This window comes from Triticum aestivum, chromosome 6B (genome assembly GCF_018294505.1).
Source record: "Triticum aestivum cultivar Chinese Spring chromosome 6B, IWGSC CS RefSeq v2.1, whole genome shotgun sequence".
In the NCBI taxonomy this organism is placed as follows: Eukaryota; Viridiplantae; Streptophyta; class Magnoliopsida; order Poales; family Poaceae; genus Triticum; species Triticum aestivum.
The window spans coordinates 52923288-52994157 of record NC_057810.1 but is presented as its reverse complement, the minus strand read 5'-3'; the positions used below and the strand labels follow the sequence as shown (position 1 = coordinate 52994157).

Here is a 70870-nt window from a genome sequence, read left to right as displayed (position 1 = left end):
ACACCACTAGAGGAAAGACAACATACATCACATCAAAATATCGAACGAATACCAAATTCACATGACTACTAATAGCAAGACTTCACCCATGTCCTTAGGAACAAACGTAACTACTCACAAAGCATATTCACGTTCATAATCAGAGGATTAATACTGTGCATAAAGGATCTGAACATATGATCTTCCACTAAGTAAACCAATTAGCATCAACTACAAGGAGTAATCAACACTACTAGCAACCCACAGGTACCAATTTGTGGTTCTGATACAAGATTGGATACAAGAGATGAACTAGGGTTTTGACAGGAGATGGTGCTGGTGAAGATGTTGATGGAGATTGACCCCCTCCCGATGAGAGGATCGTTGGTGATGACGTTGGTGATGATTTCCCCCTCCCGGAGGGAAGTGTCCCTGGCAGAACAGCTCCGCCAGAGCCCTAGATTGATTCCGCCAAGGTCCCGCCTCGTGGCGGCGGAGTTTCGTCCCATAAGCTTGCCCCCGATTTTTTCCAGGGTAAACGTGATGATATAGCAGAAGATGGACGCCGGAGGCCCACCAGGGGGCCCAGGAGATAGGGGTCGCGCCCTACAGGGGTGGGCGCCCCCCTGTCTCCTGGACAGGGTGTGGGCCCCCTGGCCTATTTCTTTCGCTCATAAATTCTTAATGAATCCAAAAAGTTGTTTCGTGGAGTTTCATGACTTTTGGAGTTGTGCAGAACAGGTTTCCAATGTTTGCTCCTTTTCAAGCCAGAATTCCAGCTGCCGGCATTCCCCCTCTTCATGCTAAACCTTGTAAAATAAGAAAGAATAGCCATAAGTATTGAGATATAATGTGTAATGACAGCCCATAATTCAATAAATATTGATATAAAAGCATGATGCAAAATGGACGTATCATATTGCGAGGCGGTTTTCTTGACACGTCTTGTCAAAGCAGAGATCGTGTCCCCTTATCACGGGATTCTCATCAATACGGGTATGGGTAATCCCCCCGTGCCATCAATCGTGGCGCTTGGGAAGTAAGCGATTCTCAAAAGGCTAGTGGGGAGGGACACCGCTTCCGTCACCTCTATAAAGGGATAAGAGTTCCCCTTTTTACCCACGCCTTCTTACTCCTTTGCCCACTCTTGCCTCCTCGAGCTCCAACGCCCTAGTCCAAGTCTTCTCCGCATAGTTAAACATGTCCGGAGTAGGAGGTAAGTGGGTGGCTTCCACCGTGAAGGAGAAGAATATCGCAAGTCTTCGGGCGGCCGGATACTTGGCCGCAGACATAGCGCACTGGCTACCAGACGACGGGCAGGTCATTCCAACTCCAGGACCCCACGAGAGGGTCGTGTTTCTTGCCCACTTCGTCCGTGGACTGGGGTTTCCACTCCACCCCTTCGTCCGTGGGCTCTTCTACTACGGGCTAGATTTCCATGATCTATCCCCGAACTTTGTCCTCAACATCTTGGCGTTCATCATCGTATGCGAGGCTTTCCTCCGCATTAAGCCTCATTTCGGCTTGTGGCTGCAAATCTTCTGCGTGAAGCCGAAGATCGTGAGCGGCCAGCAAGCGGAGTGCAGAGGAGCCATGGTGGGCAAGATGCCTAACGTCACCTGGCTTGATGGCTCCTTTGCGAAAACCGTGAAGGGGTGGCAGTCGGGGTGGTTCTACATCACCGAGCCCCGCGACGCCAACTGGGCGGCGGCCCCCAAGTTCCTATCTGGAACCCCTATGCGGCTCACCTCCTGGGAACAGAAGGGCCTGTAATGGGGCGAATCTTTAGAGCTGACCGGACTCCAAAACTGCATCAAGGGCATGAAGGACAAGAACATCATGCTTGTCAACGTCATCCAGGTCATGCTCATTCATCGGATTCTGCCGTGCCAAAGATGGGCATTCAATCTGTGGGAGTTCGTCCCGGCCGAACACCAGACGCTCCAGAGGCTCTATGGCATGAAGCACAAAAACGCGTGGAAGGCGTTGTTCAAGGCCTCCGAAGTACCTCCTCCCATATCCAAGGACCGTGGGCTCCATGCCGCGCGGCATCCTATTCAGGTGAGTTCTCAGGATGCCTACGGGTTCGGTTCTTCCCAATATATTCATGGGGGAGCCTTAAGTAATTGTGTATATTTATTCAGGATTATGTGGAGACAGCGGGTCAGATTGACTGTCCGGCTCCACTGCCAGAAAGCCTAGCTAATGATCTGCTGACGAAGATGCTGGTCCCGGCGCCCTACAAGGGGGCGGAGAAGAAGGCCGATAAGAAGGCCTCGAGGATCCGAAAGGGTCTCCGGCACAAGGTTGTGCTAGAAGCCTCGCCCGAAGACGACGAGGCACACTCCTCCCCCGAAGGGGAAAAAGAAGAAGAGGAGGCCGCCTCATCTGGAAAGGACGAGGGGCCTGAGAGGGCAGACCAGGGGGCCAGGAGAGGCCCCCGGTGCAAGGCCGTCATACCCTTGTTGTCTGACGATGACGAGGCAGATTCCTCCCGTGGAGGCGGGGGGAAACAAGAAGAAATTCCACCTCCCCGTATTGGGGGGGAAAGGAAGACCGCCCCGGAGGGGGAGGCTGGGACGTCCAAGAAGGGAAAGGACTACTCTGCCACCGCCGACGACAGCGAGGAAGGGTGGCTGCCCAGGAAGAAGCCCCTGGTGCGATTGTAAGTATCCGCACTCCATCGTAATTTTGCTTCATAGTTTTGTTATAACGCCGAACTTGTATGCAGTCCGGCCAGGGTCCATCCCGAGGTGTCGTCTTTGGACGGATCCTTGAATGATTCAGCAATGAACTCACTTCCGACGGCCACTACTCCTCAGCCTGTGGATGACACGGAGGTGTTGTCCCAAAGGCTCCCAGAGCAGGGGGGAGGTGGATCTGGAGGCGCCCCAAGGCGGCGTTCCAAACGTCGGACACGTGGGGTTCAAGATCCCCATGGATTGCGTTGGAGAGAGCCACAGTATGCCAGACTCTCAGCCGAACACTGTTCCGGAACCTCCCGTGGTTACGGACTTAGGCGGGCAGCCCCTCGTTAAGGAGGGCGAGCCGTCTGTGCCGAGGACTTCCGCTACGCCCGAGGCGTCGGATTTTCTCCTCGAAGTGCTTCGAGGCGCTTCCATGGATGAAGAGAACCGTACTCTTATGAGTGCGGTGGTTCAGAAGGTTTTGTCCGCCAAGAGCGGACTAACCGAAGCTTGCACGAGCCTACTAATAGGCTTTGAGGTAAGTAGTAATAATGTGTGAAATTACCACCCGATAGGTAGTAGCCCCTGATACTCTGTTTGGTGTTCGAAAGAAAAAACCAAACGGAGGGTCAATTATAATCCGCAAGAGTCTAACAATAAGTGTGAATGTGAATAAGCAGGCTGTGCTGCTTGCCACTGCGGTCCGTACGGCTGAGATCGCCGGACTAAAATAGAACCTGGAGCAGGCGCAGGGAGAGCTCGACCTCACGAGGAGGCAGCTCGAAAATAGCAAAGGTGAGTGATTCCCCGCTCTCATATAATGAATAATAGATATAATTGGTTAATCTAACGACGAAGCGTCGTGATTTGGTAACATAGGCCACCACCGAAGTGGAGTCTCTCAAGAAAGCGTTGTTCGAGGCCGAACACAAGGCGGCCTTGGAATGCAAGGAGCGCGAAAAGCAAGAATCCCGAGTGGGCGAGGTACAAGAAGAGCTCCAGGAGCTCGGCAAAAAGTTCGAGTCCGTGGAGCATGAGCTCAAGGAAAAAGAGGCCGAGCTTGCGAAGGCCCTTGTAAGTATAAAAGACGCCAAGGCCGAAGCCGAGAAGGCACGGCAGGAAATCCAGGAGCCCAAAAATATAACGGCGGGTAAGAAATTCTTTATGAAAAGCAAACATGTGGAGGAGGCATTTCTTTTACTTACCCGATTCCGGAGCTCTCCAGTGGCATTCGCAGATCTGTCACGCAGCGTATCAGATGCCGCGGAGTTCTACCATGCCCGGGAGGGGAGCTCAATGGAGAAGCTGTTCTGGTCCCAGTATGCTGGGGCCGAACATCCAACGCCTCTGAGTGACCAACTGAAGCAGTTGGTCGAACTCCACAGGGCGGCCGAAGTGGCTATGAAGGATTTCATAGTCTGGATGTGGCCTGGTGAGCCCCTGTCCACCAGCTACTTCGTCCTGATCAAGCGGATGGTGAATGCCTGTACGCGACTGGAAGTCATCAAGCGATCCGTTTGCATTGAGGGTGCCCGCCGGGCCTTTGCCCGTGTGAAGGTGCATTGGGGCAACCTGGATGCGGAGAAGCTGGTGAAGGACGGGCCGCCGGAGGGCAAGGCGCATCGCTATCCGGAGAAGTATTATGATGGCGTTATGAAGGGCGCTCGCCTTGTGGCCAATGAATGTACCAAGGACATAATTTTTGAATGAATTCACTTCTATCATGTTTGTAATTTAAAGACGAAATTACTTGCGCTATGTAGCGCTTTTGTTATTTAAAATATTACCTTCTGTGCGGCTGTTTATAACATTCTGAAAGTAGGCTAGTTGTCGGCTTCCGCCCCCATGTAACTAGTACTAGGGTGTTCGTGGAAAACCCGGACACTCTTTATCCAAATGTTTGGTCCCTTAACGAGGTGTCCGGCGCAGCGAACAAGGCAATCGAACTATGCGGCTTTATAACCTTCACTTAGCCATAGAAGTCTGCAATTTTAAATTTCGGCGAAGCCCCTAGAATCTGGAAGACCGAATTGGGGCGCTATATACGCCTAAATCGGACTAAGCCGAATTACCGCCTAAAGCGGAAAAATCTTTAAGGATTTTAAGACCTCTCGAACAGCGACCAGCTCTCGCCACATCATGCTGGTCAGTTTTCGGCTTTCTCTACTGAGGTGCTCGTCCGGAAGAACCGGGACACAATCGCAGTAGTTCTCCCTGCGCTACCTTAGCCGATATAACGGAACGTAAGGCACCAAAACAAGGGAGCCGGGCTATCCCAACTGTAGACTCAAGACATGATTCGGAGCTGATGCATATAGTGCTATTAGTTTGGGGTGCCGCACTGTTGAAAGTGTTTGGACTTGTCTTGCCGTATTATGGGGCGCCATAAGAAGCCCCTGGCAAACAAAACGTACCAAGGTGTACGCATGCAATATCAAATAGACATTTGTAAGGAAAAAAATGCTCAAATAAGAATAATAAGCTGACGCTATATATGAACTCCCATTGATGAATAATATGTTTAAGCGTATGTTTACAATGAATGCATTAAGCGGAGATAAATAGGATTATTTGACATATCCTATCCAGGGGCAGGCTACGTACAGATAGATAAAGCAGGTATAACGATCGTAAATAGATTCCATCTGGGTGTTTCCTTCTGTGCGCAATGCCTGTTGCCTCCTTGGTTTTCTCTCCTATGTAAGTCCCACAATCCGACTCTTCTGGAGAAGCTGCACTAAAGCAATGTCCTGAAAGGTAAAAGGAAAGGTTACAAAGCAATACCGCACTGTTGACTGGGCCACTGCTACGCCTCCGCCTGTGCCCATGGTATTTTGAGTGTGTAATTGTGTACGCGTGGCACGAATGCTGCTTTGATGGGATTTGAGTGGAGGCCGAACTACTAGTCATGCTCTTGGTGTGCCTGATGATCCTGTTGTGGGGTACTCCGACCTCGCTTGACGGTGCTTGAGGTTGTCGTCGCCGGATTGGTGGTTTGCTGGAGGAGGCCGCATTGTACTTATGCCGCAAGGGCTGCAGTATGCTCTTCTGTACGGAGAGAGCGATCCATATTTCCGTTGACTGTTATGACCCTGCACGGGCCTAGCATCTTGAGCTTGCACTACTAGGGAAAAGCCTAGCAGCAGCGCGGCTTTTGGCCCTCTCAGTAGCGCGGGTACCGGCCCTACTAATAAGGCGCTACAGCTAACGTATAGCAGTAGCGCCTGTTGACCCACGCTACTGCTACTGATGAATAGCTGTAGCACTCTTCGGAAAACGGCGCTACTGATATTATCTGCAGCGCTTTTCAGCAAGAAGCGCTACTGGTAAGTCAGCGCTACTACTAAATTTCCCCCCCTCGCTACTACTAGTTTTATTAGTTTTTTTCCTGCATATTTGTTTTTTATTTGTTTTGTATTTGAATAGGCTTTATACAATAATCTTTAGCATATCATCCACATACAAATGTAATCATAGCATATACATACAATTAGTCTCATCAAATCATGTCATCATCATAATCATCATCCAACACAAAGTGGCCTCTCGTCATCAATCTCGAAAATAGCGATACAAGTCTCGATTACTTGCAAATACATCGTCATCCATCTAAACAATGATATACGCGAGAATAGCTATCACTTTGAGTACATGAGTTCGTATCCCTCTCTCGCATTAGCGTGAACCTAAACTAAGTACCGCGTGTCGCTCGGAAACCGAAAACCGGTACACCTGGGCCTGACACTCCGGCCACTTGTCGTATATATACTCCTGGCGTACCACTTCTTCGCCATCTATGATCTATGCACCTGCATCGTCACATGAGTCGATGATATGCAACATATATAGTTGAGCAACAGAAAGAGACAGACTTGGCAAAAATAGAAACAACATATCATAAGCATAAATAACAAAGTTCATCGTACCCAAAATGACCTAACTAGAGTGATTTTCGCTAGTCGAGGAGGAGGACGGTTTAATTACATCACAAATAAAGTTTCACCGTGCATAACTCAAAGCTTTGTCATAAAAGAAAGTATGGACTAAACAGACACATTGTCATATATCGACAATCACTCAATCATGTCGTGCCATCCATCCATGTCAGGGAGATAGTCATCGAGCTTAGTGAAAGGCTTCATGTCGAGACGCTGAGAGGCTATCCATGTTCGAACGTCTTCCCGCGACATTTGTCCTTCTGCATGGAACATCCCTGTTTTTCTGACGACCTCATTCATGATGATTTGGGCAAGTTCGCGCTGGATGTTATAGAACTCAGCTCGAAGTCGATGATCCTCGATATCTCCTATGTCCTTTGCCCATTGCAGAATATGGGCATCGCCAGATCTAGGTGCCATGTGAAGGTTCTGGTGATCCCGTCTGTACTCCAGTATGTGGTGTAGGACATAGAATCCATCATTAAGAGAATCGTTCGGTTGTTGGATGCAGCAGAAGTCGGTCTTATGGCTGAAGGCGGCCCTGCCGCCCCTTCTCTTCTTGTCCCTAACCTCTCCACCCCTTGCTTGGTAGTAAAACATAGCACTATCGAGAACATCTTTGATGTGGGTGTAATCCTTTTTGTGAATGTTCTTCGACGAGTCCAAGTAAAGAGCGTGGGAGAATCGGGGGTAGAGGATGATGAGGACGGCGCGCCCGCCGCTGCGCAAAATAAGTACACCTCAAATTAATTAGCCTCCACCGTGCAAATGAATTATTGAAATCGAAGGAAGGATAGCAACGCGGATGACTTACACGGGATGATAAGGCACGAGAATCGCCTCCTTGTCCTTATTGGCGAGCATGAAACTGACGATGTAATCCCTCGCGTATTCACGCTGCTCTGCATAGACTCCCAAGAAGCCCTCATGCATGTAGTACTGGTCAGCGACACAGATATGACATATCTGCTCAACCCCAATGATGTAGTTCATGTGCAAGGCATAAAGGCGGACAAACGTAAAATCCAGCTTCTTCACGTGAAACATGTCGAATATGTAATCGAATCGGAGGAAGAACTTATCCGCGGGGAAGCCGTCGATGTACGACATTTGCCGCGGAATGTTAACCACGTAGAGTGGGTATCCTGGATCTTTCGAGGTGATGATGCCTTTCTCTACCCGCAGCACATCATCATGAAGTCTCCTTAGATCGCCGAATCTGGCCCGTAGCGTTGTTTCAGGTAGGATTGGTCGACCGGGAATATGCCATTTATCAGCATCGGGGATATCTACACGGTCCTGAAGCCGAGGCTACTGAGGCGGCTGGATCATAGAATCAGCTTTTTTGCCTTTCCTCGCTCTCTTCCTAGGCTTCTTTACCACCGGATGGTCGTCAATAATACGTTGAGATGGTAATTCAGGCACCGACTCATGATGCTCAAACCCTGAGGAGGCGCCAGTATAGACATACTGTTCAGCGCCATCGTCATCCTCATCCTCATCCATGGCGACGTCATCAGCGACTAATGGAGCCACCTGCTTACCCCGTCCGCTATCACCCAACCCGACACCCGACGCTAATTGGGTAGGTGGGGTGTTGATGTTCATACCTTGCTGAGGCTGCGTGCTCGTGGGTGTGCTCCCGGCCGCCTCCAGATGAAGCAGACTCTTTGGCCACAACAGGACCCACCCATTGCAACAATCACCAAGCTGCCGCGGGGTCTCTTCGTCATCCCCCACTAGTATTAGAGGAGGCAAATTCTCGTCGCCCGGTTTGACACTGGCCACGGAAACCTTGAAGACGTTCGGGGGGATCGACCGGCTATGGAACAATGGTTCCTTCGGCTCCATTATCATCCCCTTCCCCACGTCCACCTTCTGTTCGTCGATGGTGTACAATATGGCGCACGGGGTTTTGTCGGCCTGCAAAGAAAAGTCTGCGACGTGAGACATCCGAAAGGCAACGAAAACGGGAGATTATACATTTATATTGAAGGGGGTCGGTGTGGCAGATACCGTGAGGGCGTCGAGCTCAGCCAAAGAGGAGGCACCATCGAGCACATCCGGTGCGGGAGCCGGTGCGGGAGCCGGTGCGGGAGCAGGTGCGGGAGCCGGTGCGGGAGCAGGTGCGGGATCCGGTGCAAGAGCAGGTGCGGCTAAGAAGTCAGCAAGGGGAAAGTCCTCTGCATTTTTTCTGGATTTTGCCTTGTCCAAGTGTAAACGCCCGTCACCAAGGAAGTAGATATATCTGCAATCACCTGTTTTGCGGCAGCTATCGCTGTTGCGACTGTCTGAGATGATTTCTTCTCAACCGCATTCTCAACCTTCTTATCGATGCTTTCTTCAGTTAACGTCCGTCTTTCCTTTTTCTCCTCCATGGTCTCACGGTAGTACTTCTTCCATGTGGCGCCGTCTCCGACACCGTGCACGCGTCCATACGACGGTCGAGTATCCACCGGTTGTTGTTTCAATATGTTCAACGCCCGGTTGAATGGAGTGTCCCACTTGGGCCTCGCCAATGCCTCAGACGGCGAGTCGCTTTCGGCCGCAATCCGGTGCTGCTCTCTCTGCAAAAGGCACAAGGATCGTTTACAAATATGACTAATGTGTGCAGTCGAATTGATCAGAAACTAAAATTACCAGCAGTCTCATGAACTCTGTAATGACCGGTGTTGTCTCGTAAACCTTCTTCACTGGGTCCCAACGGTGCCGGGCCCTCAGGACGTCACGCTCCTGCGGGACGGTGAAATCCGCCAAGGGGTCTGGGATGCCTAGACTCGCGGCTTCCGCGTCCTCCTTGGCCCATTTGGACCTCTTTCCGCCGTAACCACGGCTTCCGAGGTGGTGGGTCCCAATGTTCCTCTTTTGAAGCCCCTTCATGTACTTGACTTTTCTTTGGCAGCTTCGGCCTTGCAAGCCTCCTTGAATATTTGAAACTGCTCTTCCGTGATTGTCGGACTATCCTTTACAATCTCGGAGTAGGGTTCCCCGTCGTTGGTCTTTGCTTTCACTCGATTTTTCCAGGCGGCCAACGCGTTGCTAAACTTGGTCATGGCATGTTTGTTTATCTTCTTCATTGCCGGGTCCTTGTCTGGATCTTCATAATCCTTCTCATTCCAGCCCGGGAACAAGAATATCTGGTGAAACTTCTTTAGGAGGGAGCTCCTAATATTTTCTATCTTCTTTAGATTCTCATCGTTGATGGTGGCGGTTGTCCGTATGATGCAGCCTATTTGATTGTCGTAGCACGCACGCGCTTCCTCGGGCGCCTTTGGCTCAAAATTGCCGTCGTCCACCGCCGTGACCACCAGTCTAGTAGTCCTGAGTTTGTTAGGAACCCGTTGCCTCTTTGCTTTCGGTTCTACACCGGCTCCGCTCCCCGAGGCAGCACCGGTCTCACCGCCGGTCTCGATGCCGGTCTGAATCTCAGCACCGGTCTCAGTCTCAGCACCGATCTACGTGTCGGTCTCAGCACCGGTCTGCGTGTCGGTCTCAGTCCCCGATGCCACCGGTGGGCCCAGCAACAACATCTGTTGATCGTCGGTAAGGCTAAAACATTCATCTGCCGCCCAATAGGCGTCGTCGCAATCACCAGAACCCTGTCCTTCATCGTTGCTAGCCATGTTTCCTATGATTAAATCTAGTCAATTAATTCTAGACCTAATAAAATGAATAATGACATAAAAAAGGACTATTGTTTTGCAGGAATGTTGACTCCTTCCTGGTGCGGCAAATCCCGGGCACTCGATATGTCCTAGTTTGTAGCACAAGTCATGCCGAAATTCACGGGAAATTTCGGCATGACCTTTGCTAAAAAGTGGACAAATCGAGAACCTAAAATTTGCCGGAACAGAAATGAATCAACATTCCGGCAAAACATAGGCCACTCAGCATCATTCCCTGGAAACAACAAAGCCACTTGGGCACAATCGAACAACTTCAATGAAAAGATATAACATGACCAATTCAATGAAAAATAAAATTTTCCTAAATTCTTTTCCTTGAAAAATAGTGGTCTTTTCAAAAATCAAAAACCTTTGCCAATCTACTTAACCTAGCTTGTTAATCCAACGAACCTAATTAACCTACCTATTTAACCTAGTTAGTTAATCTAGTTTACCTAGATAATTAACCCTAATTAAACTAGTTAACACAGCTAGTTCTCTGTCAAAGCCTAAAATAAATTTTTGCACTAATTAACCTGGATAATTAACCTAATTAAACTAGTTAACCTGACTAGTTCTCTGTCAAAGCCCTAACTAAGTTTTTGCACTAACCTAGATAATTAACCTAATTAAACTAGTTAACCTAACTACTTCTCTGTCAAAGCCCTAACTAAATTTTTGCCCTAACCTAGATAATTAACCTAATTAAACTGGCTAACCTATGCATGAGAGAGAGAAGAGGGGTGGAGGCTTACAGATGATGGCTCCGGTGGTGGCGATGGAGGCAGAGGGGCGTCTCCGGTGATGGCGAGGGAGGCAGGGGCGTCTCCGGTGACGGCGAGGGAGGCAGGGGCGTCTCCGGTGACGGCGAGGGAGGCAGGGGCGTCTCCGGTGACGGCGAGGAAGGTGGCATCGACGGCGGCTTCGGTGGCGTTAACGAGGCCGCGCGGCTCCGTGGCGTTGGGGGCGGCTCCGGTGTCGTCGACGGCGCACAGCTCTGGTGGCGTCGACGTCGGCGGTGAAGTGGGGCGACGGTGAATTGGGGAGACGGCGGCGCGCGGAGTGGGTTGAGGGATTTGGGGGAGAAGTGGCCGGGGGGAAACAATTTTTTGGTTAAGTCAAACTTAGTGGTAGCGCGTTTCGCAAAACGCGCTATCGCTAAGATAGCTATAGCGGTTTTTGCAAAATGCGCTGCTGCTATAGCTATGTAAATTTCTTCCTTTTTTTAATTTCCTTTTCTGTTTCTATAGCGGGGGTCTAGGACACGCGCTGCAGCTACGTTAGCTATAGCGCCTCTTACAAACACACGCTGCTGCTATGCCTTCCTCTGATTTTTCGCTTTTTCATTTATTTTGCTTTACATTTTATTTTTTCCTTTCTCCTTTTTCTATTTCTTTCATTTTCATTTACTTTTCTATTTGTTTTTCATCTTATTTTATTTCCGTTAGTAGTAGCGCTCTTCCCTGGAAACGCGCTGCTAATTATGCCCTAGCGGTAGCGCGTTTCTTCTAAGCCCGCTACTGCTATGCGTAGCCTATCATTCTCCCAATGGGAATATTAGTAGTAGCACTTTCGCATCTACCAGTGCTACTGCTAAGTTTGTATCTGTAGCGCGGTTTCTCTTAAATCGCTACTGCTATATAGCACTAGCGCGCTTTTTTGACCCACGCTGTTGCTAAATTTCTGTGTATAAGGTTTTCCCTAGTAGTGTTGAGGTATGCATAGTGTGGTACCGCATTGAACCTAGCGAATGCGGTTCATCCGAGCAGTGCGTGGTAACCACTGCGGAAAGGGACGATATCAAAGATTAACTCCTCGCTTCGGAAGTTGTCCGGAGATCCGAAGACCACTTCCAATGTTATAGAGCCCGTACAACGGGCCTCTACTCCAGGAATTACACCTTTAAAGGTGGTTTTGGTGGGCTTGATCCTTGAAGGATCAATGCCCATTTTGTGCACTGTGTCCTGGTAAAGCAAGTTCAGGCTGCTGCCGTCGTCCATAAGGACTCGCGTGAGGTGGAATCCGTCGATTATTGGGTCTAAGACCAATGCGGCCGAGCCGCCATGGCGGATGCTAGTAGGATGATCCCTACGATAAAAGGTGATCGGACAAGCTGACCATGGGTTGAATTTGGGGACGACTGGCTCCATCGCATAGACGTCCCGTAGTGCTGCTTCCGTTCCCGCTTGGAAATGTGAGTGGCGTAGATCATGTTGACCGTTTTTACCTGGGGGGGATTTCTTCTGTCCCCCGTGTTCGGACGCCGGGGCTCCTCGTCATCGTCGTTGTGCAGCCCCTTGTCCTTGTTTGCGGCATTTATTTTGCCGGCCTGTTTAAATACCCAGCAGTCTCTATTAGTGTGGTTGGCTGGCTTGTCCGGGATGCCATGAATTTGGCACGAGCGCTCCAGTATACAGTCTAGACTGGACGGTCCCTGGTTGTTTCTTTTGAATGGCTTCTTCTGCTGACCGGATTTGGATCCGCTGAATCCGGCATTGACCGCCGTGTCTTCGGTGTTGTCGCCGTTGTTCCGTCACTTGTGTCTGTTGCGCCGTAGCTTGACATTATTGTCACGGACATCTGACGTGCCAGAATGTGGCGTAGTGCTATTGTGAGCCAACCAGCTGTCCTCGCCCGCGCAAAAGCGGGTCATTAGTGTCGTGAGAGCTACCATGGACTTGGGTTTCTCCTGGCCGAGGTGTCGGGCGAGCCACTCGTCACGGATATTATGCTTGAAGGCCGCCAGGGCTTCGGCGTCCGGACAGTCAACTATTTGGTTCTTTTTAGTTAGGAACCGAGTCCAGAATTTCCTGGCGGATTCTCTGGGCTGTTGAGTAATGTGGCTCAAATCATCGGCATCCGAAGGTCGCACATATGTGCCTTGGAAGTTGTCAAGAAATGCGTCTTCCAGGTTTTCCCAACTGCCAATGGAGTTTGCGGGCAGGCTGTGTAGCCAGTGTCACGCGGGTCCTTTGAGCTTAAGGGGAAGATACTTGATGGCATCTAGATCGTCTCTGCGGGCCATGTGGATGTGGAGAAGGAAATCTTTGATCCATACCGCGAGGTCTGTTGTGCCATCGTATGATTCGATGTTTACGGGTTTGAACCCTTCTAGGAATTCATGATCCATCACTTCATTGGTGAAGCAGAGGGGGTGTGCGGCGCCTCTGTGCCGGGCTATGTCGTGACGCAGTCCGGCTACGTCTGACTGGTTATATTTGGCCCAGCCAGATTTGTTGTTAGTGTATCCAGTATGACGGTCATCGTCATGTGCTGCGGCGCGCCCCCGTGATCCGTAGATCGATCTTGGTTGTCCTCCAGCGTTATCTAGTCTATCGCGCAGGTCCTGAGTATTGCCCCGGGCCGTGGTAAACTGGTGCGGGGGTGCAGGCTGGTATTCGGGCTGATATGTCGTTTTATCCTGACCTCGAGGCGGTCGGTCAGCCGTGTGGCACTCGAGTCCATATTCCTCGGCTGCCAGGACTTCTGTCCATCTATCTGTGAGCAGGTCTTGATCAGCTTGAAGCTGCTGCTGCTTCTTCTTCGGTCTTCTCGCAGTGGCAATAAGCCGGCGCTTGAAGCGCTCCTGCTCCTCGGGGTCCTCGAGCATGCCGAACTCATCGTCACTGAGGCTAATCTCGTCTTCGGAGGAGGGCATGTAGTGGTCCTCCTTCGGATACCCGTTCGTCGCCTGTTCGTCTGGGCTATCCTGCCCATCTTCCCGCTCGGCCTGCTCAAAGGCGGCCTGATCGGGGTTGTATTCATCGTCGGCACCGTCCGGATTGTTTTCGTCTCCGGTACCGGTATTGCCTTGGCGGGGCTTGGAGCGGCGCTAGCGACGCCCATGTTTTTCTTTCTTCTTGGAGGGGTTATCCTCCATTGACTCATTGCCATTGGTTTCTTTCGGAGTGTCCACCATGTATATATCGTATGAAGAGGTGGTTGTCCACCGCCTTGTGAGCAGTGGCACCTGTACGTCTCCTACATCGTCGTCCATACTGTCGATGTCTTCGAAGTCGAAGTCAAGAACGTCGGTTAAATCATCGACCGTGGCAATGAAGTGGGTGGTGGGTGGGCAGCGAATTCCTTCGTCAACTGCTTCCCACTCAAGCCGGACATAGTTCGGCCCAGAGCCTCCTGACAAAGAGAGAGACTTTAGTGAGTTCAGCATGTCGCCAAAGGGCGAGTGCTGAAAGATGTCCGCAGTGGTGAACTCCATTACCGGAGCCCAACCTGACTCGAGGGTATGCGGACCGGAACCAACAACCGGATACGAGTTCGGGGGCCCGGGGTTACAGGCCTCTACGGAGGTGAGACCTGTGTTCGGCTCCATCGCTGATGAGTATGCGGCCTGCGGGGCGGGGTCCACCCCTCCGTCCTTGGGCAACGCAACCTGTTCCGGATTTAGATCCGGGGATACTGCAGGGATGATGTCCCGAGCATTGTCCGACAGCAGGTCTAGGCCGTGCTCGTCGTGGCTGTCCGGCGCTCCTGGTACAGGGCTGAATCCGTTGAAGATCAAGTCTCCGCGAATATCCGCCATGTAGTTCAAGTTTCTGAACCTGATCTGGTGGCCAGGGGCGTAGCTGTCGATCTGCTCCAGATGACCAAGCGAATTGGCCCGCAGTGCGAAGCCGCCGAACACAAAAATCTGTCCGGGGAGAAAAGTCTCGCCGTGGACCATGTTGTTGGCGATTGAAGACGCCATCAAGCCTCGAAGCGATGACACAGAGGAACTCCCAATGAAAGCACCAATGTCGGTGTCAAAACCGGCGGATCTCGGGTAGGGGGTCCCGATCTGTGCGTCTTAGGCTGATGGTAACAGGAAGCAAGGGACACAATGTTTACCCAGGTTCGGTCCCTCTCGATGGAGGTAAAACCCTACTTCCTGCTTGATTAATATTGAAGATATGAGTAGTACAAGAGTAGATCTACCACGAGATCGTAGAGGCTAAACCCTAAGAGCTAGCCTATGATGGTATGATTGTAATTGTGATCGGCCTTCTAAGGACCATCCTCTCTGGTTTATATAGACATCGGAGAGGGCTAGGGTTTACATGGAGTCGGTTACAAGGAAGGAAATATAATATCCGGATCGCCAAGCTTGTCTTCCACGCAAAGGAGAGTCCCATCCGGACACGGGCCGAAGTCTTGAGTCTTGTATCTTCACGCTTCAATAGTCCGGACGATGTATATAGTCCGGCTGTCCGGATACCCCCTAATCCAGGACTCCCTCACCCATAAAAGCAACAAATTCTTCTATTTGTTCCACATCATAGTAATCATATATACCATTAGCATAAGAAGCTAAGGTTTCATTATCATTAAATTTGCATGAAAAGGGAAGGTGTGGAGCCCTCATCCTAGAGCAACAAGTATAATCATGTCTCAAACATAGATCCCGAGCATACCAACGCAACATATAAATTTGATCCCATAATAGTTTCCCTTTTTGTGTCAAGAGATAATCCCTAAAGTATTCACGTTGATCCAACGTGTCTCCCATAACATAATTGAATGGGGTTTTCTCAGGATGATCAAAGTAGTACATAATATCTTTCACATAACGAGCATCGAGGGTTTTAGGAGGTTCCCCATCTCCATGAGTAGCAAGTACACCTAATTTTTTTGGTATTTCATGTTCCATATCCATAACTAAAGATAGCGAACAACTAAGAACAACAAATAAAAATTACTTAGTGATAAAGCAAACAAGCACACACGAGAATATTCACCCCACGCTATGACTCCCCGACAACGGCGCCAGAAAAAGGTCTTGATAACCCACAAGTATAGGGGATCAATTGTAGCCTCTTTTGATAAGTAAGAGTGTCGAACCCAACGAGGAGCTAAAGGTAGAACAAATATTCCCTCAAGTTCTATATACCACCGATACAACTCTATGCACGCTTGACATTCGCTTTACCTAGAACAAGTATGAAACTAGAAGTACTTTATAGGTGTTGTTGGATAGAGTTGCAAGATAATAAAGAGCACGTAAATAAAAATTAGGGGCTATTTAGATAAAGAAGCAATAAAATATAGTGAGTGTGGAAAAGTGGTGGTAGGAGTTGTGAAATTGTCCCTAAGCAATTGACTACTTTACTAGACCGATGGCAAGTTTTATGTGGGAGAGGCATAAGCTAACATACTTTCTCTTCTTGGATCATATGCACTTATGATTAGAACTCTAGCAAGCATCCGCAACTACTAAAGATCATTAAGGTAAAACCCAACCATAGCATTAAAGCATCAAGTCCTCTTTATCCCCCTACGCCATAACCCCCTTACTCGGGTTTATGCTTCTGTCACTCAAGCAACCCAATATAAGCGAATCATGAACGTATTGCAACACCCTACAGCGGGAATCCCTCAGGCTTGCGTGACACGGAGGGCACAATAGGATAGCAACATAACCACAACCAAATTAAACCGATCATAGCAATTCATCAATCACTGATATGACAACAAAAATCTACTCAGACATCATAGGATGGCAACACATCATTGGATAATAATATGAAGCATAAAGCACCATGCTCAAGTAGAGGGTATAGCGGGTTGCGGGAGAGTGGACCGCTGAATATAGAGGGGGGAAGGTGATGGAGATGTTGGTGAAGATGACGGCGGTGTTGGTGTAGATCGCGGTGATGATGATGACCCCCGGCGGCGTTTCGGCGCCACCAGAAGCAAGGGGGAGAGAGCCCCCCTTCTTCTTATTATTCCTTGACCTTCTCCCTAGATGGGAGAAGGGTTTCCCCTCTGGTCCATGGACTCCATGGCATGGGAGGGGCGAGAGCCCCTCTGAGATTGGATCTATCTCTCTGTCTCTCTCTGTTTCTGCGTTCCTGGTTTCTGCCCTTTCACCATTTATTTTATATCTGGAGATCTATAACTCCGATTGGATTGAAACCTTCGCCCAGATTTTTCTCCGAAAATTAGCTTTCTTGCAGCAAAAGAAGAGCGTCAACCGCCTTACGGGGTGCCCACGAGAGTCAGGGGCACGCCCCCTGCCTCGGGACACCCTCGGGCACCATCTCGCGTTGGTTTTTCTTCCGAAAAATCATAAATATTCCAAAAATGATCTCCGTCCATTTTTATCCCGTTTGGACTCCGTTTGATATGGGGTTTCTGCGAAACATAAAACATGCAACAAATAGGAACTGACACTGGGCACTGGATCAATATGTTAGTCCCAAAAATAATATAAAAAGTTGCCAAAAGTATATGAAAGTTGAATAATATTGGCATGGAACAATGAAAAATTATAGATACGATGGGGACGTATCACTCATTCAGAATCACACTCTCCTGAGTGGTCGAGTACTTCGGCACCAGTCAGATCCTTCACTTCAAGGAGTGCACTCGGACCCGCCACTTCGTTAAGTGGCATGATCACTCAGACGCTCTGCGCGCCATTGATGACCCACAAGTGTAGGGGATCTATCGTAGTCCTTTCGATAAGTAAGAGTGTCGAACCCAACGAGGAGCAGAAGGAAATGATAAGCGGTTTTCAGTAAGGTTTTCTCTGCAAGCACTGAAATAGTAGGTGAAAGATAGTTTTGTGATAAGATAAATAGTAACGAGCAAAAGTAAATAAAGTAAATAAAGTGCAGCAAGGTGGCCCAATCCATTATGTAGCAAAGGATAAGCCTGGACAAATTCTAATAATAAGGAAGAAGCTCCCGAGGACACATTGGGAATTATCGTCAAGCTAGTTTCATCACGTTCGTAAGATTCTCGTTCGGTACTTTGATAATTTGATATGTGGGTGGACCAACACTTGGGTACTGCCCTAACTTGGACAAGCATCCCACTTATGATTAACCCCTATTGTAAGCGTTCGCAACTACAAAAAGGAGTATTAAGGTAAACCTAACCACATCATTAAACATATGGGCCCATATGAACCCCTAACGAAGCAACGCATAAACTAGGGTTTCAGCTTCTGTCACTCTAACAACCCATCATCTACTTATTACTTCCCTATTCCTTCCTCTAGGCCCAAATAATGGTGAAGTGTCATGTAGTCGACGTTCACATAACACCACTAGAGGAGAGACAACATACATCTCATCAAAATATCGAACGAATACCAAATTCACATAACTACTAATAGCAAGACTTCACCCATGTCCTCAGGAACTAAAGTAACTACTCACAAAGCATAATCATGTTCACAATCAGAGGTGTAATAATATGCATTAAGGATCTGAACATATAATCTTCCACCAAGTAAACCAATAAGTATCAACTACAAGGAGTAATCAACACTACTAGCAACCCACAGGTACCAATTTGTGGTTTTGGATACAAGATTGGATACAAGAGATGAACTAGGGTTTGAGAGGAGATGGTGCTGGTGAAGATGTTGATGGAGATTGACCCCCTCTTGATGAGAGGATCGTTGGTGATGACTTCCCCCTCCCGGAGGGAAGTGTCCCCGGCAGAACAGCTCCGCCAAAGCCCTAGATTGATTCCGCCAAGGTTCCGCCTCGTGGCGGCGGAGTTTCGTCCCGTAAGCTTGCCCACGAATTTTTCCAGGACAAAACCCTTCATATAGCAGAAGATGGTCGCTGGAGGCCCACCAGGGGGCCCAGGAGATAGGGGGCACGCCCTATAGGGGGGCACCCCCTGTCTCCTGGACAGGGTGTGGGCCCCCTGGCATATTTCTTTTGCTCATAATTCCTTAATAAATCCAAAAGGTGGTTTCGTGGAGTTTCAGGACTTTTGGAGTTGTGTAGAATAGGTTTCCAATGTTTGCTCCTTTTCCAGCCAGAATTCCAGCTGGCGGCATTCCCCCTCTTCATGGTAAACCTGGTAAAATAAGAGAGAATAGCCATAAGTATTGAGATATAATGTGTAATAACAGCCCATAATGCAATAAATATTGATATAAAAGCATGATGCAAAATGGACATATCAACTCCCCCAAGCTTAGACCTCGCTTGTCCTCAAGCGGAAACCGAAATCAAAAAATATGTCCACATGTTTAGAGATAGAGGTGCCGATAAAAATAAAATACGGACATGAGGGCATCATGATCATTCTAATAACAGCAACATATATGGATTTTGTCATATGATTTCATATGTTCAAGTAATAAGAAATTCACAATGTCAAGTATGGTTCATAAACTTCATTGGGAACTAATAAACTATAATCTCAGTCATTGAAGCAATTGCAATTTATCGTAACATCAAAAAGAGTCAATAATAGAGCTTTTCAGCAAGCCCACATACTCAACTATCTCGTAGTCTCCTATAATTGTTAACACTCACGCAATACTTATGGTTATAGAGTTTCAGCCGGACACTGAGAAAGATAGGGGCTTATTGTGTTGCCTCCCAATGTATTCACCTTTAGGTGATGTCAACAATAATAGCCTATGCCAACTTACATCCAATCAGATATATATATCATGATCTTTCAAACACGAGCAGTTTGCCAAAGGATAAAATGAAAAAGTGGAAAGGTGATGTTCACCTTGACTCAAGCATAAAGTAAATCATAAAGTAAAAGATAGACCCTTCGCAGAGGGAAGCAGAGGTTGTCATGCGCGTTTAGGGTTGATGCACGAAATCTTAATACAAAATAACATCACTTTATATTGCCCCTTGTATGTGGACCTTTATTATGCAGTCCGTCGCTTTTATTACTTCCACAACAAGTTCGTACAAAGCTTATTTTCTCTGCACTAATAAGTTTAGAGAGCAATTTTTATTGCTTGCACCGATGACAACTTACTGGAAGGATCTTACTCAATCCATAGGTAGGTATGGTGGACTCTCATGGCAAAACTGGGTTTAAGGGTATTTGGAAGCACAAGTAGTATCTCTACTTGGTGCAAGGAATTTCGGCTAGCAAGAGGGGGAAAGGCAAGCTCAACATGTTTTAGAAGGTCACTGACAATATACTTTAACTGAGATGTCGGAAAACATAAACCATTACCTTGTCTTCCTTGTCCAACGTCAACTCTTTTAGCATGTCATACTTAATGAGTGCTTCACAATCATAAAAGATGTCCAAGATAATATATTTATATGTGAACCCCTATTTCCTTATCACTTCCTATTAATTGCAACGATGACCAAGGCTACATTCATCGAATCTCAACAATTTTTATGCCTCATACTTTCTATGTGTGAAGTTATCACTATCCATAAGATCAATATGAACTCTTTTGTTCTTTATACTTTCTCAAGATCATAGCAACATAGCAAAGCCCTTGACTCAACACTAATCTTTATTATAGATAGCACACGGACATGCTTACATAAAGAGATCACAAAGCAAAACTCAAAACTACTTGATATCAAAACTTCAATCTACTAGATCAAGATACTACTAAAAGGATCAAACTAAATAAAGCGGTAAAGATAGGAGTGTGATGGTGATACGATACCGGGGCACCTCCCGCAAGCCTGGCAATTGCCAAGGGGAGTGCCAATACCCATGTGATCATTTCTTCGAAGGTGATGGAGGTGGTGACGATGATGGTGGATAATCGCACATTGAGCATAAAGGCTCCTCCAACTTGCGGATAATGCCCTTGAGCCCAGCAATATGATCCTTCAACAAAATATTCTCCTGTGTGAGATACTTGTTTTGTATGCAGGCTAACTCAATCATCTTGAAAGCTTCAATCTCTATTGGAGTGAAAAGGTTAGGTAAAGGGTTAGGGATATCTTCTTCTTTCGCCACCGGAGCTTGAACCTCCATGGCCTTCTTGATCCCTTCATCTTTGTTGATCTCTTCTGGTTCCTCTATTTTCAACTCTATCTTCAATAGCCAGGCATCCTTGTCTTCGTTGTTGTAGGAGGGAGAAGTCATGGTGCTCTAAATCTGCAACAAGAACAGCTCGAAACGAAAATAGAGGATATTTGCGTGATACGATGGTCAAAACCTTCGGGGGTATATATAATGAATTTTTACCGACCAAAATACGTAACATACAAGAAAACAGAGTCCAGGAGGCACACGAGGTGCCCACGAGACAGGGGGCGTGCCCTATAGGGGGGGCACGCCCTCCTCTCTCGTGGGAGCCTCGTGTCCCTTTCGGACTACTTCTTTCTTCCTAAAATCCTTAAATAATCCAAAACTGATAAAAGTTGTCATTAGAGTTGTTTTGGAGTTGGTATACTTACCGTACCACGTACCTATGCCTTTTCGGAGTCTGGAACGTTCTGGAAAGTGTCTTTTATGTATTCCTCAGGGGTTATGGTTTCAATAATATTGGTTTCAACATTGATAGGATTACCTGAAATATAATGTTAAATTCTTTGACCATTAACCACCCTCGGATTTGTGCCTTCGAAGTTGTTGATTTTTATAGCACCGGAACAATAGACCTCCTCAATAATGTAGGGACCTTCCCATTTTGAGAGAAGTTTTCCTGCAAAAAATCTTAAACGATAGTTGAATAATAACACATAATCTCCTACGTTAAACTCACGCTTTTGTATCCTCTTATCATGCCAGCGTTTGACTTTTTCTTTGAAGAGCTTGGCATTCTCATAAGCCTGGGTTCTCCATTCATCAAGTGAGCTAATATCAAACAACCTCTTCTCACGGCAAGTTTGAAGTCATAACTGAGCTCTTTAATAGCCCAATATGCTTTATGTTCAAGTTCAAGAGGTAAATTACATGCTTTTCCATAAACCATCTTATATGGAGACATACCCATAGGATTTTTGTATGCAGTTCTATAGGCCCATAATGCATCAAGTTTTTTGGACCAATTCTTTCTAGATCTATTCACAGTCTTTTGCAAAATTAATTTGAGCTCTCTATTGCTCAACTCTACTTGACCACTAGACTGCGGGTGATAAGGAGATGCAATTCTATGATTGACATCATACTTAGCAAGCATCTTACAGAAAGCACCATGAATAAAGTATGAACCACAATCAGTCATAAGATATATAGGGACTCCAAACCTCGGAAAAATAACTTCTTTAAGCATTTTAATAGACGTGTTATGATCAGCACTACTAGTTGGAATAGCTTCTACCCACTTATTAACGTAATCAACAACAACTAAAATATGTGTATAACCATTGGAGGCAGGAAAATGTCCCATATAATCAAAGCCCCAAACATCAAACGGTTCAATAACAAGAGAGTAATTCATAGGCATTTCTTGACGTCTACTAATGTTACCTATTCTTTGACATTCATCACAAGATACGACAAACTTACGAGCATCTTTGAAGAGAGTAGGCCAATAAAAACCAGATTGTAGTACCTTGTGTGCAGTTCTATCTCCAGCGTGGTGTCCTCCACAGGATTCAGAGTGACATTTGCGTAGGATTTGTTCCTGTTCATGCTCAGGCACACAACGTCTAATAACACCATCTACTCCTTCTTTATAAAGGTGTGGATCATCCCAGAAGTAATGTCTTAAATCATAAAAGAACTTTTTCTTTTGCTGGTATGTGAAACTAGGCGGTATATATTTAGCAACAATGTAATTAGCATAGTCAGCATACCAAGGAGCAGTACAAGAAGCATTGACAACTGTTAATTGTTCAACAGGAAAACTATCATTAATAGGAAGTGGGTCATCAAGAACATTCTCTAACCTAGACAAGTTGTCTGCAACGGGGTTCTCAGCTCCCTTTCTATCAATGATATGCAAGTCAAATTCTTGGAGCAAGAGAACCCATCTAATGAGTCTAGGCTTAGTAACTTCGGAATCAACAATTAAGGTCTAAACTTATCACATGCAAACACAACTGCCAAGAATTCTTTTTCGGTGGTAGCATAATTTCTCTGGGCAGTATCGAGAGTCCTACTAGCATAATGGATAACATTCAATTTCTTATCGACTCTTTGCCCTAGAACAGCACCTACAGGATAATCACTAGCATCACACATAATTTCAAAAGGTAAGTTCCAGTCAGGTGGCTGAACAATAGGTGCAGTGATCAAAGCTTTCTTAAGTGTTTCAAATGCTTCTACACAATCATCATCAAAGACAAAAGGAATATCTTTTTGCAATAAATTAGTCAGAGGCCTAGAAATTTTAGAAAAGTCCTTAATGAACCTCCTATAAAAACTGGCATGACCAAGGAAACTTCTTATACCTTTTATGTCCTTAGGACAGGGCATCTTTTCAATAGCATCAACTTTGGCTTTATCAACTTCAATACCTCTCTCGGAGATCTTGTGCCCCAAGACAATGCCTTCATTGACCATAAAGTGACACTTTTCCCAATTCAGGACGAGACTAGTGTCTTCGCATCTCTGCAAAACTCGATCAAGGTTGCTCAAACAATCATCAAAAGAGGATCCATAGACGGAGAAGTCATCCATGAATACCTCACAAATCTTTTCACAAAAATCAGAAAATATAGCCATCATGCATCTTTGAAAGGTAGCAGGTGCATTGCATAAACCAAAAGGCATACGTCTATAAGCAAAAGTACCAAAAGGGCAAGTAAAAGTAGTTTTAGATTGATCCTTCACGGACACAGGTATTTGAGAGAAGCCATAATAACCATCTATAAAGCAAAAATGTGTGTATTTGGATAGCCTTTCTAGCATTTGATCAATGAAAGGTAAAGGGTAATGATCTTTCTTAGTAGCTTTATTTAACTTACAGAAATCAATTACCATCCTATAGCCTGTAATAATTCTTTGAGGGGTCAATTCATCTTTATCATTAGGAACAACGGTAATACCTCCCTTTTTAGGGACACAATGGACAGGGCTTACCCATTCACTATCAACAACGGGATGAATAATACCTGCCTCAAGGAGTTTTAGAATCTCCTTTCTTACCACTTCCTTCATTTTGGGGTTTAATCGTCTTTGAGGATCTCTAACTGGTTTGGCATCTTTCTCCACTGAATTTTTGTGTTGACATAATGTGGGACTAATGCCCTTGAGATCATCCAGGATATATCCAATAGCAGCTCAGTGCTTCTTCAGAGTTTTCAATAATCTTTCTTCTTCTTTCTCTGAAAGGTTAGCACTAATAATAACAGGATATATTTCTTTTTCATCAAGATAAGCATACTTGAGATTATCAGGTAAGGGTTTGAGTTCAAACACTGGATCACCCTTGGGTGGAGGGGGATCCCCAAGAATTTCAACGGGAAGATTATGTTTCAGCATAGGTTCTTGTTTAAGGAACACTTCATTTATTTCTTCCCTTTCCTTCATAAACATATCATTTTCATTGTCTAGCAAATATTGTTCTAACAGATTAGTTGGAGGAACAACAATGGAAGCAAGACCAATAATCTCATCCTTACTAGACGATTCCTTTTCACGATGTTGTCTACTAAACTTAGCGAAATTAAACTCATGAGACATACCATCTAAGCCAACAGTGACAATATTCTTTTCACAATCAATCTTAGCACTAGCAGTATGCAAGAAAGGTCTGCAAAAAATAATGGGACAAAAATCATCTTGTGGGGAACTGAGAACAAGAAAATCAGCAGGGTATTTAATCTTTCCACACAAGACTTCAACATCTCTAACAATCCCAATAGGTTTAATGGTGTCCCTATTAGCAAGCTTAATTGTAACATCAATATCTTCTAATTCAACTGGTGCAATATCGTGCATAATTTCTTTATAAAGATCATAAGGTATCGCATTAGCACTAGCACCCATATCACATAAACCATGATAACAATGATCTCCTATTTTAACAGAAATAACAGGCATGCCTATAACAGGTCTATGTGTCTTAGTATCGGGTCTAGCAATATTAGCAGTTTCACCCACGAAAGAAATAACATGCCCATCTAAGTCTTCATCCAAGAGATCTTTAATCATAACAATACTAGGTTCAACATTGATTTGCTCAGGAGGTGTATAAGTCCTAGTATTACTCTTACGAACAACAGTCAAAGCTTTAACATGATCTTTTATCCTAACAGAAAAGGAGGGTTTTCGACATAAGTAGTAGGAATAATAGGATCACTATATGTAATAGTCTTTTCTTCGACTGTAATAGGTGCAACTACTTTCACTTCAACAGGAGGATTATATTTAAACCACTTCTCTTTAGGGAGATCAACGTGAGCAGCAAAAGTTTCACAAAAAGTAGCTACTATCTCAGAGTCAAGTCCATACTTAGAGCTAAATCCACGGAAAGCATCGTTATCCATAAAAGACTTAACACAATCAAACTTAGGTATCATACCTGACTCCTTACCATCGTCGGAACCCCAATCTTCAGAGTTGCATTTAATTCTTTCTAATAAGTCCCATTTGAAATCAATAGTCTTCAGCGTATAGGAACCAACACAGGAAGTATCGAGCAAGTTGCGATTCTCAAGAGAAAGCCGAGCATAAAAATTCTGAATAATCATTTCCCGAGAGAGCTCATGACTGGGGCATGAATATAACATTGACTTAAGCCTCCCCCAAGCTTGAGCGATGCTTTCTCCTTCGCGAGGCCAGAAATTATATATTTAATTACGATCACGATGAACAAGATGCATTGGATAGAACTTCTGGTGAAATTCCAATTTAAATCGCTTATAGTTCCAAGATCTCGTATCATCACATAGCCTATACCATGTCATTGCATCTCCCTTCAAAGATAAAGGGAAGACCTTCTTTTTGACAACATTATTGGGAATACCTGCAAGCTTAAATAATCCACAAACTTCATCCACAAAGATAAGGTGTAAGTCGGGATGCAAAGTTCCGTCTCCTGCAAAAGGATTAGCTAGCAGTTTTTCTATCATACCCAAAGGAATCTCAAAGTGAATATTTTCATAAATTTCAGTAGGTTGAGGAGCATCTATTTGATCCTCTGGTTGGGGTGAAGATACCCCAAACAAGCCACTCAAAGGATTAGTTTCCATAGTGACTAGTAACAGAAAATTTCAGCACACTATATAAATGTTTCCTTACCAAGTTCAACTCACCAAGAGCGCTACGCTCCCCGGCAACGGCGCCAGAAAAGAGTCTTGATGACCCACAAGTGTATGGGATTTATCGTAGTCCTTTCGATAAGTAAGAGTGTCGAACCCAACGAGGAGCAGAAGGAAATGATAAGCGGTTTTCAGTAAGGTTTTCTCTGCAAGCACTGAAATAGTAGGTGAAAGATAGTTTTGTGATAAGATAAATAGTAACGAGCAAAAGTAAATAAAGTAAATAAAGTGCAGCAAGGTGGCTCAATCCTTTATGTAGCAAAGGATAATCCTGGACAAATTCTAATAATAAGGAAGAAGCTCCCGAGGACACATTGGGAATTATCGTCAAGCTAGTTTCATCACGTTCGTAAGATTCTCGTTCGGTACTTTGATAATTTGACATGTGGGTGGACCAACACTTGGGTACTGCCCTAACTTGGACAAGCATCCCACTTATGATTAACCCCTATTGCAAGCGTCCGAAACTACAAAAAGGAGTATTAAGGTAAACCTAACCACATCATTAAACATATGGGCCCATATGAACCCCTAACGAAGCAACGCATAAACTAGGGTTTCAGCTTCTGTCACTCTAACAACCCATCATCTACTTATTACTTCCCTATTCCTTCCTCTAGGCCCAAATAATGGTGAAGTGTCATGTAGTCGACGTTCACATAACACCACTAGAGGAGAGACAACATACATCTCATCAAAATATCAAACGAATACCAAATTCACATAACTACTAATAGCAAGACTTCACCCATGTCCTCAGGAACTAAAGTAACTACTCACAAAGCATAATCATGTTCATAATCAGAGGTGTAATAATATGCATTAAGGATCTGAACATATAATCTTCCACCAAGTAAACCAATAAGTATCAACTACAAGGAGTAATCAACACTACTAGCAACCCACAGGTACCAATTTGTGGTTTTGGATACAAGATTAGATACAAGAGATGAACTAGGGTTTGAGAGGAGATGGTGCTGGTGAAGATGTTGATGGAGATTGACCCCCTCTCGATGAGAGGATCGTTGGTGATGATGTTGGTGATGATTTCCCCCTCCCGGAGGGAAGTGTCCTCGGCAGAACAGCTCCACCAGAGCCCTAGATTGATTCCGCCAAGGTTCCGCCTCGTGGCGGCGGAGTTTCGTCCCGTAAGCTTGCCCACGAGTTTTTCCAGGACAAAACCCTTCATATGGCAGAAGATGGTCGCCGGAGGCCCACCAGGGGGCCCAGGAGATAGGGGGGCGCCCTATAGGGGGGCGCCCCCTGTCTCCTGGACAGGGTGTGGGCCCCCTGGCCTATTTCTTTTGCTCGTAATTCCTTAATAAATCCAAAAGGTGGTTTCGTGGAGTTTCAGGACTTTTGGAGTTGTGCAGAATAGGTTTCCAACGTTTGCTCCTTTTCCAGCCAGAATTCCAGCTGCCGGCATTCCCCCTCTTCATGGTAAACCTTGTAAAATAAGAGAGAATAGCCATAAGTATTGAGATATAATGTGTAATAACAGCCCATAATGCAATAAATATGTATATAAAAGCATGATGCAAAATGGACGTATTAGCCATCTTCGTTCCTACTCAGAATTAGTTGGCACACCGTCTTCTCGCACCACAACCACGTTACACCGACCTCGTCACTGCATTAGCTTCGAAAGAATCCGACTAACTCCTCCGAGGACTATTCTCGCCGTTCGGTGGCACACGACTTCGCCTTAGCCACCCCGTGCACCGCCACTCGGTTGTTCGCATCGTCACCTCTCGGCCTCCCTACGCGTCACCACTTCATTAGTCACATCCTCACCTCTCGGCCGCCCCGCGCGTTGCCACTCGGTTGTGCACGTCTTCACCACTCGGCCGCCCCGCGCGTCGCCACACGGTTGTTCACATCGTCACCTCTCGGCCTCCCTGCACGTCGCCACTTCGTTAGTCACATCCTCACCTCTCGGCCGCCCCGCGCGTTGCCACTCGGTTGTGCACGTCTTCACCACTCGGCCGCCCTGCGCATCGCCACACAGTTTTTCACATCGTCACCTCTCGGCCACCTTGCGCGTCGCCACTTTGTTAGTCACATCATCACCACTCGGCCGCCCCGCGCGTCGCCACTCGACTGTGTATGTCTTACCCACTCGGTCGCCCCACGTGTCGCCACTCAGTTGTGCACGTCTTCATCACTCGACCGCCCCGTGCATCGTCACTCGATTGTACACGTCCTCACCCCTCAGCCGCCCCGCGCGTCACGATCAGTTGGACATGTCTTCACAACTACACCCCCAACACGGGAACGACTAAGTTACCCATATGATCAAACCTCACATCACACTGCGTAGAAAGCTTACCTCTTTCGAGCATCACTCAGGGGCTGTGCACAGCCATGGGCCATGCCTCCCTCATGGGTTACGCCCGTTTGATCAACCTGTTGATCACATCAGTAATATTTTTTCTGACCAAACATGCTCGGTCCGCCGAAGATCTATAAGGGTAGCACCGTCCACTCGAACGATCGCCCAAATCATTACCTGGAGTCATCTTCAGGACTGCAAAAGGGGAAAAGGGACGCTCCTCTACGGATACACTTGGCCCTTATTCTAGGCTCCAAGGCGTCAGTTTCGCAAACTTGGACTCAGAGGTGGCATGTGCCGGTGTTCCCCCGGGATAATAAGTGGCCTCTCTCCGGAGAGTCAGCCCACACACTAGCCTCACCACTCGGGTTTCATGGCACGTCCACGTCAGACTACTAATCTATCTCTTCCGGGAGACATACGAGTGCCACCAAGTTTTTCCTTGCAGTCAGCATACCCTGATCAGTCAGGAAGCACGTCCACTCGGACAAATACCCCTTTCATGCAAAAGGGTGAAAATGAACCTCCTCTACATATACAATGTACTCTTACAAATACCCCTTTCATGCAAAAGCTAACGGTCAATGTAAGAGGTACTACTAGAACGATTACTCCCTTGAGTGTCGAGCTTTTTTACAGTCAGTAGTTTCAAGGCCGAATTCATTCATCGTGCCGAGTGTACAAAGATCACCTAATTGACCCAGTTGCAGGTTGAATTTATTTATAGTGCCAAGTGCACGAAGATCAGTCCGACTAACTCAGCTCCAACCTGAGCTTATTTACCATGCCAAACGCTTGAAGATCCATCCGATTGACTCAATTTCAGATAAAGATATTTATCGTGTCGACTGCATGGAGGTTTACCGGGAGACTTAAACCCTCTGCCAGACTCATCTAGTCCGACAGAGGCTCGGGGACTACACCCAGTGGGTGCACTCAGCATGCCCCCACTGGAAGAGAACTTAGAAAGAAACATTTTGCTCGATACAAGACCAGCTCTAGATCACTCGACCTCTGAGTTGGAGAAGAACAAGTCCAGTCAGTACCAGCTAAGAAGATTTTTTCTCTCAGACCCCCGACGAATGCCCGCAGTCGACGGCGGTCTCGGGGACTACACCCAGTGGGTGCACTCAGCATGCCCTGACCAGTCCGAGTGACGAACAACAAACAAACAAATTCTAAGGCGGCTACAAAACAAAATGATATAAGGTGAGTTTAACGCTCCTCTGTGGACCTGTTTTGAGCCTTCTTCTAGGACTCAAAGCATGAAACTCGTAAGTTTGGATCTCGAACCGACTCGTATTGACGTTCCTCCTGGATAAGAATGACATCTCTCTGAGACAGAAGTCCATGCGACAATCTTGTTGCCCAGATTTAATGACACACCCATACTCTGCTCACGAGTTAACCTCTTCCGAGAGATGAACAAATGTCACCAAGTTGCTCCTCACGGGCACTTACCCCAGATCAGTCGGGAAGCATAGTGTCGGTATCCATTAAGATTTTGTTCAAACCTTGGTTGTCTGAAAGCACGATGGCATGTACCTAGTATTTTCATAATCACTCGGACCAAACTGTGTCTTTCAGAAACTCGTTCTGCAAAATTGCAATCGATTCAGGGGCTAATGTTGGAGATACACATAACAGGTAGGCCCACGAAGGGTCGAAATATCATAAAGCATGGGGTCCACACAACATGTGGATCCAGATAAATTTCATACTATCCACTCTGACAATTAGCATACTATCCACTCGACCAAGAAGCATACCATCCACTCGGATGACAGTTCACCACTCGACCGTACGACTCACTCGGGTATACAAAGACCAGAAGGTAGCAAAGCAGTCGGCATCATTCTCATAGTGAAGGCTTGGTAGTGGGCTGGCAATATGGAATTCATGCCCCACTTTGTAACATAGGAGGTGAGGAGGTGGCACACTCTATATAAGCCACCCCCACCACTAGAATTAGGGGGGCTCTTTTCTTCCACCTCTCTCTCTCTCTCTCTCTCTCTCTCTCTCTCTCTCTCTCTCTCTCTCTTTCTCACCATTTAGCTAAGGCATGGAGATTCGTTCTCCCTTCTCTCTCTCAAATACACCATGTAACTTTGTGTTCATGACAGATAAAAGAAAGCCTCTCCGGAGCACGAGAAATAGGGTCATTATCTCCACCGCGAGAGGCCCGAACTCGATAAAAGCACTGTGTCACCCGTTTGCATCTCGATAGATCATGCTCCTTTACCCTACCCCTTTCTATTGTCAGAGTCGTTCCCACGACAGTCGTCGCCTGCGCATTTCGCGTGATGTGACTTTTGACGAGTCTCGTTCTTACTACCCACGTTCTTCTTCCTCGAGCTTCTCTATGGACGATATTTCTTTTCTTCTCCTTCCCGATACACCCTGCTATGTGCCTCATGTTCCACCTCTTCCTCCGGCACCTCTCATTCATTGTCATTCACCACCGACACCATCTTCCTCATCCTCCTCCCCAGCCTCCTCCTCCACCTCTCCACCATCATCTCCAGTCCATTGCCCTCTCTCAATGTTTCCTCTCCACTACACTCGCCGTCGTCGTACTGAGGATGATTACCCTGACACACCTTCCATCTCCGGCGTGCGTTCCTTCACGCCTACCCCGGTTCATAACCTCCGTGGTCGGCCTCGCCCCCTGCCTGGTCGTTGTTCTCCTGATCGGTACGGTCTCTCTGTTACTACTGAGCCAACTTCCTATCGGACTGCCATGACTCAGCCTAAATGGCAGCTTGCGGTGGTTGAAGAGCTTGCTGCCCTTGAGCACTCTAGAACATGGGATCTGGTTTCCCTTCCTTCTGGTGTTCGTCCCATCACCTGCAAGTGGGTCTACAAGATTAAGACTCGCTTTGATGGTTCTCTTGAGTGCTACAAACCTCGGCTTGTGGCCCGTGGTTTTTAGCAGGAGCAGGAACGCGATTATGATGAGACATTCGCTCCTGTGGCCCATATGACCATTGTCCGCACTCTCCTTGCTGTGGCTTCTGTTCGTCATTGGTCTATCTCTCAACTTGATGTCCAGAACGCTTTTCCCAATGGCGAGTTGCGTGAGAAGGTTTATATGCAGCCACCACCGGTTTACTATGCTCCTGATGGTATGGTCTGTAGACTTCGCCGCTCCCTCTATGGTCTTAAATAGGCCCCTCACGCCTGGTTCGAGCGTTTCGCCTTTGTGGTGACTATCGCTGGCTTCTTGCCTAGTGATCATGATCCCGTGTTGTTTGTTCACACGTCTCCTCATGGTTGGACTCTTCTCCTTCTCTATGTTGATGACATGATCATCACTGGTGACGACTCTGACTACATTGCCTTTGTTAAGGCTCGCCTTCGCGCCTCATGTCTGATCTTGGTCCACTTTGCTATTTTCTTGGGATTGAGATCTCCTCGACCTCTGATGGCTTCTACATCTCCCAGGAAAAATATATTCAGGATCTTCTTGCTCGCGCCGCTCTCGGTGATGAGCGCACTGTTGTGACTCCTATGGAGCTCAATGTTCAGCTTCGTGCCTCTGACGGTGACGATCTTCCTAATCCCACTCGCTATCGTCACCTCGTTGGCAGCCTTGTCTATCTTTGCTGTTACGCGTCCTGACATCTCCTATCCCGTCCACATCCTAAGCCAGTTTGTTTCAGCCCCCACCTCTGTCCACTATAGTCATCTCCTCCGTGTTATACGATATCTTCATGGCACGATCTCTCATTGCCTTTTTTCTTTCCCCGCACCAGCTCTCTCGAGCTCCAGGCCTACTCACATGCTACCTGGGCTAGTGATCCCTCTGATCGACGCTCGCTATCTGCTTATTGTGTCTTTCTTGGTGGCTCTCTTATTGCCTGTAAGACAACGAAATAGACTGCAGTTTCTCGCTCGAGTACAGAGGCTGAGTTGCGAGCAATGGCTATGTTGACGGTTGAGGTGATTTAGTTACGGTGGTTACTTGAGGATCTTGGTGTGTCTGCTACTACCTCGACTCCCTTATTGTCAGACATTACCGGTGCTATCAGTATTGCACATGACCGGGTGAAGCATGAGCTCACCAAGCACATCGGTGTGGATGCCCACTTTGTGCGTGCTACTGTGCAGAATCAGACTCTCGCTCTTCACTATGTGCCTTCTGACTTATAGTTGGTGGACTTCTTCACCAAGGCACAAACTCGAGCGTTAGCATGTCTTTTTTCTCTCCAAACTCAGTGTTGTTGACCCACCATGAGTTTGAGGGGGGGTGTTAGATGTGTATAATTTACTTTTTGCATATCTTCATTGTATAAGGGGTTTTCCTGCATTTTACCACACATGTATATGTATTGGCCTTTGTCCCTTAGTCAATATTAATTGCTCATTATCCAACAAGCTGGACACCTAGCGTCAATATTATCACAATATTAAAACACGACGCTGAAGTGAGCAATTGCCTAATTCTTCTGCCCCAGGTGCAAACTCTCCCAATCCTTACTCATGAATGGGCACACCGACCGTTATTTTTGCTGATACCCCATACATTGTCAGATTTTCAAAGATTTTATAAAAATCTCATACAACCTGATATAGGAATCGTACCAATGATAAAAATGTCAGCGATGTTCTTGTCCCCTCCGAGACGTTGTAGACGCTCGTGGTGACGAGGCTCCTGTAGAACTTCTCTCAGCATGGCCTTCGGTCCAGCGAGTCGTCGCCGGAGAGGAAACACGTAGAGACTGCCTCCTCACCGGATCGGGTCGGAGCGGCGCCCCGAGAGAGACGCCCCCTCGATCTACCTTTCCCGGTGTGGTACATCTGGACGAGATGTGGCCGTGGTGGATCTGGCCACCGCCCCGCTGACTTGCTCGACTCAATCTGGGAAAAGAAGGTGAGTGGAGGGCGGCGCCGGCGGGGGAGAGGGCGGGCCTCTGGGTGGGGGAGAGGGCGGCTCTGCAGAGGAGAAATAGATCGGCGGCTACAAAGGCGGCTGGGTCGTGGTTATCGTCCTTGTGTGTCGTCGGTGTGTTGTGTTGTTTTATTTTATCTCTCCTCCCATGTATCCCCTGTATCTCTGGTTCACTTGAGCCCATCTTGCGAGGCTGCAAAGCCTTATAGGCAAATGAATACAATTCAGGTGGGGAAGTTCTCTCCCTCCCCGGTGAAAATTCAAAAAAAAAAGAAGGCCTCGCTGAGTCGGGCTCGTTTTCTTCCGTCCGTTTTTTCGTTCGTCAGTTTTCGACCGAGTTTTTCTCGTGCGAGGGAGATAACTACGTGGTCTTCGTTGGTTTTTTCTTGGTTGCGACGGGATCGTTTCTTACCCGGGAGGTGTCAGGAGAGAAAAAAACTAGCAAAGGTAGGTGGGAGGTGGGACGAAAAAAACCCAGGATGGACACTATCAGGCTGGTCACAATGGGGAGAAACTTAGGAGTAACATCACACACTCCAATACAACTTTGCTTATGTGTCACATATTTAATGAAGAGAGAGGTGCTTGTGGTAACTAGCTAAGTTACCGGAACATCACACACTCCAAGAAACAATGAGTCTATAACCTAATAAATACATTGTTGCATGACACTATATAAATGTTCCTACCCACTGTGAAGGTAGTAACATAGTCTAGGGAAGTGTGTAAGTTACTAGACTATGTTCTTGCCCATTGTGACCAGCCTCAACTGCTCCGAAGTAGAGATATTGCGCGATGTTTTTTTTTTGAGAAATAGAGATATTGCGCGATGTGAGTGACGGCGTTGTGGTTGGGCCAGGCCCACTACCTAAAGATTCGCCAGGAAACCTAGAACCCACAGGCATCTTCTTCGTCCAGCCTCCCTCCCCTCATCCAAAAAAATAAAAATAAAAGAGGAAAATTCTTCGCTCAGCCGCCGCAACAAATCCATTCCCCCGCTCCCCACGAGCTGTGTGCGTGCTGAATCGACTGCGCGTGCGTAGCCATGGCCTGGCTGCCCTCCGGCGCGGCGGCCGGCCCGGCGCTGCGGGGAGCGCGAGCCTCTCCGGCGCTGTCGTCGGGTGTGGCGGCCGCCGTCATGCTCTACAAGCGCGCCCTGCCTCCGTCCTCTCCGCTGCACTCCGCCCGCCCGTCCGCCGCGGCTCAGAGGTCAGCCCCTCATTCTCCGCATGCGGTCTCCCCGGAACGGTGTGCGTGCGTGCGCCCCTGAGCTAGATTTTCGCTATCCCATTACTTCGACTTGGGACTAGAGGCGCCTTCTCTTTGTACGTAGGCTGGGGAAAAAATGACTGCTTGGTCTATGAGATGTGGTTACACAGAAGCGAAATTAGTACTAGTAATTTTAGTTAGTGCACTGCATTCGTTTCTGTCTTGCTATCCATGATTCCAATGAAAGCCAATAACCAACAGCTAAAAATCAGCAGCAGGTTAGCAAACATAAAAAGTTCGATGTTGGCTCAGCTACAGGACCAGAGGGAGCTACTCTGTTGGAGAGGGGGGAGAAGGAGGGGGAGCACCAGAGCAGAAATCATGCGTTGTTGCCGGCGAGCTGCTTCAGGAGCCCTGAGCCCACCACCGCCGGCCGCTGCTGCTGCTTGCTGCCGTTAGGGGGAGTCAGGGACGACAGGGAGGAGGTGAGGATGAATGAGCTCTGCAGCAGGACTGCTGGAGCAGTCCTCAAGCTTGCCGGCGGCAGTACTGGAGCCTGAGGGGGAGGAGCGGAGGAGCACTCCACCGCCTGCCGGCTGCTGCTGGCCTGCTGCTGGAGATTGAGACGGGGAAGATGCGAGGAGCACAATGCCATCTTGCCACCGATGAGATGCTACTGGAGCCTGAGAGGGGGAGGAGGCGAGTAGCCCACCACCGTCTTGCCGCTAGCTGCCAAGATTGAGTATGAAAGGGAGGAAGAGGATTGGGAGTTGAGTCTGTACAAAGGGATTGGGGTAGGCTAGTGTTAACATATGCCCCTTACTGAGCTTCGACTGGGCTGGACCGTATCAAGGAAGTATCAGGGAACGTGTCTGCATTTATTTTATTGCCTATATTCACCGATACTGGCATTGATACATATCAGGACGTTGGGAACGAATCTGTATCAAATACGGTATCCGATACAGACACGCTGGTGGCTGGACGTATTGGTGTTTTTTAGAAGTACTAATGATGGCCCTTTAGAGGGCAGGCCTGGCGCAGTGGTGAAGTCCTCCCCACTTGTGCCAAGAGGTCCTGGGTTCGAACCAGCCTCTCTGCATTGCACTTTGCAGGGGTAAGACTAGGTTCCTATAATCCCTCCCCAGACCCCACCTTGTGTGGGAGCTTCTATGCACTGGGTCTGTCCTTTAATGATGCCCCTTTCAAGAGAATAGAAAACTTCTGCTCGCAAATTACATCTGTGCACTTTATTCTATAGTTGCATTTGCATAGTCACAAAAACAATTGTGCACCTTATTCCATAAATCACATGCAGACCTGGGTCGGAAAAAAAATCTCCCCCATTTAGGTCGATTCAAACTATTTAGTCTGTGTATTTCCTGTGTTTATTGCACACATTCTTTTCTTCTACATGTGTTACCTCTGGAATTCTTATTTATGTGATACTCTCTGTTGTTTTGTTATTCTGAAATAACCACTAAGCATAGCATATTTATTTTGATAGACCGTGGCATTGTAAATCATTTATTCTTTTTATCCATGGTAATTAGCTAAATATAGAATTTTACAACCATTGACAACCGTATGCTGAAATAAACACTAAGTATATCACAGGAATTCAAATATAGAATAATCTCCCGGTCTTGAATTAAAAAAAAAGTCTTGAGCTAAATCTTTTAAATCCAGCAGTATAACCAATATATATATATATATATAGCATGCTGTTCTCCACCTAATAATGTTATTTTTCTATTTTGTTCCAACCCTTTTTTGTCAGTTTTTTTGTGTCGTAATTCCCTTTGCTTGTGTGTGCACATAATCAAATCGTACTTAGAATGGGCTGAAAACAACACCATCACAAATGAGCCAAAGGCAAGAAAATGGTTTCTGTCTAATAGTTTTTGTTGATATGTGACCGCAAAGATTTTCTTTACCCATTCAATCCTAGATTATAATTGTATATCAGGTGTTAGATGACAATGAAGATTGAGAGCCCATAGAGCTTCTCCAGTCTGAATATACTTTTAGAATATGAACTCTGTTGATGCAACTATATTTATCTTTAAATTATTCATTTCGTTATTGCTATTCTGAATATGTCTTCATCTTTGGTACTTGGAACTCAGGTTTTTTTGTCAACTCTTGGAACGAGGGGCTTCTACGGTCTACTTTGGTCGTTGGGTCCATTCTGCAACATGCAGTGTTTCTGTAGATGACAGACCACATGTAGAGTTAACAGATGGATCAAATGTAAAAAATTTCAAACCCTTCGCCGAGCATGTCTTTTTGAAATTTATTTCGTGTTCCATATTCAGAGATTTATTGTCGCATGCATTGCTGTCATGAAAAAAGTACTTGTATAGTGTGCTTACCTGTTGTTTCCTTATTTGCTATATTTCACATTTTGGTAGTCATCATTTTGATCCAAAATTTTAGCATATTCTTGATTGCCAAGATTCCTGTGTTTTATTTTTGTTTTGAGACCATATTTTGTTGGTGTCTATTTGTTCCTCTAACTTCTCTCGCCCGACTGATCTGATTCTTGTATGTGCACCTACATTCATATTTAGCTTCCTCAAAGTCTTAAGATCCTGTTTCTCTGTATAATGTATTAAAAAATAATCTCATGTGTATTTTCTAGTTTTTTTTGCATTTTCACTTGAATTTTCTTTATAGCCAGAATTTCTGATCTGCTTAGTGGTTATATGGTAGGAGTGTAGCGGGGCTTACTTTGTGGGTGTCACTGGGGTCGTTCATAAGCATATCGAAGCTGCATAATCTACAAGAACCATGATGCTGTAGTGTACTTGACCAGTCCTAAATAACAAAGAGCTGGTTAATAGTGTAATATATATAAACCTCAAGTGCTGTGAAACAGAGTTTCTCTGCTTCTGACCTAATTAATTCTTGGCACCTCAAGAGCTGACATGTACTTCGTGCATTTTGTAAGTTTCTTTTGTTTGCTATTATATATGCATTCAGGAAGATCTTGTGCAAAAGCGTGAAATGGTTGGTGCATTTCAAAGAATACCTATGGTGATGCCTGCAACTGATATACTTATGTCAGCACAAAGAAAATCAAGAAATGTGCCACCCACGAAGGGTATTCTTCAATTTAACATATATTTTAGCATTTTTTTTCCTTTGTAGCTACTATGACATTTCACATACAGTTCTGGGTCAGCTATTTTGTTTTAAGATCCATATATTCTGCAGGTATACAAAACATAGCCAAGCGTGAAAGAAACAAAGGTGCAAAACAACTTGATGCCTTAATGAAGGTAAGTCCTCCATGTTGTTGTACTGCCAACTCAAATAGTTCAACTTGGTTACTGAGAACTGTTTTGTTTTTTAGGAACTTTCGGTGCCACTGAGAACTTATACTGAAAACTTCCCTAGAAGGAGAGATTTACATCCTTATGAGAGATCTCTCATTGAGTTGACCTTTGGGGAGGGATATTATGAAAAGGTACTGTTCTTATGTAAGTTGCCCCTCCCGGTTCTGAGTATAAGCGCTGGACTAATGATTACAGAACAAATGTCAAACCTAGCAGTGTTGCTAACTCTTTCAATTATATTTGTCATGAAAGTTCTTCATATTACTTCTTAAGTTATTGTAATTTTATTGGTAGTCCTATGACAGGTACTAGGGCGAGTGGATGCTCTTAGGAAAAAGATAACTTCTGTCGGGAAGCAACATGCTTCTGTCTGTGCTAAGGTTAGCATGACCTTGAAGGATTACCCCATCTTCATTTGTTGAAACCAAACATTATCCTGTCCTTGATAACTCAAAGAAAAGGAAACCTCATGTTGAGAAAAAGCACAACCAAAATCCAGTAATCACGTAATGAAGTATCCAAGTACAACAGCCTAAAGAACAACTACAATAGGGTAAAGGAATGAATAGAAATTCAACGACACGAACATTAGAAAAAGGACAGAATCAGACCATCTGCCTCCAAACTGGTCACACCCATATGCTCTGTTAACTTTATTCCCACCTGTATCATCTTGTACCACTTCATGTATTGTTTTTACTAAGCATTTGACAAGTGTCTTACAAACACATTTGGAACTATTAACTATAACCATTGATGACACATAAAGCCATTTATTTTTCAAAGTTAGATTGGTGTTCTGATAGGAAATGATTACAATGAGCACATAATGTAGGGAAGATGATCACACTGCATATGCACCGACATGCTCGGCAAGGTACTTTGGTCGTCCACTATGGGAACGAGGGCAATTCAACAGCCTTTTAGTATGCTATTCATTGTTGTTTACTTACTAAGCCTAGATAGCCAAACCCTAAATGTTGCGAGCTTCTTCTCTTTCAACAAAATAGTAGCATAAATTTTGTAAATTTGATTCACGATCTACATTTGATATTGATAGTCTTTGACGAAGCGTGAAGCAGAGGAGCGACTCACTGAGGTTTGTTCAAGTTTAAGCACATATAAATAAGTGTCTTCCTAGACTCAACTATCTTTTGTTTTTTGTTCAAATGTATAATCAGTTTATTTACACTTCTTTCTCTGCTTGATGAGTTCTTTGGTTGCATCTAATATTTTTTAGGGTCGGAAGGAACTTGAAGAAGTTTTTCAGCGTGGTCAAAATGCAATTGAGGATTTAATAAACGTTGCAAAGGTAACATTCCTTACTTTATCATTGGAGATTTTTGTGGGCGAAAAACCAAGAAAATTATTATGGTGCCTCATAATTTCTTTTTTCACACTTATTTAGGCTTCTAAGATTTCTATTTCACTTATTATGCTATTAAGCACTGACTGATCAGTAAGCTATTACAGGCTTTGCGTTCTATGCCAGTTGTTGATCCACATATACCGACACTTTGTCTTGTTGGATCACCCAATGTGGGGAAGTCATCATTAGTTCGCATATTATCCACTGGAAAACCAGAGGTGAGCATATCTCTAAGCAGTGAATAATGCTTATTGCTTGATTTATCTGTAGTGTAGTTTGTCGGTAGACACAGCTTCCTGATAATTCATGTATTACTCGTTAGTAATTAAGATTCTAAACAACTATGCTTATTTACAATTCTTCGAAGATGGCAATTTTTAGTACTCTTGCCTTATTCATTATTAATGCTGCTTTTTCTAATAGTTCCTCCATTGTATAGCACTAAGGCTTCTTGTTTTAGATTAACATCAAAGCACAAATGTTCTAATTTACTTTTAACCCATGTTGACAATGTTCTTTGTCTGGCCTTAGCCTAACTGAGTACCTTGTAGCCTCTACTCTCCTTTCTTTATATCAATATAATTTTGTGTTTCTGTTTTCTTATTCTACCTCACCTTTCTGCAGGTCTGCAGCTACCCTTTCACAACAAGAGGGATTCTAATGGGTCATATAGTATCCAATCATGAACGTTTTCAGGTTCAAACATGCATTTCTATTTTCTCCACTCTTCAGAAAAAAAATAATGCTTATTTCCTCCTTTCCATCTAAGACCTGACGCCACTGAACAACCAAAATATTTGTAGGTTACTGACACTCCGGGGCTTCTCACAAGACATGATGGTCAGTCAAACTTCCCTTATTAAAGTAGTCATCGTAAGCTTTTAATAAAATAAATATGGGAAATTGGAACCAAGTAGACAAGGATGTGATTCCCTTTTACATAAAGTTTGCAGTGGCATGGTTCCTAGTTTTCCTGTAGAATGTACATTCATAACAAAATGTTCTCTAGTAAGTAACATTTGCCAACACCATATAAGCCTTTCTTGGTTGGGAAATGCCCTTTGGTTCCTGGGGTGTATATACACCTGATATGGGAAAAACAAAATAATTAAAAAGAAGTCAAAAAAAGTATAGAAGATTTTTTTTGGAATAAACATGACTTTCTTTTGCACTAGTATATAAACTTCCGCAAATAAAAAACACCGTTGACTTCAGGGAGAAAAAAAAATTGTTGCTATATTCAAGTCACTATTCACATTTTTTGGGTCTATTTCTTTTTTGCCCTGAAGTCAACAGGGGTTTTTCTTTCGTGGAACTTTTTTATGAGTACAATAGAAGGTCAAGTTTATTTCAATAGTATTTTCAGAATTTTTTGACTTTATAATGATTTTTTTTCCATATACGGTGTATATACACCCAGGAACCAAACGTCTATCCTGGCTTGTCCAACTTGTTCAGAGGATTGGGTCCTTATATGTTCTCTGCACTGTATTAATTCCATGTTCTGTGCTAGGCTTCATTGCACCTGTACTATACCGGCATTTCCTTTCTCACATCCCTTATTTTGTGGCTGACAGATGACCGGAATAACATAGAGAGATTGACACTGGCTGTCCTTGCTTACATGCCAATTGCTGTTCTGTATGTCCATGATCTATCTGAAGACTGTGGGACTAAGGTGGCTGATCAGGTGCATCTTTGATTTACCTCTCCATTTTCTTTTCTTTGTCACTTATAGATTCTAGCTTCCCAAGATCAAACAGATGATGCAGTCGGCCGGTCAGCCCATGGGTTTCGCATTCTCCTACTTGATTGGTTGTACTAAACACAACTTCTTCCTCCTTCGCAGTACATCACGTACAAGCATATAAAGGAGCGGTTTGGCGACCGTCTTTGGATCGACGTCGTATCCAAATGCGATCTTCTGGACAGGGCCACACCCTCCAGGTTCGACGATGCCGCTGACGATGGCGTCGACGATGAATTAAGGAGATACAGAGAGTTTGGACCAGAAGACGCCATCCGGGTGTCGGTGCAGAGCCAAATCGGAACACAAGAGGTCAGCAAAACTCATGGCTGCCTTGTTAGTTATGAATCGCCTTATCGGGCGGGCGGTTACTCGCCTATTTATGCGATTGTGAAAGTCATGACCGTGTCCGGGCTAATATGTTGTATATGTCTCCATTTTTCTCCCAGCTAAAGCAAAGGGTGCATCATCTGCTAACCTCTCAGAGGGCCCGGATCAAAGCCGACGGGGGCGACAACGAAGAAGCCGTCGGTGAAGTCAGATAGATAGAAAGGGATAGTGTTGAATAATATTGTTGTAGCTTACCTGTTCTTGTGGAGCTGATCTGGTCAGCCTTATCTCATGCAACATGCATGGCGCATCACTCACGATGGGGCCATTCAGTCAGCCAGGTTCCTCCCTGGAGCGTTCGACCAGCTTGAACGTCGAGCTTCTGATCCAGCGCCGTCTTTCTGCTGACCGGTGGACGCGCACGGTCAGGCTGGCTGTTGCTCTCGAAGTAGACCTCTTCAAACTTCTCCACCGACCTGTATGTACGACATTTTATATAACCAAAACGGCCGTCCATATGTATGGATGTACTCCCTCCGTTCCTAAATATTTGTCTTTTCAGAGATTCAAATGGACTACTACATATGGATGTATATAGACATGTTTTAGAATGTAGATTCACTCATTTTGCTCCGTATGTACTCACTTGTTGAATTCTCTAGAAAGACAAATATTTAGGAATGGAGGAAGTATCATATAAGAGCAACTTCAGCACAGTTGCCATATCAGACCGAACTTCATAATAATCCTCTGTGTGAAAGTATCTTTCTTAGCTCGAGCTCAACTGCTGAATCGAAAAAAATAGGATTTTTTTTCAAAAGAATTACTGATTTTTTTGGCAATTTTTTAGTAGTGTTTGTTTTTCGAGAAATTGCATCATGAAATCACATTGGTGAAAATCGTGAAAAAAAAAACAAAATTAGAGCTGCAAAATGTGTTCCAAAGTTCCATTTTCAAAGCATCGATGTTGTTATTTTTGCCATGACTTTCATGGATGCGATTTCATGATGAAACTTTGCAAACACAGCAAATATTCCTTAAAGTTCGCCAAAAAAAATCAGATTATATATTTACTTTTTTCTGAATTTACTGTTAATCCAGGAGCATATGAGCACGTGAGTAGATACTCCACGTCCCCACCTGCGTGGCATTTTTCTTTCAGAGAGTCGGTGTGAGTGGCCGTCCCGTTCTCCATCGCCGTAATGTTTTAGAGGGCGCTGCAATAACAAGGCCACCCGGCCCAACAAGTTGATGATTATCCTGGCCAGGTCGCTCCAGGCCCAACTATCTAAAGTACGACACCACACAGAGGCCCGTTGGCCCACATTTTTATCCTTTTCCCTCTCTTCTACATGTACTAGGTACTGTAGTAAGTAACACCAATCTAAACAAAGCTAGTAAGTTACACGTGAGAGTAAGTGCGACTGTATATTGATAAACCAAGTTATAATGTACAAATATATAATTTTTGAAGTCACATATCCATGAAATATAAGATATAGGTTTAAGTGACAGACAAGTAATCAATTCCACTTTAATTTACTAGCAAACTTCTCATCAAATCATAAGGTAAACCACGAACAGCCTTTGATAAATATTTATTTATACAATGCTGTTAATATGAGCAAGTAAATCACAAGCTAACTAGAATATTTATATCCCGTTGCAAAGCACGGACATTGTCCTAGTAATAAAAACAATAGGTCGGGAACATTTGGCAAGTATGCATCTCCAACAACAAACAGAAAAACAATCGCCAAGAAAAAACAGACAAGTAACTAAAAATTAATAATGATGGCTCCAGCCGCTTTTGTTAATATCCTTGAAACAACAAACATCTCTCTATGTATACCCGTTTTGTGCGAAAAGGATTAGATTTGTCATAAAATACAAAGCATCTCAAATATAATTAAAATTACGTCGACGTCCGTAGACCTGCGAACGACCACTACTACCACCTGAACTAGCGCTCTGGATCATATTGCCGCTCTCATATCGGAGACGCCTTGACCATGCCGATGATAGCCAAGAAGTCTTCGTGCACGTGCTCACAAGGACTAGCGCTCTGGATCTGTAGTCGTCGTCGTTGAACCCTCTTGCATAGATCTGAAGTACTTGACACCAAATCTCGCCACATGACGAGAACCCTGACCTCACCACCCCAAGGAGACGACAATAATTTATGCTCGAGCTCCGTTGACTACGTCTAGACGGACGAACTAGATGAGGATCGAAGCTCGGAAGACAAACTTAAAGAAGAAGAAGCACCGCGCCATTCGCCCGAGCACCACGGCCGCGAGAACTAAAAAATGCTAACCTAATTTAATAACCGGAGCTAAGGCACCGGAATTCCCCTCCTCCACCGGCCGCTAGAGCGGCAGCTAGAGGGGAGGCAAATCCACGGGCTCACTGGTAAAATCTGATTGGACGAGTCTGGCCTAGCCGCCTAAGGTTAAGGTTAGGGGAGGAAACCGAGACCACCTAAGGTTAAGGTTAGGGGAGGAAACCGAGACGAAGTCCCCTTTTAAGCTTTACACGTTCCCTACTTATACATATACTTCTATGCATGAACGTACATGCAAGTATGTACGGACTATAATAATGGAATAACGCACACACATATTTGAAATTAGTACAGGCATGCACCTCTAATCTATCCGTCCCCTAGGTAGCTAGGGTGATACGTACTATTTTCATTCAGCAAAATCAACACCAACGTGCACTAGGATCAATTTGCTCTGGGTTTCAAATTTTGATTCCATGGGGGCAGCTGCTGGCTACTCAACCTTTTTCAATGTCGATCTGTCCGATGCAAGCACGCGAGCGAGACGAATATTGGACCACGCCATTGTATACTCTACTGACAAGTCTCATGCCAGAGTAGTATACACACCGTACTGACTTACTTTTGACTATCCAAAATAACGCTTTGACCATATAATTTATGTTATTACTTAAAATAGCCCCCATCAAATATATATTTTCAAAACATTTCCGTGTTGTTATAAATTTGTAACCGAATAAACATTGTAAGGGAGATTCACGGTCAAAACATGAATTTGGACACTCAAACTACGCCTTATGTTTTGGTTACGGTAGTGGTTCGGTCAATCAAACTTTTGAAGTTTTAACATGTTGGGATTTTTCTCCTGTCCAAGACAACTATATTGCGAATGCACTTAACCCCAAAAAAGTTTTCTCATTGTTTTTTTACATGGTAATACCTGTCTCGTTTATATAATAAAGATCGTTGTACAAGCCATGCAAACACTGACTTGACAATACCTGAAAAGACAGTAGAACGCTAGCCTTTGCACAAAAAAAGACCAACCAAGAAAAAAAATTACAATCAAGATCGAAGAATCATCTGAGCTTGACACCAACGCCCATCACCTGCCTCTGCCGCCAGCACATCAGCCACCAAAGGAAAAAAATGATGAATCACCTCCTCACTCGAGCTCGAAGCGACTCCATCGCTGATATGCAGCTTTGCGGACCTTGAACGGTGGCTCAAAGGTGAAACGGTTACCGTTGAACGAATCAGACCGGGACAACACCCCAAACACGCCATCGAACTTCAGATATGGCACCCCCACACGACTAAGACGTCAGAGGAGACAACCGTACCTGCCATCCACAAACCGTGAACCCAGCACGCGATCCACCTCTTCCAGATGTCATCGATATAGATCACAATCTGCATCCACTTTTGGACTGTCTCCCAAGCTCCGTGCCAGTGCCGGAGCAAACGCTGTCGCAACGCTGGAGCCTGAGAACACAAGTCCACCGCGAAGATCCCGCCGCCACCACGCCATCCTTACTTCAACAGACTAGTTTCCAAATTCATCCCCAACCATAGAGCCGATCGCCTCGTTGGGGAAGGATATGAAGATTCTTTATTTAGCGTCGCCATCATCGTCGCCGAAGCCAAGATGAACAGCCTAAAAACCTAAGCTACCATGGCTTAAACTATCCACACGCGTGGATCCGGCGACCCCCCTCACCACTGACGACCGAGATCTTCGGCGAGGGGAGTCGTCGGAGGACGGCGACAGAAGAAGACGCTTCTGGCGGCTACGCGAGGACGCCCTTTCTTTCTTCGGGAGGTAGAATGAAGCACAATTTTTTTTTCATTGTTTGGTGCTACAAAACCATACACCCTCAAAAACAAAAAAACTTCGAACTAAAAAAAACACAACCATGTTAAAAAACATTTCATTATACCAAATTCTCGTGTCTTTCCTAATCCTATCTTTGGGGATCAGGAGAATAAAGAAGTCCCATAAACTTGATGAAATGACTACACATGGCCACCTTGTGCAGTCATGGCAACATCAACCTATCATAACATTGCGAAGAATGTGGAATGAGATTCAGTAACCAAAAGATGAGCAGCATCAAGCGATTAAAATTTGTGGAAAAATGACTCAACTAAAGTTTAGTTTAATCAAACAGAAGATTCAGTTTCATAATTATCTCATTATAGACATTTCTCAGCAATGTCAGGCTTCTTGTGCTCATACTACAATTGCATTAACTAGTTTAAGTTAAAGGAACTTTGTGAATTATGCAGGGAGAATATATATGCATGCAATAATCAGAGAGATGGGGGTATATATAAGAGACATATACACTTGGAGAATTTTGTTTTTACTGTATGATCACTAACCAATCTGCAGCCAGTAAAAGGAGCTCATTTATAATTCCTCATACATGAATCGGAGGAAGCAACTCCAAGATGATTTTTGGCAGATAATAAGCAAAGCAAAATCAGAGATTCTAGTTACTTACCAGCTGCTAAATATATGCAATGCAAGTCTAGTTATTGGTAGGATGGATTTCGATGAGGATGAGGGGAGCTGATCTTGATGCTTGGAAACGTCGACTACTCCTGATTGAATGGTGCTAGGTAGCTAGTAGGGCAGCCGTGCATGCGCCGCCCATTCCGGCGCCGCATGCCCACCGCCTCCAGGCATCAGGTTCGGCGGCACGCCGTACATCGGCATCCCCGCGGCGGAGGGGTCGCCGGCCATCATCGGAGGGACACCACCGCCGGGGGCTCCGTGCATGCGGGCGGCCTCTAGCTGGTGATCCTCCTCGGCGTCGTCCAGCGGCAGCCGCTCGTAGGTGGCGTTGGCGAAGGTGGATGCGATCACCATGACGGGCCCCGCGGCGGTGAGCGCGCCCACGACGCTGCCCCCGACCACCTGCCCCTGCCCGCCGGCGAGGTACACGGTGAGCCCGGTGGAGCCCGGCGGCGAGGGCCCGGGGAGGAAGGTGCCGGAGAGGGAGAGTATCTCGAAGCGGCCGCGGAGCGCGACGACAGCGCCGGGCGCGGCGGGCTGGCGCAGGGCGACGTCGGCGACGGCGCCGGCGCCGCTGAGCACGCAGACGCCGCGCTGCCGGCGGCGGGAGAAGTGCGCGATGGACTCGGCGACGTCCGCGCCGCTGGCCACCTCCATCACGTGGCTGCGCAGCGCGTTCGGGCTGTCCCGCGTGACGAAGATGGGCGGCTTGGGCTTGTTCTTGGACCCCGCCGGCCGGCCGCGCGGGCGCCGGTTCGCCGGCACCACCACCGCGCCCTCCTTGGGCTCGTGCTCGTCGTCCTGCCCGCTCCCTCCGCCGCTGTGGCTGCTCTCCCCGTCCACCTTGGGCGCCGCCATGGCGTCCTCCAGCTGCTGCCGGTTCTGGTTGCCGGCGAGGCCTGATGCAGCTGCCGGCGACTCCGTCAACCGCCCTTCGTCCCACCACCTGTTGGCCATCTCTCCACCTAACCTAACTCTGTGCTAGCCTATAGCTTGCTTCCTTCCTCGATCTGGTCTTCTTCTTCCTTGTGTAGTTCCAACTTCCAACTTCCAAGGGCGGCTAGCAAGCTTTTTTGATTAGTTGACTTCTTGCCCAGCTAGTTTCACTTTCACCATGATACCCTGGATCTGAAATTGAGCATACAAATGAATATCAGAGAAGCTTCATGTCAACACACAAGAGATCGAAGAAAACGTGCTACAAATATAGTTGTGATTCAGCATATGTGTGGGGATTGGGAATCAGCTCCTTGTTAGCTTTGGATTCCATGACCAAGAAGAAGATGGAACTGAAGGGCCCGGCTGGGATCGAAAAACCCGATCGATCTAGCTAGCTAGGAGAAGAAGGATAATTGTATCCGTACCTTATGCGCCATGAAATTGCAGCTAACCAAACCAGCTAGCTCCCATCAATGGATCTAGTATGAGATTTTGGTTGCTCCTTTTTCTTGGGGGGTCGATAAAGCTAGCTAGCTAGAGGGTAGAAGAGGACGACCAAGACTTGCTTGTTGCAAGCTGAGTAAGCAAGCAAGCTTTGTCATGGAGGGGGCGCATGAGGTGTGTTGATAGGTACCTTCTGGTTCTACTTGTTCAACACCTGCCTGCAAACTAATTTGTTAAGTTAAATATAGATCAATCCATACGCATGTTATGCATACTAGTATATGTATATACGATCAGTATGTGTACATGATGTCATTGTTTTTAAATTTGCAAAGGCTAAGCGCACCCCTAAGTTGGTTTACCTATATTTTACAGTGGGTAACGTGGTGGGGGGTACAACTCCCGGACATACAAAACTGAGAATACTTTGTATGATTGCATGGACCACACGCTATACGTACTCTGGCACCATTTTTATAGCAAGGTATTTTCAAAGCTGCATCTGAGAATATGCTTAAAAATTAAGCTGGCTATCCTGCTACCATCACATGTGGATTTGCACACATTGCCAGCCCAACCAACCAGTTTATTACCCAATTCGTGTATATAAAAATATAAATGATCATCGAGCCAAGTATCTACCGTGTACAATAGTCAACTTACTGAGTGGGCACGATGTGTGGTAGGTTGGACGGGAACTTTTGGTTCCTGCGTGTATATACACCTATATGAAAATAAATAAATTAGCAATTCAACAAAAAGTCAAAAAAATCTGAAAATATTTTTGAAATAAATTTGACCTTCTATTATACTTGTTAGAAAATTTTCACAAAAATAAAATCACCCTTTGACACTTTTTTAAAAAAGACAAATTTTTGGTCAAACTAGTGTGAATAGTGACCTATAATAGCAAATAATATTTGTCTTTTTTCCCTAAAGTCAATGTTGGTTTTTCTTTCGTGAAAATTTATATACTAGTGCAAAACAAAGTCAAGTTTAATCTAAAAATAATTTTGAACTATTTTGACTTTTTGTTTAATTATTAAAAAAAATCCCATATATAGGGTGTATATACAACAAGAAACCAAAAGGAAATAGTGGTAGGTTCTTTTACATAACACGTATGTAGGCTCTATGGCATTCTTGCGGGTTTGGTGGGAACCCGGAGATGCGCGCTTCTGAGCAGGCTTGATGAAGGTGAAGAAGTATTTCTCCCGTTTTAGAACCTCCACTATCAAAGATGGCTCACATATAGTGATAAGACTCGTGGTAGGAAAATGCCCCGGTTCGTGGCGTAGTACACATGGCTTTTTCGTGTTGTGCGTCATAACATGTTACTATTGTAAAAGTCTTGGATGTCTCACCGTCTAGTATGGCCTTTCGGCGTGTCTAATTAGGCCGCATCTCATAGCATGGAACACTAGCTAGTGGTACCATAGATTAATTTCTATGGTTTCATGCACCACTATTGGTGCCCTTTTTTAGTTGATTGTATTTTCGTTGCTGCCACTAAGTATACACTTAAAAATAAGTCACCTGCCATCAAATGCGTGGATTGACATACATGACCAGCCCCTACCAACTGTTTATTTATGTTAAATATAACATTTACTTTTCAACGCCATGATTCTGAATACTTTACACAAGCTGATTTGTATACAAAATGGAAATAATAATCGATCCTATTAAGTAGAGAAATCTAGGGTATACAATGGTCAACTTGTTCTTTTTTCTTTCTAGACAGGAGATTAAACCCATCCTCTCAATCAAATGGATGCACATAGCCATCTACTCATCAACTAAAATTGTGTTACAATACACCATGTATAAATAGGTTATCACGATATCACGCATCAGAGATATCAACATATACTGTAGTAGTGCCCAAAGATTGTGTTGTTGATTAAAACATGCGAACACTTTAAAAAATCTGGACTGGCTACTTCTTTAAGTAAACTTAATTTCCAAATTAGACTACAGATAGCTCCAAACAGCTAGTACCACGTCAAGTATTTCTGAACGAAGGTTGTACTAATTTGTGTTTCTTGATCAAGTTACATTCATCTCAGAAGTCTACACATATCCGGTGGAATGTACTCTTTGCTGAAAGGTACACTTATTATTGGACGGTCTCCGCTCAAATAATCGTTTTCCCTTTCCGTCCCATGAGTTCTGCTTTGCCACATTCCCGTTGTTTTTCTGTTTGCCAAATGAAAAGTCTTAGCCCACCACCTCTACCGCCTCACACCTCCTTTTCTCAAACTAGCTCACCAGTAAACCCGCCGCCTCTTTCAGTATTGTCGTTGCCTCTTCAACAATTAATGTCGTTTTTTCGCACCATTCGCCACAATCTTTGGGCACTAAAACCATGTTCAACCTACATATTACAACATTACTATCCATCAACTTGAAATGTAGCTGCAGTTGCATCCGCGCCATTGATCATCCTCCACTCTGTTGTAACAACCCTGGATCTTGCAAGTTGTGGGCATCCTCAAGATCTAAGAGCAGGTGAGTGTGTAATAAATATAATATTTACTATAAAGACATGAAGAAGCCGGATTTCCTCTCCAATAATTGTAACTTATTGCTTCTGATCCAAAATGCAGGTCACTATAGAAACTTTCTAGTTAAACATTTAAGGTTGACCATCCATAAAAAAATAGCGTCAACACCAAGTAAATACTACTCCCTCTGTAAACTAATATAAGAGCGTTTAGAACACTACTTTAGTAATCTAAACGCTCTTATATTAGTTTACAGAGGGAGTACTAAATTTATCATCTATATAGAGTTAATGAGGAATTCAGTGTGTGCGCCTACAAAGCAAAAGAATAATAAGCTAGTATATGTTCTAATGGAATGAGGGCTTAGGCTCGAGTGATGTTAGAACATGCAAGTCCCAATTAGTAGCTAGCTTTGCTCTCCGGTTAGTTAAAAGTAGAGAGAAGTAGTGATAAGATTCCTTTTGGCTCTATTAGTGGTGGTCCTAAGCACAAGTTGCCAAGTAACACTACTAGTATACTAACTGATCCACTACGTACTAACCAGGCCAACTACTAATCAAAGATCGATGATCCTGCCTGTCATGGTCATGCATAGTTTGTTTATCTGATTAATCTTGCTTGTTGGTTAGTTTAGAGTAAGCTTTGCTTCTAAACTCGACACGCGTACTCGGTCATGCTAAAGGCAGCACAACTTGCTAGAACAAGAGCTTACCCATTCTTCCCTAAAAAATCAACTTACCTATTCTCCTTATAACACGTTGTAGAACAAGTAGATGACAACGTAATCCTAGTTGTCCATATGTAGGGGTAAATGGAAGGAGTAAAATATGTTTTGGTCTCTCAATTATTGCCAAGGTTTAAATTAATTTTAATACGGGAACTTTTGGTCTCTCGATGGTGCCAAAATCATACTGATTATTTTAAAAAGAATTCAAGGGAGTCCCCAAAATATAATTGTGAATTTGGATTTATGCCTAGGAGAACTTGACTTAGATGGTGGAATTATATATCCTCCTCAACTAAGTGAGCTAGTCTCTCCACGCAAAAATAAAATGAGCTAGACTCTGACTTCTTAGAACCATCAAGGATTAATCTTTTTCCCTATGTAAAAAATCACAGGAAAATGAGGTAAATTAAAAAGACATATGTGAAAAAACAAAAAGGCTAAAGTTTTTCTATTAATTTTTTTAACTAAGTTAAAGAAAAAAACGTGGGGAAACCAGATTTTGGTGTGTGAAAAATAGAATAAAAATAAGGGAAAACCACGAAAGTATAAGTTTTCAAAACGCAAAGAAGAAAAACGAGGAAATTTGAGGGGAAATACAAAAATAACTAATAAATAGGTGAAATCACGAGTGTCAATGGTTTTTGTTGGATGCATTTATTGTGTTCCATGGTTTTCTTGAATTTTGTCGGCAAACTCCAAATCTTTTCCAGAGTATTTATAATTGTTTTTCATTTTACATTCCCTGGAATCATACTAGATAGTATTTGACTGCATAACTTTTAGATATTCATTTTTATATTTTGTTGATGTTTTTGTTCTCATTTTGCCGCGCTTGAAACCGCAACGTGTCACCATAAAAGCAATTGTGTGGAGCTATAGGACAAATGTAGACGACTTTGACACTCAAGGTACCAACTTTGAACGAGTTAGAGTTTCCTTTTATCTTGTCGGTAGTTGAGGAAGTGCAACTCTTATTTTGTTTGCTTTTGGATGAAGGTTGATTAATTAGAAAACAAGTTCAAAGGTTTTTTTTTCCTTTCTCAGGGTCAAGGCAGGGGACACTGGGACAGTCTATTTTTTTTTAAGACCAGGCATCATGGGTCAGAGCTGAGTTGAAATGTACTTGGAAGCCCATTCGACAAAGTAGGCCTTCAAGCTTGGAAGCCCACCCACCCCCCATAGGCACAGAATAGGCCCATACTCCCACGGTGTTCGACCAGTCGGCCGGCCGGTTGAATGCCGCCTCCGGCGATCGCCGGCGTCCGAGCCTCAGATGTCCCCGACCCGTTGGATACGAAATGCCTCGCCTGCCAGCACTATGCAACCCAGCCGCAGTGCAGGCGTGCAGGTCAGCCTACCTCTACTCTGAATCCAAGTACCATCCACCACGAACACAACCTGTTCGACGGAATGCCTCCTAATCCACAAAAACCATGGCCGCCATTTTGCTAATTAGGGAATGCATACCACATATCCTAATGAATTCCATCATAATCCTAGGCTTTTTTTCTGCTTTCTGACTTTGTCACACACCTATGAGCCGCCATTCGGTGGCATGGCCACGGGCAGTTTGGCGTCTGTGTCATGACCCTAACTAGTAATTTAGTTGAGCTCAACAGAATCGCATCTTAACTTCCATTCCACGTATTGGTTTGGAATGTGTGAAATGAACTTGACAGAAGAAGCTTGCTTAGCTCCACCATCATTGTTATGTTTTGCTTTGCTGTTTCCTGTCTTCCCAGTTTCGCATGTTTTCCAGCCCAGTTGATGTTGCTTCTTTTTCGATCCCAAAGATAAGGCACTGTTATGTCATCCCTATCGTTTGGACACGCACACGACAAACTACAATGTTAATTATGATTCTCTAAGCACGAAACTTCTTTCTGGGTTTCACTAAACCAAATGTCTGGCTTGTAGGCATTGGATTAATGATCAAAGGAGAGAAAAATATAGCTTGGCCAAGTCACGACAGCTAAAAAATCATGATGAAGCATTTCAGCATACTTCAACGATGGTTAGCAAAAACCATGTCTTCTACACCCTGCTTGATTCAGCATTTTAGTACAGGCTGCTCATGGAACATTCTAGTTTTGCAGTTACCAAACACATGATGTGACACACCTAGTTGACATATGCAAAGGCAACCGACTAGAGGTCCTCAGTGCCAATAATTCCCATTCTCTTGCAGATATTCTTGGATATCAACAGGAAACATGGTGCTACTGTGGATACCATCATCATTAAACGGGGCTGTATAGTTAGGTGTGTATACATGTGAAATGTTGTAATCCTGAGAAGATTGCATGGAATTGCAGGTCATAAGGCCATTTCCAAAGTAGCTCTCGCTCTCACTCTTTACAGAGGGGCATAATTCTGCTGGCCGTGGCATCCTGGCTTCCCCTTTCTGGCAAGCCATAACCTCAGCCTTAATACTGTCTTCTTCAGGGCTTGATGCGGAATAAGTATTTGTGTACCCTTGTGGTGCCTGGGCCTTTAATGACTCCAACTGTGCTTGCAGATTCACAGCCTAAGAGAACATCACATGACATCAGTTTTGAGTTATTACTGTCCATGCAATTAGCAGTTCACCAAATGAAATTTCAGAAAGCAATAGAATTGTTGTTGAAGTCAGTGTGAGTGCAGCACTAATGCAGAACTGACTAACCTGCTGCTGCAGAGCAAATATGTGCGCGACGCAACCATAGACAGGATGATGTAGCCTGGCCTGTGCCTCGTAGGAGATGGTGGCTGCAGCCTCTCTGCGGTCGATCGCCGGGAGGCTCGTGAGGAGCTTTGAGACATTGCTGGCACCAAAGACCTTATGGATGGCTCCAAAATGTGCAGCCCCTTGCTCATGGCAGAAGTGTGGGGCGAAGACACACCCATTCACGCACTTCCTCCGAAGGAACTTGCATGCGCCGCATGGAGAGGAAAACCCTGTCATTGCTCCTGCTACCTGATCGATGTTGGTGGTGTATTCTTGTTCCTTGCAGCTTGTGAAGTGAATCATCAATCCTTCCCATTTATAAAGGCTACTCTAGCACTAGCAGTGGGGTACATGCCGGGGTTAGCTTAGTTTGTTGAATAATTAATCAGACACGGTCTCCCTAATGGCCTGCAGATTCCATTATCCAAAAGCCAGGTTCCCAGTTCTATACCAATCTGACATTCCTTTCAGAAGGACTCAAGCGACAAAGGAGGTAACAATAACCCGGCCCATTTGTGGCTTGAGAGACTTTATTTTACTATTGGTTGTTGGATGAGTTTATGAGGTGTTCAACTTCTCCTTTCTTTTTAACATGATGAGTACTATCCTTACGGGCGTCAAAATGTCAACTTCAGGAATCAATCAATGAATTAAAAGGCATTGAGCAAAAGGTTGAGATTGGGGAAAGCTGGTAGAATGAACCAAAGAAAATAACTGCTGTTCAACCTATATGTACTCATTCTCAAGCCCATCTCAAGCCGCTCACCACGTAATGTTGTGAGATGATTATGCGACTACTCTACGTTCATTTAATCTGATGTGTCAAACCGCTGATGATGCGCATAATACTCTGTTAAGCAACCTAAGTATACCCTTCTAACTGTACTTTTCCTCTGTTTTTTTCTGCCTGAGACTTTAATAGTTGTAAGGCAGGTTATTTAATACTTTGATTTTTCTTTTGTATATCAAGAGTGCCCGTTCTTCTTGTTTATTTATTTATAGATTTATTGGCAAACTACTTATACCTTTTTTTTCATAGACATTTACCCTGCATCTATGCTATTGGTCCTGGCAAACCAATATCACTTAGAAATGAAGCTAGGTGCCCAGAACTGACCATGTATTATTTTAGTTGTTTACCTTATGCAAGTTTCATTATTTTTCGTTCTTCTTGAGTAGTCATAACCTATAAACTGTACTTCCACCATACTTGGTCACCCAAGTGCATCTTTGCTTCTAAAAGGAATTAATATTAAAACAGTAGAAGTAGCATTCAACAACCACAAAGGTGTTGCTTTCCAGAGTGTAGAAAGGAAAAGATGCGGAGTAGAGTCACAGTCACTAGTTGCTTTTAGTGACTCCCAACTAAGATGCATTGTAGTCTCACTCTGGCATACTACAAAATACAACCAATGATGATGCGTTGTTTCTAATGACATTTTTCGTTTTGATTTTGTATGATTCTACTGATTCGATTGGTTTCATATAATATCATGTCAAAGACATAAACAATCTTGGTTATCTCACATGCTCTATGTACATAGGTTCCCTGAGTTTTCTCCCTGAAGAAGAATAAGATGATTAATTACAGGACTTGGTTCGTACACCCGCTCTCGCAGCTAATTAAGTTCCCCATGCCTCCACCCAACCGAGTGAAGTGGATAGTAGGTCCAGAAAAGTGGAGGCAGCCTTACAGAGCTCAGCTGATTATTGTAAAGTAAGTGTTTTTTGGTTTTTGGTGCCTTTCTTAATAGCTGCCATGCTTATGGTATGGTATATGATTAGCTTGCTAATGAATGATTAACACCCACTTAATATTGAATTTTGGACAAGGCAAAATATATGATTGCATTCCATGCTTTCCAGTTTCCACTGAACTTGGGAGTCCCAGTTGCTAATGGACGGTAGATAAATGCTCTGTTTCATTGCGTACTGATGCAGGTTTAGTTAGTGCAAGTGCAAAACTCTTGCAACCAGGTACACATCCTTGATCTCGAATCCTTCCTGCGTGCACAAATCTACTGTTTGCGTGGATACATTATATTTTTCGGCACATACATATGAACAAAAAAAGAGCACTTGCACTTCATTCCACTTTACAAAATGCTTGTTTACCACTTCTTTCAAAGTTGCCGTGTCGCTTCCCGGCAAATAAAATTTGTTCTTATTTGTTTTAGCTAATGACAAATAGTGTTTTCATTGCATTTTTTTCTCGTCCAATCAATTTCTAAAGGAAAACCATGGGCTCTCAGTGGAATGGGCTGGGATACTGAACAGGGCTGATAAAGTGTCGCTGAGATGGGCCGCTATTGGGATAAGGAGAGTGGTTTTTCAACTCCCGGGTGCCCTTCATGACAGTAAATTAAAAAACAGAAAAAAAAATCTGAAATTTCATGCCATCAAATAAAATTTTGTACGTGCTTGCAAGCTTTCATGCCTAAAAAAACATTTGATGAACTCTACACAATAAAAGGATTTCACTGCTCAGAGTTTTGAGGACTTTTGAGCACTGATTTTGTTTCTCATGTGTAGAGCTCATCGGATGATATTTCTCGACAAAAATGAACAAGCACCTAAAACATGTGAACACGTTTGTTGTCACAAATTTTCTGTTTTTCGTTTTAATTTACTGTTCATGAGGGTGTAGGGAGTAGGATGTAGGGACAACCGGGAGATAGCAGACCTTTCTTATAGTACATATATGTTTGACAGGTGGTATTGCTGGCTCTTCAGTTATCTGAAGTTACATTCGAGTGGCTGAGATGTGTCAAACACACATCATATCTGGCCGGCACCTAGCCGCACCTATCCTGTTATCTTGTTTGCTTCGGTTGTTAGGAGTCCTAGTTAGATAGACTAGGCTGTTGAGGTTTATCTCTAGCTAAGATCTTCCTTTCTCTCCAAGATGTAATCTCCAACAACTTTGTATGCGCTGTACAGGGAGGTGCGCCCCTGCATATATAAACACGTACACGTCGCCCACATCGGGTAAGACGTTTCGGCCATCGCACAAGATGCAGAGAGTAGTTGGTGTAGTTTCTTCCATTTGTATGCTCGCCGTGGAGATGGACCCTCTATACGTACCATGCACGGTCAGCTATGGAGTGCACTTGTAGGAATTAATCAGTTTTTTGCTAAATTCATCAGTCAATTGATCTTGCTAGCACTTTAGTGTGCGCCCATGTTGTATCAGCATTTAGAAACTTAGTTCTGAGTTCTGACCAATGAATGCTGAATGAATCCCATCAGTAGTCTGGCCTGGGAGTTGGGAAGAAGTTCCTGTAAGCTGAACCAAATTGCACCTGCCTTAGCCCTGGTGCTATTTGCTACTGTTTATATACAGGGCCGGGTTTCGGCGCTTTTTTGTCTTCTTTGATGAGAAATAAAATGGCTCGCCTGTTCCTGATGAAAAAAAAAACGTCGCATTTGCTGTTGCTTCTGAAGAAATGATTTAGTTCTTATCAGGACAGGGATAGGTAAAACAATATTAGCCTTGATTTGCCTCTGTACATCGATTACCGCCTTTGCTTTTAAGTTTCAGTAGCAATACTACTTTGCTTGTGGTATGTTTTTTCCTTGTTTCTCTGAGATGTGGCGAAGGTTTCCACGGCTTGGGTAACATTTGAACTTTAGCTCGTCTATGAGTTAGCTTGAGATGTTTGTTTTCACTTCTTCCTTGCAAATTAAAAAGGCAAATAAATTTTGGTAGTCATGATCGAATCAGGTGTTGGCCAAATCAAATTAACATCGATTAAAATTAATATTGATATGCCTCTGCATTTAATAGTATAGATGACATGACAGACACAGAAACTCATTTTATTGGTAGCTGCCACAATCACAGCAGTTCAACATCGTATATATACGATCCCATGATCGACAAGCTAGCTCTTAAAATCCTTTTCTCCTCTAGAGCAGCTTGGAAGCTAATTATGGGCCTTGTGGCTCCATATCTTCATCTTGTTGCAGTTCTGCATGCAGAGGTCGGCGTCAGCTGCATCTGCAAAATAGCAATGCAAGAACCACAGAAATCATCAGGACAAATGAAGAAATGATTGCTTTCAAAAGTGAAAGAACACACGGATTCAACTCATCAAGAAGAAGAAGAATGTGATCAATGTGGTCTGATGTCTTACCGGCTGGCGCCTCTGAATAGTCGCAGATGTGTATCTTGCAGGCCATCCTGCATGTGGCAGCCGCAGAGCCGACACCGTTGCCGGCCTGGTTGGTGTTGGGGCTGCACTTGTTGGCGCAGAACGGGATGCAGAGCCAGCGCGGCACGCCGGGGCTCCTGCACCCAGGGTAGCAGTCGTTGAAGCACTTGCAGAAGTCGGACACGGCGGACACCTGCTGCCGCTGCCCGGACGGCAGCACGAGGAGGAGCATGATGCACAGGGCGGCAATGGCTGCCGCTCTCTTCTTCACCTCCATCTCTTTCTTCGGGACCAACGAACGATGCTTCTTAAGGATCAATAGGAGAAGGAAGGAAGGGGACTGCTGTTGGTGATTGGTGACTCTGCTAGTCAGTGTGTGTGTTCTTATAGGGGGCGCTGGAGGTCCGAGGGCAAAACTGACATTTGGCCCGGATAATTCGTAAGGTAGCTGAGCATAGTATTTCGCTATTTCCATGGCAAATCAAATGACTATGATTTCGTAGCGCTGCATCACGGCTCGATTGCGTGGCATGTTTCGGAGAATGGGTGGTGGCCAGGTGGAGTGCCCTCTAGTCAGTTTTGCCATGGTATGTATTCATTTTCTGAACATATCAATCACTATATATGAGAATAATCTCGGATCTTAAACTGATTAGATAAGCCCTTCTGAAGATGTTTGTGTTGATGTAGAAAGAAAACCGAATGCAGTTTCTGATACATTGCTGTTTTCATATAACAGTGGAGGCTATCCTATGTTTGGTAATATCTCTTCAGCTGTACAGCTGCGCGTGAGAGGAATCAGATTTCATTGACATGGCAGAAGGTAAAATACTTCCAACCAGTTTACAAGCTTCTGCCTTTTGGATGTAATAATTCCAGTGTAACACAGACAAGCCAGAAAAAAATATATTCTAGTTACATGCGGCAAATTATCTGTTCATTCTTTTACACAGGCAAGCGCCATCTGAAAACCTTGCAGATGTTACAAACCCTTGTGAATTCATGCCGCAAATCATCTACTGAAGCATCCACTATGCGGAAAATGAGTCTACTTTGGTGCTACACGCAATTGTGTCTATGCTGATAGGCGCAGTTATGGATGCTGTGTCTACCAGTTTAAGATCTGATGTTATTACCATAGTGATTTTTTGCGTGTTATTTTTGGGGGGGTGGGGGGTGGGGTGGTTGAATTTTGTACCTCGATATTTAGAAGCACAGTTCTGACTAATGAATGTTGAATCCCATGAAGTAGTCTGACCTGGGAGTTTGGGAAGAAGCTGCTGCAAGTTGAACTGAATTGTGCCTGCATTAGCCCGGTGCTATTTTCTACTGCATAAATGGCTGGCGATTCAACAAGAGCCGGGTTCCCATGCTACTTTTCCTTCTATTTTGAGATGCTGTGAAGCCATGGATGTTGGATTAGCTGCCCAAATTTTGGATTCTTTTATGAGTTGGCTAACATTTGAAATATTTTATGAGCTAGCTTCTTTTTTTGTGCGTGATTATGAGCTAGCTTCTGAAGAACATAAAATGGCTCACTTGTTCCTGGCAAGAAAAGAAAAATCGAAGGCTCAAATTGCTTCTGAAGAAATGATCTGGTTATTCTTATGAGGACATGGAGAGGCAAACCAAAGGCAAATCCTTATTATCCTTCATTTGCCTCTACACATGATAACTGCCTTTGGTTTTAAGTTTCAGTAGCAATGCCACTTTGTTTCTGGGAGGTGTTATTTTTTCCTCCTTTGCTTCAATGCCACTTTGAATTTTTACTCATCTACGTATGAAATAAGTTGTACGAAAAACAAAGTCGCACACAAAGGAAAAATCATTTGGTTGCTATGATCCAGTCATGGAAATGCCAAATCAACTTTATATTGTGTAGTATATATGCCTTACATATCGAGATACTGATTTTACTGGTTGCTGCTACAATCAGAGAGAGGTTCAACATCATACATATATGGCTACAATCTCATCATACATATATGCCTTACATATCGAGATACTGATTTTATTGGTTGATGCTTTTTTACTTCTCCTGAAACGTAACAGCTTAATTGAGGGCCTTAATTCTGGCTCCATTTCTTGTTGCAGTTCTCCACGCAGACGGCCGCATCAGCTGCATCTGCAAAATCATGAGAACAGAAGAAAAGAAAAGAATCATGAGAACAGAAGCAGAAATGACACTTGTCAGAAGAAAAGGAAACACAGGCTCGACGGAGCAGATGCAATGTGATCAAGATGGTCCGACTGTCGTCTTACCGGCCGGCGCCGCTGACCAGCCGCAGATTTTGATGTCCAGCTTGTTGCAGGCCATCCTGCACATGGCGTCGCCACTGACGGCGGCCTGGTTGGGGCTGCACTTGTTGGCGCAGAACACTTTGCAGAGGAAGCGCGGCACGTTGTCGTTCGTGCACCCGGGGAAGCAGTCGTCGAAGCACTTGCAGAACTTGGACTTGGCGGCCACCTCGCCGGGCAGCAGCACCAGGAGGAGGAGCATGCACAGGGCGGCCGGCCTCGACCTCTTCGCCTCCATCTCCTTCCTCGTGCAAGCTACGGCCTCTTCTTCTTCAGGATCAAGGGAGGAGAGAACTGCTGTGGCGATAGTGTGACTTTGTGTGGCAGTGTGGGTGCTTATATAGGTACCGGAGTTACGAGGGCAATATCGTCATTTGACAAGAGTAGCTTGTAATGTGCTGTAGTATTTTGCTCTTTCTTGGTAAATCAAATGGGCACGATTTCCCTAGCACCGCTCCGGGTTATGCGGCGGCGTGTTTTCGGCGAATGGATGAAGGCCAGGTGGAGTGTGTCCCGTAGCCAGTTTTGCCATGGTACTCATTTTCTCAAAATAGTACTCCCTCCGATCCACTAAAACCACGACACTTATTTTGGATCGGAGGGAGTATCACTCACCATGAGACTAGCCTTGGACCTAAAAATGATTAGACAAGGGAATGTTGCTCATCTCTGTTTTGGTAGGCAAGCCACTATGAATCTGCCTGTGTTGATGTAGAAAGGAAACAGAATTCAGTTCTGATACAATGCTGTTTCTATATACCAGTCTGACTGAACAACTGAACATTCAGTACTGCTATCTCCTGGTAAATCAAATGGGCATGATTTCCCTAGCATCGCTGCCGGTTTATGCGGCGGCGTATTTTCAGCGAATGGGTGAAGGCCAGGTGGAGTACGTGTGTCCTCTAGTCAGTTTTGCCATGGTATTCATTCCTGAAGATTGATATCACTGATCACCCACTATGAATATAACCTTGTTGGACCTCAAAAATGATTAGAGACAAGGCAAGGCTGCTCATCTTTGTTTTTGCAGGGAAGCCACTATGAATCTGCCTGTGTCGATGTAGAAAGGAAACAGAATGCAGTTCTGATCCAGTGCTGTTTATATACCAGTCGAGTGAACAACTGTACATTACTCTACTAGTATCTCTTTAGCTGTACAGCTACGCGTGAGAGAGATCATACTTGATTGTCATGACAGCAAGCAAATACTTCCAAGCAGTTTACACGCTTCTGGATGTAATAATTCCGGTGGGGAATATTTGGTGGCAGAGTAAAATTATCGCACTTTCATCTTGACAGGCTAAATTTGTTCAGATAAGTAAATCATGATCACTTACGTATCGTGGCCGTGATTTTTCAGTAGTAGTATGCTTTATTTGTCTTCCAGTATTGTGTAGAACAAACTTAAACGATAGCTCAGGATGACTCCTCCCATCTGACCAGCTAACAGTCTGATTGTGCATGTTCTTCATTTTTTTTTTGAATTTTCATGTTCTTCATTTTTCAAACGATATTAATGAGTATATGCTGTTCTGGAAATATTCAGTAAATTTGACAGTAGGTGTGTTCTATATACTATATATTAGTGTGTGTGTTTTTCAAAACTGAGTTGTATTTCTGAATTTACAGTTGTAAGTTTATTTAGACATCTCCCTAATGTCTCCTTGTTTAGTTTTGAGCTTTTCTCTTAAATGTCATTGTGTCATGCGCCTTCATTAAATCATATGCTAGCTACTGTCATTGCTTTGCCTATGTTCGATCCTTTATGTCCCTTATTTTGCGTGTTTTTTGTTGTTAACTTTGCATGCACCTCAATATAATATTTAGAAGCACTGTTCTGAATAATGAATGTTGAATCCCATCGGTAGTCTCAGTCTGATGTTAGGAATGTTGGGAAGAAGTTCTTGTGAGTTGAACTGAATTTGCACTTGCCTTAGCCTGATATTATTTGCTACTGCATATATGGCTGGCGATTCAACAACTAGCTCTAATATATGGTTCCAGTGCTACTTTTCATTCTTTTTTTAAGATGCTATGAAGCCTTGGATGTTGTATCAGTTGCCTAAAATTTTCTCATCTCTGGGTTAAGTTAAGGGGGAAAAGGTGGCACTTTTTCGTCGCAAAAAAGACAAAAAACTTTGGAAATGCCAAATCAAAGCCAGTTTAACTTCATATTATGTATATTAATTATGCCTTACATATCGACATACTCAATTTATTGGTTGCTGCTACAATCACAGCCATTCAACATCATATTTATATATATGTACTGATCCCATGATCGACAAGGTAGCTCTTCAGATCTTCTTCTCTTCTCCTAAAACGGAGTGGTTTGGCGGTTAATCAGTGTGTCTGGGCCATCTGGCTCAGCTTCCTGTTGCAGTTCTGCACGCAGACGTCGGCGTCATCAGCTGCATCTGCAGAAATTGCAGTGCAAGAACAGAAATCATCAGAACAAAAAATGGAACTATTCTTGTCAAAAAGAAAAAAGAACACGCAGATTTTCAACTCATCAAGAAGAAGAAGAAGAATGTGATCAAGATGGTCCGTCGTCTTACCGGTCGGCGCCGCCGCTGAGTGGCCGCAGATCTGTATCTTGCAGGCCATCCTGCAGGTGGCGGCGGCAGAGCCGATGCCGACGCCATAGCCGGGCTGGTTGGTGTCGGGGCTGCACTTGTTGGCGCAGAACACATCGCAGGCGTAGCCCGGCACGTTGTCGTTCACGCACCCGGGGTAGCAGGCGTCGAAGCACTTGCAGAACTCCGACTTGGCGGCCGCCTCTCCGGGCAGCAGCGCCAGGAGGAGGAGCACGCACAGCGCGGCCGTGGTGGCCGCCCCCTTGAGCTTCTTCGCCTCCATCTCCTCCTTCCTCGCGCAAGCTATGGGCTATGGCTTCTTCTTCTTCGGGATCAGGGAGTGGAGACAAGTGCTGTGGTGAGTGTGTGAGAGGCTGTGGCAGTGTGGACTCTTCTTATATGGGCACCGGAGTTCTGTCCAGAGGGCATAACCGTCATTTTACCTGGATGACTCATGATGTATTTTCCGAGCATCGAGCATCGTATTTCGCTGTTTTCGGGAAATTGGGACGGGCGCGATCGATTTTCCCTAGCACCGCCTCCGGGTTATGCGGCGAGTTTCGGTGACATGGTTGATGACCAAGTGGAGAGTGTGTCATTTAGCCAGTTTTTGCCATGGTATTTTGCTATTTCCTAGTAAATAAAATGGGCAAGAGATTTCCCTAGCACCGGTTATGTGGCGGCGTGTTTTCGGCGAATGGATGAAGGCCAGTGGAGTGTGTCCTGTAGCCAGTTTTGCCATGGTACTCATGTTCTGAAGATAATATCACTCACCATGAAACTAACCTTGGACCTAAAAATGATTAGAGACAAGGGAATGCTCCTCATCTCTGTTTTTGCAGGCAAGCCACTATGAAGCTGCCTGTGTTGATGTAGAAAGTTAACACAATGCAGTTCTGATCCAATTCTGTTTATACGAGTGAACATTACTCTACTAGTATATCTTTAATTAGCTGTACAGCTACGCGTGTGAGACAAGACTTCATTGGCAATTTGGCATGACAGAAAATAAATATTTCCAGGCAGTTTACAAGCTTCTGGATGTAATAATTCCAGTGGGGAATATTTGATGCCAGAAAAAAAATGATTTCATTTTCACCTTGGCAGGCTAAATTTGTTTCTGATTAATGAGTATTGTTGCCATGATTTTTTAGTAGTATATAGTTTAAACGATAGCTCAGGATGACTCCTCCCTTCTGACCAGCTAATTCTGATTGTGCATATTCTTCATTTTTATACGATATTAATGAGTATATGCTGTTTCAGGAATATTCAGTAAATTTGACAGTAGTTGTGTTTTATATATCCCTAACTATTTTTGTTTCAAAACTGAGTTGTGTTTCTGATTTTTTTTAGACTGTGTTTCTGAAATTACAGTTGTAAATTAATCAAAATATCTCCCTAATGGCTCCTTGTTCCGTTTTGAGCTTTCTCTGGGATGTCATTGTGTCGTGCGCCTTCATTAAATCATATGGTAGCTACTGTCTACTGCTTTGCCTATATTCCTTTATGCCCCTTGTGCGTGTTTTTTGTTGTTAAATTTGCACCTCAATATTCAGAAGTATATATAGTTCTGACTAATGAATTTTGAATCCCATTAGTAGTCTCAGACTCTCAGTCTGAGCTGGGAGTTGGGAAGAGGTTTCAGTGCTACCTTTTCTTCGTTTTTTAGATGCTATGAAGCCTTGGATGTTGTATCAGTTGCAAAAATTTGGAATTCCTCTATGAGTTGGCTAACAATTGAAATATTTTGCGAGCTAGCTTCTAAAGAAAATAAGATGGCTCGCTTTTTTTTTTTTGCCAATAATAAAAGGGAAACGATCCTATTCAACCGGCTGATTTCCACCCCTCCATCTGCCGCCTTTGGTGTTCGCCACGTGCCCCGGTGGTCCCGTCCCACTCCCCACATCCCAACCTTATCCATCCTCTCCACCGAGAATTTTCATCCTCATCTCTTCCTCTCCTCTCTCTCATGTACCCGCTGCCCCCGCACTCAACCAAAGACCCCGCCCCATCAGCCATCTACCACGGCTGCTGATGCTTGCTGCAACTCTGGCCTACGTGCTCCCAGCCTGCCGCTTCTGCTTATGCATCTATCGTTGCTTCAAGCGCAGTTGATAAGCACAACGGCGGCCCCGCCTCCCGCTCCGCCGTTGTCGCAACATCCGCCAGTGCATCGCAGCTTCGCCGGAGTCGTTTCTGAAACTGAGCTATTGTTTCCGAAACAGAGCTATTGTTTTTTCACGCAAGTGTTCATGATTCAGAGTGGAACAGAGCGTGTTTCAGAAATGTTGAGTATAAGATTATTAGGAAGTATAGGATAAACTAGGATTTGGTCCTGCCTTGTCGTGTACTTCAAGTTGGTCTTTATACTCCTATATATATGCCCACGAGGCTCAAGCAATACAACAACTATTCCATCAAAATCCCTCTCTCCCTTCCAACATGGTATCTATCGCAAGTCGATCCTAAACCCTAGCCGCCGCCGCTTCCGTACCTGCGCGCTGCCCCCGGGACGGTTGGCCTCCATGACCGCCGCCGGGGGCCGTGCCGCCGTACCTAGGGTTCGTCCGCCGGCCGTGTTGGCCGGCTGCCCTAGAGTCTTTTTTCCCGATCCTTTGATCCGGGTTTTCTTACTCTCGCTGGTCGCTTTGATCGGCGTCTACTTTTTGGTTTTCTGGTCTATGTGATCCGGTTTGCCTCGCCCACCGCCGCCGCCGACCCCGTGCGCCTCTACTCAAACACCGACGCGATTGGCCGGCTTCTTCACCGATCCGACAGCCTCGCGCGTCGTCCACGTGTCTGCCCGTCGGTCGCCCCGACTCAGCGGCCTTGCGCGTCGTCCGCTCGTCGGCCCGCTGGTCGCCCCGACCTGACGGCCTCGCGTCATGCGGCGGCCCTTCACCACCACCGTTCGCGCGACGTCCCGCCCGTCGATCTACGCCGCCATCACCGCCCTGCTCCGACCGGGACTCCTGCATCACCCCGACCCGACGGCCTCGCGCCATGCGGTGGCCAATCATAGCCGCCCCACCGCCCGCCGCCGCCGGCTTCATCTCGGACTCCGTCGCCACCACGCCTCTACCGAGCGGCGTCCCCGACCTCGCGCGCGATCAGTTTGATCACCCGCTCGCCGCCGCGATCCGCCTCATCTACGCCGCGCGACCGACCTGGCCCGTCGGTTGCACACGCCTCCGCAGGTCCCGTGAAGATCGTCCCCGAGTTCAGCGCGCCTCTCCACCGATCGAGCATCGGGCTGCCGTTGCGTCGCCCCGTCGGGCCGAAGCGCCGCCGCCCCGTGGTTCTTCTCCCGGCTGCACCGACCCGCGTCACCGCTGTATCGCCCCTTTGGACCGTAGTGCCGCGGCCCGCGGTCCCCCGTCGCCCCGAGGGCGTCCGCTCTAGGCCATCCCGTGGCTGCATCAACCCTCGCGCCGCCACTGCATCGCCCCGTCGGGCTGTAGCGAGTGTGGCACGCGGTCCACGCCGTCGTCCCGAGGTCGTCCCCGCGGTTGCACCGACTCGCGAATTGCCGTTGTGTCGCCCCTTCGGGCCACAGCGTCACGGTCCGCGGTCCCCGCAGCCGCCCCAAGGTCTTCCCGCCGTCGCCCTGACCCGCCTACCGCAGCTGCGTCACCCCTTCTAGCCGTAGCGCCGCGGCCCGCGGTCCACTCTGTCGTCACCGCGCGTCGACCTCCCGTGGTATGCGCCGCGCCGTCTCCCTTAGCACGGGAACGACACCGTCCGCGCCGGTCTTCGTCATGCTGTTGGGTTCTACTCGCCTACTTCGAGCACCGCCGCCGCGCTCCTAACTTAGCCGCCGCCGCCGCTGTCAGGCCGCCGCCGCTACCCCGTAGCCGCCGCAGCCGCCCGTCCACCTCCTTCGTCTTCATCCAGCACCAGCCCGTCGTTAGCATCGCTGTCATCTACCCCGACCACTTCGTCTACTCCGACCACCGTTGGTGACATTGGCCCCGCGCCGATGGACGCCGCAACCGTCGTCGAGTTCTTCTCTGCTGGCCCTCCGACTACTTCGACATGGCGTACAGCTCGTGCAGGTCCTAGTCTCCGCATGCCCGGTGCTGGCAACACCGCCGCGTGCCTTCGTCCACGATGTGTCCCCAGGCCTGGCAAGCCTGGTGCGGCGCTTCGTCAACTTCGTCTTCGTCCGTCTACGCATGCCCGATGCTGGCAACACCGGTGCGTGCCTTCGTCCATGATGTGTCCCTGGGCTTGGCAAACCCGCCGCGATGCTTCGTCAACACCGTCATCTTTCCGGCGCACCACTACCTCGTCACCACTGCGCCCATGACTAACTCGGCGCCTCCTTGCGCCCGCGGCTCCACGGTGACTTCCTCGACACCGGTCACCCCGACTCGACATCGACCACGACATTCTTCGCACGGCTACCTCGATCATGGCTCCACCACACACGCTCTCGGCTACATCGACAAACGGCACAAAGGGCTACCGCCTGCTTGAGCAACCTCGTCGGTTTCCACTCCAGTCACGACTTCTGCGATGCGTCGACCGTTACGACTGTGGGGGGTGTCCGTCGGCTTGCCTTCGTATTCTTCTCCAGTCTTACCGTCTGCGTCGCTACCGTTGTGACTGCGGGGGGATGTTGAGTATAAGATTATTAGGAAGTATAGGATAGACTAGGATTTGGTCCTGCCTTGTCTTGTACTCCAAGTTGGTCTTTGTACTTCTATATATATGCCCACGAGGCTCAAGCAATACAACAACTATTCCATCAAAATCCCTCTCCCCCTTCCAACAAGAAACAAGAGCTCATCGAAGATTTTTGATAGGATTTGCTAGATGGAGCTTCAGGAAACAAGAGCATTGTTGCAGGAAATCAGAGAAGATCAGATCTTGCAGCAAGAGCATTGTTGCAAGAAATGCTTTTGTTGCGAAACCGTACGGGGCGCAGATCTATCGGTGGCCGGGAGCAAGAGTGCTAATGTTTTTGCAACAGAGCAGTTGTTGCGGGAAATAACTAGTGGCCGTGCGGGGCGCGGACAGTAGATCGGGCGGCTAGCAGGTCGGGCATCCAATGGTTGTCGAGACGACGGATAAAATCAGAAAATCAGTCGGCGGACGGGTAGGGTCGCCCATAATAAAATGGCTCACTTGTTTCTGCCAAAAAGTCCAAGCCTAACTTGCTTCTGAAGAAATGATTTCCTTATTCTTAGGAAGACAGGCAAACCAAGGCCAAATAATCAGTATTAGCCTTTGTTATTAAGTTTCAGTAGCAATGCTACTTTGCTTCTATGCCTGTTATCTTTTCTCCTTTCTCTGATCTGTAGCGAAGGCTTCAACATCAATGGCTTGGCTAACATTCGAAAAAAAAACTCATCTCTGGGATAAGTTAAGGGGGTGAAGGTCGCACTTTTTCGTCACAAAAGGACAAAAAAAACATTTGAAATACCAAATCAAAGCGAAATTAACTTCACTAGCAAAAGAGTCCGTGGGTTGCAACGGGAAAAGAAAATAACGCACGGCCCTAACCCAATAACCATGACTAAGACCCCAATAGATATTGCCGAGGCGTCTCTCTCGGCATTAGATGAGAATCTGCTTTATTTTCATGCAATATTTTGCCGAGGCGTACATGCAAGGTTATCGACGGTTTCTTCTGTCTCTAATTTGGCTTTGATGGGGTGTTCATTGTAATCCGTGTCGGTGTCGATACCAAAGAAAGATGGATCGTGTGCTATTCATTAAGGTTGCACCCTAAATAGTATTTTAAAAATGTTTAACAGGTAAAATAACATCAGATTCATATTCTACATATTTTTCTAATCAAATTTAATATATAACATGTTAATATTGGAGTTAGGGTTTAAAAGATGTATTTTGATAAAGTATTATTTGTTCTAGATGGAATGCGGGTTAATTATAGAAAAAAGGCAAAAACAATACGTTTTCTGGGAGTGCGGGTTATTTATCAGAAAAAGAAGGGGGTTTTCTATAAAACAGTAAAAAAGGGTTCATTTTCTCACTTAACTGATATAGCGGGTTAATTACCTGAAAACAAAGGGGGTCTTCTGTAAAAAAATGTTGCTGGTGAACGGGCAGAAGCAATGCATATTTTATTAATATAGTAAACATGTCCGTGCATTCCAACGAGAGAAAAAAAATCATAATTTTGAATGGCAATGATCACATCTTACTACATCATCGATATACACTATCACTCTCATTTTTGTCAAAACATGAACAATTTTTAAAAATCATGAACATTTTCTTAAACTCATGAGCATATTTGAAATTGTGAACTTTTTAAAATTCACGAAGATTTTGTAAAATCAAGAACGTTTTCTGAATTCATGAACATATTATATGCAAACATTTTGTTTAATCTGCGAACATTTCTAGAATCGGCTAACATTTTTTGGGGATTTGATAAAATAATTTTCTAAATTAGTGAACATTTTTGAATCCGCGTATATTTTGTGAATCAAAAACCATATATTTGAATTTATGAACAGTTTTATTTTATGCTATTTTCTAATACATGAATATTTTTTGAATTGACGACATTTTGTGAAATTTTAAAACATTTTTAAATACATGAACTTTTTTAGAAAAACTCATTAATGTATGTTTATTTTCCGGACATTTATTAGAAAATTTGCTAATATTTTGAAAATTCACAAACAATTTCTAAAGCCGCAAACATTTATGATTTATTAAATATTATTTTAAAATTCACGGTTTTAAATTTTGGAAACCTTTTTAAATTCACAAATTATTTCAAATAGAAAAAGAAATGACGGAAAATAAAAATAAAAAATAAAAAATTGATCACCCATATATAGGTCGGCCCAGGTAAGGTGTGTCTTTTTCTGTGCGCTGGGCGTAGTATTAGATATTCTGAATGGTTCGGCCCAGTCCGAATTTTTCTGTGTGCAACGTTTTGACGTACGGGCAGAAGCACTCCGTGCTTTATTATTAAAAAATAGGGGTGATATTATGTATATATATATGCCGGCCTTACATATCGAGACACTCATTTTATTTGTTGCTGCTACAATCGTAGCCACTCAACATCATATATATGTAATGATCCCATGATCGACAAGCTAGCTAGCTCTTCAAATCTTTTTCTCTTCTCCTAAAACGGAGCAGCTTGGAGGTTAATCAGTCTGGGCCATGTGGCTCAGTTTCCTGTTGCAGTTCTGCACGCAGACGGAGGCGTCAGCTGCATCTGCAAATCACAATGCAAGAACAGAAATCATCAGAACAGAAGAAGATTGATCCTTGTCGAAAGAGAAGGAAGAAGAAGAAGAAGAAGAAGAAGAAGAAGAAGAAGAAGAAGAATGGAACAAGATGGTCACCCATCTTACCGGCGGGCGCCGCTGACCAGCCGCAGATGTTGATACTCAGCTTGCTGCAGGCCATCCTGCACATGGCGTCGCCGCGGACGGCAGCCTGGTTGGGGGCTTGGGGCTGCACTTGTTGGCGCAGAACAGTTGGCAGAGGAAGTGCGGCACCTTTTTGTTCACGCACCCGGGGAAGCAGTCGTCGAAGCACCGGCAGAACTTGGACTTGGCGGCCACCTCCCCGGGCAGCAGCACCAGGAGGAGGAGCACGCACAGCGCAGCGGCCATGGGGGCCGGCCTCGACCTCTTCGCCTCCATCTCCTTCCTGGTGCAAGCTATGCGTGGATTGTGAATATTTGCATTGATCGTATGCTGTAGTATATATAGAGTACATGGGCAGTAATATCTCAACGATATCCCCTGTACAAGGAAAGGGTCGGGAGATATCTCTAGACTAGGAAACAATAAAACGAAATCCTAGCTGCCTAACGTACGTGCGATAATGATCATGCTCAACACCCCTCGCAGTCGATGCGTCACCGGTGATGCATAGACTAGACTGAAACTCCTCGAAGCTAGACGTCGGTAACCCCTTGGTCATGACAACGCCAAACTGCTGCGCGGTGGGAACGTGCAGGGCGTGGATGCGTCCGAGAGCCACCTGCTCACGCGAAGTGTATATCGAGCTCGATGTGCTTCGCGCGGCGATGATGAACAGGGTTGGCGGAGAGGTAGACGGCGTAGACATTGTCACAGTACACAAGTGTATGTGACACGTCATGATGTAGCTCCTGAAGAAGTTGTCGTAACCAGGAGCACTCAACAATGGCGTTGGCGACAACCCTGTACTCTGCCTCGACGTTGGAGCGGGATACTGTAGGTTACCATTTAGATGACCAAGAGATGAGGGACGGCCCGAGGTAGACGTGGTAGCTGGATGTGGAGCGACGAGTGTCCGGACAGCCAGCCCAGTCGACATCGGAGTAGGCGACCAT

General features: G+C 45.4%; 5 protein-coding genes across 6 annotated transcripts; 1 reads left to right on the top strand and 4 right to left on the bottom strand.

Moving 5' to 3' along the window:
- Nucleotides 1-34298: 34298 nt before the first annotated feature.
- LOC123135719 (GTP-binding protein 4) lies at nucleotides 34299-42118 on the top strand. The gene is made up of 14 exons (XM_044554905.1): nucleotides 34299-34603; nucleotides 36733-36856; nucleotides 37589-37709; nucleotides 37823-37887; nucleotides 37962-38075; nucleotides 38250-38324; nucleotides 39005-39043; nucleotides 39185-39256; nucleotides 39418-39531; nucleotides 39938-40009; nucleotides 40117-40153; nucleotides 40891-41003; nucleotides 41163-41372; nucleotides 41510-42118. The coding sequence occupies exons 1-14, from the start codon at nucleotides 34440-34442 to the stop codon at nucleotides 41603-41605; spliced, it is 1416 nt and encodes a 471-aa protein (XP_044410840.1). The 5' UTR covers nucleotides 34299-34439; the 3' UTR covers nucleotides 41606-42118.
- Nucleotides 42119-45267: 3149 nt separating this feature from the next.
- Nucleotides 45268-47809, bottom strand: LOC123135718 (AT-hook motif nuclear-localized protein 20). 2 transcript variants are annotated; one of them, XR_006466145.1, is made up of 3 exons: nucleotides 47560-47809; nucleotides 46182-47323; nucleotides 45268-45729 (listed from the first exon to the last, which is right to left on the bottom strand). XR_006466145.1 is itself a non-coding variant. In XM_044554904.1 (2 exons), exon 2 carries the CDS (start codon nucleotides 47150-47152, stop codon nucleotides 46304-46306), a length of 849 nt encoding a protein of 282 aa, XP_044410839.1. In that variant the 5' UTR covers nucleotides 47153-47323; nucleotides 47560-47809; the 3' UTR covers nucleotides 46007-46303. The 2 variants fall into 2 exon arrangements, 1 of the variants encoding a protein (XP_044410839.1); XM_044554904.1 differs by lacking the exon at nucleotides 45268-45729 and having other exon boundaries at nucleotides 46007-47323.
- A 5161-nt stretch (nucleotides 47810-52970) lies between these two features.
- On the bottom strand, nucleotides 52971-54011 carry LOC123138790 (LOB domain-containing protein 29). The gene is made up of 2 exons (XM_044558669.1): nucleotides 53478-54011; nucleotides 52971-53339 (listed from the first exon to the last, which is right to left on the bottom strand). The coding sequence occupies exons 1-2, from the start codon at nucleotides 53820-53822 to the stop codon at nucleotides 52971-52973; spliced, it is 714 nt and encodes a 237-aa protein (XP_044414604.1). The 5' UTR covers nucleotides 53823-54011.
- A 3434-nt stretch (nucleotides 54012-57445) lies between these two features.
- LOC123138789 (uncharacterized) lies at nucleotides 57446-58012 on the bottom strand. Its single transcript, XM_044558668.1, has 2 exons — nucleotides 57656-58012; nucleotides 57446-57519 (listed from the first exon to the last, which is right to left on the bottom strand). The coding sequence occupies exons 1-2, from the start codon at nucleotides 57948-57950 to the stop codon at nucleotides 57446-57448; spliced, it is 369 nt and encodes a 122-aa protein (XP_044414603.1). The 5' UTR covers nucleotides 57951-58012.
- A 1727-nt stretch (nucleotides 58013-59739) lies between these two features.
- On the bottom strand, nucleotides 59740-60401 carry LOC123138788 (uncharacterized). The gene is made up of 2 exons (XM_044558666.1): nucleotides 59936-60401; nucleotides 59740-59798 (listed from the first exon to the last, which is right to left on the bottom strand). Exons 1-2 carry the CDS (start codon nucleotides 60207-60209, stop codon nucleotides 59740-59742), a joined length of 333 nt encoding a protein of 110 aa, XP_044414601.1. The 5' UTR covers nucleotides 60210-60401.
- Between the last annotated feature and the right edge of the window lie 10469 nt (nucleotides 60402-70870).

Coding starts and splice junctions, on each gene's coding strand:
- LOC123135719 (XM_044554905.1), top strand. CDS start 34,440: ATGGCCTGGCTGCCCTCCGGCGCGGCGGCCGGCCCGGCGCTGCGGGGA. Junction 41,004..41,162: donor GGACTAAGGTGGCTGATCAG/GTGCATCTTTGA, acceptor CCTCCTTCGCAG/TACATCACGTACAAGCATAT. Junction 41,373..41,509: donor GCCAAATCGGAACACAAGAG/GTCAGCAAAACT, acceptor TTTTTCTCCCAG/CTAAAGCAAAGGGTGCATCA.
- LOC123135718 (XM_044554904.1), bottom strand. CDS start 47,152: ATGGCCAACAGGTGGTGGGACGAAGGGCGGTTGACGGAGTCGCCGGCA.
- LOC123138790 (XM_044558669.1), bottom strand. CDS start 53,822: ATGATTCACTTCACAAGCTGCAAGGAACAAGAATACACCACCAACATC. Junction 53,340..53,477: donor TATTTGCTCTGCAGCAGCAG/GTTAGTCAGTTC, acceptor ATGTTCTCTTAG/GCTGTGAATCTGCAAGCACA.
- LOC123138789 (XM_044558668.1), bottom strand. CDS start 57,950: ATGGAGGTGAAGAAGAGAGCGGCAGCCATTGCCGCCCTGTGCATCATG. Junction 57,520..57,655: donor CTATTCAGAGGCGCCAGCCG/GTAAGACATCAG, acceptor GCTATTTTGCAG/ATGCAGCTGACGCCGACCTC.
- LOC123138788 (XM_044558666.1), bottom strand. CDS start 60,209: ATGGAGGCGAAGAGGTCGAGGCCGGCCGCCCTGTGCATGCTCCTCCTC. Junction 59,799..59,935: donor CTGGTCAGCGGCGCCGGCCG/GTAAGACGACAG, acceptor ATGATTTTGCAG/ATGCAGCTGATGCGGCCGTC.